The sequence below is a fragment of the Piliocolobus tephrosceles genome, chromosome 1 (genome assembly GCF_002776525.5).
Source record: "Piliocolobus tephrosceles isolate RC106 chromosome 1, ASM277652v3, whole genome shotgun sequence".
Taxonomy (NCBI): Eukaryota; Metazoa; Chordata; class Mammalia; order Primates; family Cercopithecidae; genus Piliocolobus; species Piliocolobus tephrosceles.
In genome coordinates this window covers 106,364,454-106,436,542 of record NC_045434.1, presented here as the reverse complement: position 1 = coordinate 106,436,542, position 72,089 = coordinate 106,364,454, and the positions used below count along the sequence as shown (strand labels likewise).

Genomic DNA, 72,089 nt, shown 5'->3' with positions numbered 1-72,089 from the left:
CCCCATGAAGCTGGTGGGATCAGGGGAGGACTTAAGGAGAGGATTCCAACAAAGTGGTTTGTATCGGTTTGAGGTTTGAGGACTAAAGTGTGGCCGGTAGTGAATCCTAGAGTGGTTCAAATAAAGGAAAATAGATTTCGTGGAGAGGGATTTTCAAAGACTGCTTGGGGGAGGCAGCAAGTATGCATCACAGACATAGGATGGGCAGGGCATGAGGGCAGAAATAGAGAGCAGTATTCCTCAGGCCAGGAGGTGGTCAGACTAACTGGAAGGCAGGATTCACGTCAGGGAGCATAACACTAAGATTGGCCAGGGACAGAGTCTGAAGATGAAGGCTCTTGTGTCCCAGTTTATATAACTGTTGTGTGTAAATTGAATATGTTCACAGCAGCCATTTGCCCACTTTGGTTTGAAATAATTCTATGGTGTCTCGAAGTCCTCTTGCTTAGTTGGTTAGGGAGGCTTCAATCAAGGGAGATGTGAACGAGATAGGAGGACCACTGCTTTCTTCTTTTTTCATCATTGGCTCCTCACTCTAGCATATCCAGTGTGGGGGGAAAAGGAATTTTTTTTTTTTTTTTTTTTTTGAGACAGAGTCTCTGTCACCCAGGCTGGAGTGCAGTGGGGCAATTTCGGCTTACTGCAACCTCCGCCTCCCAGGTTCAAGCGATTCTCCTGCCTCAACCTCCCAGGTAGCTGGGACTATAGGCGTGCACCACCTGCCTGGCTAATTTTTGTATTTTTAGTAGAGACAGGGTTTCACCATGTTGACCAGGCTGGTCTGAAACTCCTGTCCTCAAGTCATTCACCCGCCTTGGCCTCCCAAAGTGCTGGGATTACACTTGTGAGCCACTGTGCCCAGCCTTAGGAATTTCTAACTCTGGCAGAGTTCTTCCTCTGAATTGAGCATCATTTGGATAAATGAAACCATATCTTCCCTGGCAGATACCCCTCCTTAGGTGCCAATATGCTAAGCATTCCGTTTACACCACTTACCTCCCGGCTGCTATGGAGGTGGACAGAGTCTCCAGATGGAATATGTGTGCTTGCATCTCACGATGAGAAATTGGACAGATCTCATCCACATCAAAGGGGGAAATCTCCTGACGACCTCCTTCATCTTTGACTTCAGAGGCAAACACTTTTTCAGCAAAGCTGCGCGTTGCATCATCAATTTCTAAAAGAGGTTTTCACATATTAGTGTTCAAGCCCCTTTTCAAAAGTCATCTGAGAATTTCTGCTATGTGTAAGGCATGAGACAGGGACTCTGCTGCGTGCATGGCTCCCCTGCTTTCCAATCAGGGTCCCTGAAACACCGCAGAGCTCAGTGCCTGTTCTCCTTTTAGTGGGTTTCTGTGTGGGTGCCTTGAAAATGTGCTCTCAGAAACATGGGTCAGATTCTCATAGCACATTTCAGAATAGTCCTAAAGGTGGTCCTAAAGATGAGACTGGGCTCTTGTAGGACCAGCACCTCATGTGAGATCACCTGTTTCTGGCAAGGCTAAGTCTGATTTCATAGTTTGAACCATGCAGCACAGTTCTTCCCATTAGGTTGGTGGAGTTTTTATGATGGTTTTGAAGATGTGGATACGATTATTGGTCCTTGGAGTTTCTCTTGCTAAGGAGAACCAGTGATTCCAGTGATCTAGGTAGTTCTGAGAAATAAATGTGTACTTTAGGGCCTTTCTTCTACTTAAGACAGATACTGTGTTTCTCTCACACATCAAACCTTGTTTTCTTCAAATCCAGACAACTTTGTGATATGCTGCTATATGCAGGGAGGGGACCACTGACATTTACTACCTAGTACTGAAAGTCCCATTTCTTGTGGACATGGGCCTCAGTAATGAATGACCCTTGGAAGGCCAAGTTTACTTGTATATACCCTAATTTTCCCATTCTTAAAATGGGGGGAGATGATGCTTCTTAGTTTGGCAACGAATAACCCCAAGACCCTCAGGATGTAAGAAAACCAGTGTCTCAGGGCACGGTGGCTCATCCCTGTAATCCCAGCACTTTGGGAGGCCAAGGATGGTGGATCCCTTGATGTCAGGAGTTGAGGACCAGTCTGGCCAACATGTGAAACCCTGTCTCTACTAAAAATATGAAAATTAGTTGTGCATGGTAGTGCACACCTGTAATCCCAGCTACTCAGGAGGCTGAGGCAGGAGAATCACTTGAACCCAGGAGGCAGAGGTTGCAGTGAGTGGAGACTGCACCTCTGCACTCCAGCCCGGGTGACAGAACAAAACTCTGTCTCAAAAAAGAAAAGAAAAGAAAACCAATGTCATCAAATAGGATGGTGATGGCCATCAAGTATCTGCCTTTCTGTTAAGTTCCACTGTGTTCTCCAGATCCTCAGTGTTTTCTGTCTGAATAATCATTACCTCTAATACTTTTCCCAGTATTTCCAGCAAATAGCTGGTAGCAATAATGACAATGGCAAATAGCTAGCTATTTGGAGCAACAGTAGAAGACAGAAACATTCCCCACAGGATGACAGAGCAAACTGTATGCAGAGAGAAAGATGCCCCCATCCATTAATGTCTATACAGACCTGCAAAAGTCCATATTTTCTATTATAAATTAAGTAGATGTCATGTGTTCAAGCTCCCTGCTCTGCACTTAACACCTCCTACATCTTCCTCTATTTCCATTTCTTTATCTGTAAAGTGGAAATACCAATACCTACCCAACCTCGCTGGCAAGACTGTTGTGACACGAAGTGAGATAGTGTATGTGGAAATGCCTTAAGACAAATAAAGCACCAGATTAAATTGAATGAGGTAATGTGTAGCATTGGTCAAACAGACATTTGGTGTGTGGGGTTAGCTTTGGACTATGAATGAGATGATAAATGATATGACTTAGTACGTGATGAAATGTACATTGGAGATGATAGGATTGATTCATAACTTCCCCAACAATAACAGTCAGGTCAGCCAGTTTTTAAAACCTGGTTTGTTACAGCAAAGTTAACAGAGAAGCCCACTATGTTGGCCAAACTTCATGCATTTATTTGCCTTGTTAAACTCAAACACCTGAAACGGAAAAGCATCCTTGGATGCTATCAGTAGTCCTTTGGCAAGCACCATGATCCATGAAGGAACAAATGGAACACTAAGTAAATGCATTCGATGGCCTGAGAATGCCTCCACATCCTACTGCCAACTGATCCCCAGAAATAGTGTCACTTCTTCCTAAGCATCATGAGCAAGCACATGCATCTCAAGGGAGAGTGGCAAGCAGAAGTTGGAAGAGGCTGCATGCACCATGAAGGGTAAATGGAAATAGGACAGTTGGTTATGAAGATGAGAATGAGGATGATGCAACTGGTCAGTCATGCTGGATCTGCAGCAATAGTGCTGGAGGCCTCGGGAAGGACAGTATGGAAATGGATGCCCAGAAACCAAATCCTACTTGCTTGATATCTGGCTTTTCCAGAACAAGCATTCATTGTCTGGGACTGCACATTTCTATTTGTTTCCTATTTTAAAACAGTATTGTTTTTACTAAGATTGTATCTCTCTAAGCCACTATAGACAGTTGAAAAGTAGAAACTCTACTCTTGAGAAGTAGCTTACATGATGACCAAAAATTATATGGTTGATATTTCCTTCCACTGAATCAACCACTTGTTTTGATTTCATGTAACCACAGCTGAAATTTGACTCTTAATTCAAGAGCTCTGCTTTTCAAAAATACCTCGGGGAGTGGGCCTGGCATGGTGACTCACACCAGTAATCCCAGCCCTTTGAGAGGCTGAGGTGGGAGGATTGTTTGAGGCCAGGAGTTCCAGACTTTGGAGCCTGGGCAACATAGTGAGAACCTCATCTCCACAATTTTTTTTTTTTTTTTTCAAAAATTAGCCAAGCATGGTGGCATACGCATGAAGTCCCAGCTACTCAGGAGACTGAGGTGGGAGGATCACTTGAGCCCAGAAGGTTGAGGCTGCAGTGAGCCATGTTCGCACCATTGCACTCCAGCATGGGCAACAGAGTGCAAACAAACAAATGAAACATATTTCAGGGAATGGTGGTGATTATGGCAAGGAAAAAATGAAACTTATATTTCAAAAGATAAGTAGATAGGCCAGATGCAGTGGCTCACGCCTCTAATCCCACCACTTTGGGAGGCTGAGTGGGCGGATCACCTGAGGTCAGAAGTTTGAGACCAGCTTGGCCAACATGGTGAAATCCTGTCTCTACTAAAAATACCAAATTAGCTGGGCGTGGTGGCACACGCCGGTAATCCCAGGTACCCAGGAGGCTGAGGCAGGAGAATTGCTTGAACCTGGGAGGTGGAGGTTGCAGTGAGCCAAGATCATGCTGCTGCACTCCAGCCTGGGCGACAGAGCAAGACTCTGTCTCAAGAAAAATAAAAATAAAAATAAAAAAAGAAAATGTGTGTATGACAGCTGGATGGCCTTGGGCAAACCACGTAATAACTGGGAGCCTCAGTGTTCATCATCATAAAGGGGAATGTTAATAATAATGATGTCAATTTCAGAGAATTGTTATGAAGATTACACAAAAAATACTTTAAAATTATGCAGTACCATACAGAAGTTGGAGATTACTATTATTAACACCGGAAGCGCAAGACTCTTGAGAAGAGGAATGTCATGCTTGCTTCTTAACCCAACAAGTCCAGAAAAACATGCTTGTTTCTCAGCAGTGCTTTATTAATGTGTAGGAAAGACAAGGTTGTACGCCTTTCATCTGCCACATCTCATCTCCCAAAGGAATTCAGAGGCAGACCTACTAACAGTTAGCAAAAGGACAAGTCTAATTTGAGATTGAGGGGAATAGACAACTAAAGTTATAGTTTTATCTAAAATAGGTTTTTAAGGCCAGGCATGTTGACTCATGCCTGTAATCACAGCACTTTGGGAGGCTGAGGTGGGTGGATCACTTGAGGACAGGAGTTCGAGACCAGCCTGGCCAACATAGCAACACCTCATCTCTACTCAAAATACAAAAATTAGCTAGGTGTGGCGGTGGGCACCTGTAAACTCAGCTACTTGGGAGGCTGAGGCAGGAGAATCACTTGAACCCGGGAGGCAGAGGTTGCAGTGAGCTGAGATCATGCCACTGCACTCCAGCCTGGGCAACACAGCAAGACTCCATCTCAATAAATAAATAAATAAAATAGGTTTTTATTTTATCTGGTCACAAAAATTCACAATTTTATTTTACTTTTATTTTTATTTATTTATTTTTTTGCACTGGAGTTGCTTTACTAAGGCGAGATTCAGTAGGCCCCTTTAGCTAATCTATGTTATTTATTTCAAAATATTAAACAGGCTGGGTGTGGTGGCCCACACCTTGTAATGCCAGAACTCTGGGAGGTTGAAGCGGGTGGATCACTTGAGGTCAGGAGTTCGAGACCAGCCTGGCCAACATGGTGAAACCCTGTCTCTACTAAAAATTAGCTGGGTGTGGTGGTGTGCACGTGTAATCTCAGCTACACGAGAGGCTGAGGCAAGATAATTAGTTGAACCCCAGAGGCGAAGGTTGCGATGAGCCGAGGTCGCACCTCTGCACTCCATCGTGGGCGACAGAGCAAGACTCCATCTTTAAATCAATCAATCAATAAATAAGTGTGCCACATGAGGCTTTCTTAAGAAAAAAAAAAAAAAATATATATATATATATCGTTATACACACACTAGAATCCAGAAAAGTCATGAGCTTATTTGCTATGCTATGGGATAGCTATGGTCATTATGAATCTCTATTGACTTTCAAGGCTATTATTTAATAAACACTGCTGAAAAATAGCCATGTTTCTGAATTAAGGAACAGTATATTTTCTTTAATTGATACTCTGACAAATGGCAACAAAAGTAATGCAATACTCACGTTTCTCTTCAGCTGTATGAAGTAAAATAAAACAAGATAAAATATGTGAACAACTTTCTGTAATCATGGTGGCTATTAATCACTGCTTTGGGGTAGACGCATGTAGATTGCTGTTATTTCAACTCAGCCTTCCAGCTTATCTACACTTTGCTGCCATCAGAAAGCTTGGGAATATGGTCATTATACAGCTCTTCATTTTTTTTTCTTTTCTAATATGTCTCTTAACATTTTTAAAAGGCACTCTTTATAAAGTATGATTTTTAAAAATATCTGATGAAGAAAAATGGGAATGTTCATATGATGTTGACAGTTCATTTGGTAAACAATTTAGTAACACCTACCAAACAACCATTTGAGAAGCTATCCTATGGAAATCATCCTTTAACATGGAAAAAGCTTTAAGTGTCAATATTGTTATCAGAACACATTTATACTTATAAAAATCCATAAAGAGGCCAGGCGCAGTGGCTCACGCCTGTAATCCCAGCACTTTGGGAGGCCAAGGTGGGCGGATCACGAGGTCAGGGGATCGAGAGCATCCTGGTTAACATGGTGAAACCCTGTCTCTACTAACAATACAAAAATTAGCCAGGCATGGTGGCGGGCACCTGTAGTCCCAGCTACTTGGGAGGCTGAGACAGGAGAATGGCGGGAACTCAGGAGGTGCAGCTTGCAGTGAGCCGAGATGGCGCCATTGCACTCCAGCCTGGGTGACAGAGCGAGACTCTGTCTCTAAAACAAACAAACAAACAAACAAACAAACAAACAAACAAACGACAACAAAAAAAAACCCCTAAAACCATAAAGAACCTAAGGAATTAGTTAAGAAAATGGTATATGCAGTCTTTTAAAATGTTTTTTAGGAAAAGTTTGGGATACCGTGGTAAATGGATAAGTTGTAAAGTTAAGCCAAAACATTATCCTGACAAAAGCAGGATATAAAATTACATGTGCAATATAATCGTAACTGTGTCTTTTTAAAAAAATTCTTTAATTTTGCACAGAAAAATAGATTGAAAAGAGAAAACACTAAAATGTTAAGAGTGGCTATCTTTGTATAATGGATGTGCAGATTTTTAAAATTATTACTTTTGGCTGGGTGTAGTGGCTAATACTTGTAGTCCCAGCACTTTGGGAGGCCGAGGTGGGCAGATTGCTTGAGCCCAGGTGTTTGAGACCAGCCTGGGCAACATAACGAAACCTTGTCTCTACAAAAAATACAAAAACTAGCTGGGCATGGTGGCACGTGCCTGTAGTCCCAGCTACTCAGGAGGCTGAAGTGGGAAGATTACCAGATCCCAGAAGATTGGGGCTGCAGTGACTCATGATCGTGTCACTGCACTCCAGCCTGGGCAACAGAGTGACACCATGTCTCAAAAAATAAATAAATAAGTAAAAAATAAAATTATTATGTGTACTGAATTTCCCCACTTTCAAAATGAATGTTTACTACTTTTATTTTTCAGCACAGTTTCTATTTCACATGAAACATGTATTGCTTTTATCATTTAAAATTATAACATTATTATTTTAAAAATTACTCTGTGTACAAACCTAGACAACAGAAAGCTATTCTCATGAACTATCAGAATACACACATTGGGTTATTTTTGTCACGTTCATGATTTTCAGCTAATACCATAGCTAGAGTCATTGTGTAGGAGCTCTCTCAGAGTTACGGCAGCACAGGTTTTGTTTAGACTAGCAGAACAGTTATTAAATATTTCACAGAATTTTCTACTGGGATCATCAAAGATGCAACATACATGATAACAGTTTTAGAAACTTCCCCACATACCAAAACTAAAAACAAACAAAAAACCCTTGAAAACATTTTATGTTTTCCTGAAATGTATTTTAAAGCTATCATGAGCCCCAAATAAGGAATGATCAAAGCTGATATGGTAGCTAAAGGAACAGTTGCATATGAAAAAAAAAAAAAAAAAAAAAAAAACCTGAGCTCTCCAAACACTTTGTACACCTACCTGCAAGTTTGAACAGAGGCATTGTTGCTGAAATCCCTGATTCTAGGATAGCACAGTAGAAAAGAAGAGAGAGGAGACCGTGGGTGACTGACTGACACTATAAAATATCCTGACATTCATTTTATTATTTTGCTTTGCCCCCTGAAATTTGACCCTTCTCTGCTAAGTGGAGAGAGATGAGCTTTGGACCTATTTATAGCTTGAGGCATTTGATAGTGAAAAACAGGTGAAGCTTTCAGTCTTTACTTTGGGATTAGAAGTTATCTGTGGTGGGTCAAAAACTGCATTTCAATACTGTCTAAATCTTCCTACAGACTGGATCCTTGGCAAGGGTAGTACACGATGTGACCACTGATGGTGATTTCCCACCCTAGTGAAACACAGTGAAGTCTTTCTGGTTTCTGAAGCTATGGTCCTCAGGGTTTCACATCACACGAACAGCTTTCTGTGGTTGGTGAATATGCTGGTACATTCATCAAGCTCTCAACAGACACACACACATGCACGCACACACGCGCAGGAATGCATGTTTTTATTAGAAATATATCTGACTTAGCAGAAATTCAATTGACAGTTTAATGAATTAAGTGGTAAAGTTACTTCAAGTCTTACAGAAACTCAACTGTCCTCCGGAGTGTTCAGTTACCACTTCTCTACTTATTGCTATAATAGGAACAATAGCTTTGTTTTGTATAACATTTTATTGTATGTAAAACGCTTTGCAAACATTAGTTGATACCAATTACAATCCTGTAAGGCAAGTAATACCTTATCCCTGTTTCCCAAATAAGAAAACTGGGGCTCTGACTGGTATCTTCCTCAAAGTCATTCTGTTCATCCTAAATGGCAAAACCAAGGCGCTCTGGACCCAAATCTCACGCTCTTTCCACAATAACACACAGTCTTTTTCCCCCCACGCCCCCGAGACAGAGTCTCGCTCTGTCGCCCAGGCTGGAGCACTGTGGCGCCATCTCAGCTCACTCAAGCTCCGCCTCCCTGGTTCAGTTTACGCCATTCTTCTGCCTCAGCCTCCCAAGTAGCGGGAACTACAGGCGCCCACCACCTCGCCCGGCTAATTTTTTGTATTTTTAGTAGAGACGGGGTTTCACCGTGTTAGCCAGGATAGTCTCGATCTCCTGACCTCGGAATCTGCCCGCCTCAGCCTCCCAAAGTGCTGGGATTACAGGCGTGAGCCACTGCGCCCAGCCAGTTATGACTAAATATTTGATGGTTACTTCTAGGTAAAGAAAGTAAGCTGCTAGACTCAGCAGAAATTTTAAATTATAACAGCTTATATTGAAGACCAGCTTGGCATTTCAGATTAGCAACAGAACTATGGGTATAGACCAAAGGATCTTTTTTACTATTAACTATTTCTTTTTGAAAATTGGGACCAGCCTTTTTGTTGGCGAAACTTAATAATATTTTAGTGTTTAGCCTTATGGCCAACCTCTCAATCAACAATATTGGAACACATTACAAAGGTGTTACTGAACCAAAATATTTGCTCATTTCTTTCCAACTCCTTTTTGTTACATTTTCAGCTGGATTTCCCAACAGTATCCACAAATTGATATATCCAAACTAAGCATCTTCCTCCATGAACCTGCTTCTCCTTCAGTAATTCCTATCTTTATGTAAGTTACCCTCCAATTTTCTCATTCCAATTGTGTAAATACCCTTGTTGCCTACCCAAAGGTAATTTTCCCTACCGTTCTTACAAACAAAAAAATTTGGTTTGAGCATTAATATACTCAGCCAAAAAACAACATTTGCTAGATTCCTTTGTGGCTAGAAGTGGCCGTTTGACACAGCCTGGCCAGCGTGATGTAAGCAGAATTTCTGGGTGGGATGTCTCCAAAAGTTGTTTTAAAAGGGACCAGCTCAGCTGGCATATGTTTTGCCTTTTGCCCTTCCTCTTCTTCCTGCCTGAAAAAGGAAATATGTGGATGGGGGGCTCCAAACCAACCATTGTTTTAACACAAATGGTGAGCAGGACAAGAGCCACACGAAGAGTATCCGAACAGAAACAAAGAATTAGGGTCCCTGATGGCATCCTAAAACCACCATATTAGTCCAGGACTTCCCATATTTAGAATTCTTGTTTAATTAAAGAATGTTTTCTTAACAGACAGGGTCTCACTATGTTGCTCAGGCCAGGGTGTAGTGGTTATTCACAGGAGTGATCCTACTACTAATCAGCACAGGAGTTTTGACCTGCTCTGTTTCAGACCTGGGCTGGTTCACTCCTTAGGCAACTTAGTGGTCCCCAACTCCTGGAAGGTTACCCTGTTGATGCTGAAATTAGTGTGGACACTTGATCAGCATAGATTACTATAGCCCAGAACTCCTGGACTCAAGTGATCCTTCTGCCCGAGCCTCCTGAATAGCTGGGACTGCAAGCATGCAACACCATGCCCAGTCAGACTTCTTGATACATAAGAAAAATGGCTGGGCACTGTGGCTCATGCCTGTAATCCCAGTGCTTTGGGAGGCCGAAGCAGGCAGATCATGAGGTCAAGAGATTGAGACCATCCTGGCCAACATGGTGAAACCCCGTCTCTACTAAAAATACAAAAATTAGCTGGGTGTGGTGGCCTGTAGTCCCAGCTACTCGGGAGGCTGAGGCAGGAGAATTGCTTTAACTCGGGAGGCGGAGGTTGCAATGAGCTGAGATCACGCCACCGCACTCCAGCCTGGTGACAGAGCGAGACTCCGTCTCAAAAAACAAAAAGAAAAAGAAAAAGAAAAGAAAGAAAAATAAAAATAAATTTGTTTTAGTCACTGATTAGTCAGTTTTTTTTGGTTATTAGAAGCCAATGTAATTCTACCCAATAAGTCATTAGTTACCTCAAAGTTGGATAATTGCAATAGATTCCTAATTACTTCCCCTGCCTCCAATCCATATTGCATAATACCACCAGGTTAAATCTTCTGAAAAACCACTTGATCATTATATTCTCAGTTCGGAAACATTCAGTGACTCTTTTTTTTTTGAGATGGAGTCCTGCTCTGTCGCCTCGTCTGGAGTGCAGTGGGGCGCTCTTGGCTCACTGCAACCTCCATCTCCTGGGTTCAAGCGATTTTTCCTGCCTCAGCCTCCCGAGTAGCTGGAATTACAGGTGCACACCACCACGTCTGGCTAATTTTTGTATTTTTAGTAGAGACAGGGTTTCACCATGTTGGCCAGGCTTGTCTCTAACTCCTGACCTCGAGCGATCTGCCTGGCTCAGCTTCCCAAAGTGCTAGGATTACAGGCGTGAGCCACCGTGCCTTTATTTTTATGACTTTCTTAAGAATATTTTCATGTAATCAAAAATGTAGTTCAAGAATGTTTATTGTAGCTAAACCTTTATGATAGTCAAAAGGCAGGAAAAACCCACGTCTACAATAAAAGATTGAATAAAGCATGGTATAACCGTAAAGTAAAATGCCACACAATGAAATAATGATGTAGATGAATACATATTAACATGAAAAACATTCACAAAATGTTATTAGTGAAAATAATATTACAGTGATGTATATATGGTATAATCTTGTCTTTGTAAAAAAACAAAAGTATTAATTTACATATCACTCTAAGTATTGAAAGCAGCTTGGGTAGTTTACACTCATTCTTTCTGGGTAGTGTGATGATGATGATTTTTACCCCATTCTTTTGGCTTATGTACATTTTCTACCATGAACAAGTATTATTTCTATCACCAGGAAACAAACTCTGAATTTAAAGCAAAACAAAAATAAAAATCTCAGTTGTATCATCGTCTGCAACCTTCAAGAAAAATGCCCAGAAATTCCCTCTAATGGGAAAAGTCTATCTACTCATTCTTTTTCTCTAATTAAGCATGCGTTTCTTCAGGCACAAGCATATAAGATCAACTAGGCTCATTTAATTCTATTTTTGTTTTAGCTTTCAGCAAAAATATTGTTTTCTATGTCTTTTTTTAAAATTATACTTTAAGTTCTGGGATACATGTGCAGAACGTGCAGTTTTGTTACATAGGTATACACGTGCCGTGGTGGTTTGCTGCACCCATCAACCCGTCACCTACAGTAGATAGTTCTCCTAATGTTTTCCTTCCCCTAGCCTCCCGTCTATTTTTTATGTCTTTTGAAATTATTGGTGTGCAAATATTTCAGTTATATGATGGACCACATCAGTTGGAGCTAACCTAGGGACTTAACCATTGTTTACAACATTGTTTTAGGGGAAATCATTCTAAGATCCAAATATCAATTTTACAAAGGTACTTTTTTAAATAGGAGATTTCTTGTAGTTCATTCAGTTGGAGATACCTGAGGATCTGTGGGAAGCAGATGACACTGTACAGGAATGAACTGTACACAGATTGCTGTGCTTGGCTCCTTATTGTCCAGAAAGCCCTTACCTCCATTCTGCTATAGCAGGTCTCCCTCTCTGCTGTGAAACTTGCTGGGGCTCCCACCTCTTTCCAACTTGTTCATCACCCCACATCCTTCAATGCCTCAATGACCACTGTAAGTTGTGGTTGAGAAGACAGCATACCAAAGGGTTCTATGGGGCTGAGGGTGACTGTCGGTAAACTGCCAGCTCCATTTTATTTGTTACATTGCTTCAGTGGGAGCAGTTCTGAGTTCATTACAACTTCCAGTTTAGGAATAGAACTGGAACATAGTTGCCAGCAGCAACTATAGATTTTGTCATCCTGTTGGAGGTGTATAACAATGCCTTTATACTTAAGGAATGCGTTTTGGTTTGGAGCATAACCAAACCTGTGGAATGATGAGGCATTTTATGGTACTTTACTGCATTCAGTCTCATTTTCCCGTCAGTAGTGATTTCCCCTACATGCCTAAAAATAAAGAAGTCAAATTTTTAAGATACATCCTTTTCCGTGAGACAAACTGACTTTATTTCCTGTCTCTGGAATGGAACTGAAATTCAGCAATTTGCTTTAAACAAAACAAGCTGTACTTCAGCAGTGTACTATGTTCTGTTAGAGGAGAGACGGAGGCATACTATGGGGTCCCTACAATAAAAACAGTGCTAGATAGTGTTCTAAGTTATTGTTTCTTGTTGATGTTGTTTTTACTATATATTAACTTATTTAATTTTCACAATAGTCTTTTGAAGAACTATTATTTCTTCCATGTTACAGTGGAAAAACTTCAGGTATGGAGAGGTTGACTTGCTCAAGGTCAGACAACTAATAAGTGGTAGAAGGGGCATTCAAGGCAAGGTATTCTGGCTCCAGAGTGGGGGCTCTTAAGCACTGTGTTATACACCATCTCACTATTATGTAGAGTGCAATGAACGTGATTGTGTCTATAGAATATTGGGATCTGGACTAGACTTGAGGATGTGATCTAGTGATTCCCACTTTGATAGATAGTCATAGAAATAGATTGGTGAAGTCAAGTGGTTTTTATACTTTTACTTATGAAATCTTTTTTTTAAACTAAATCTTTTCTTCCCCCCACTAGAGCAGGGTCTCACTCTGTGGGCCAAACTGGAATGCAGTGGTGCCATTATAGCTTACTGGAGCCTCAAATTCCTGGGCTCAAGTGATCCTCCTGCCTCAGTTTCCTGAATAGCTAGGACTACAACAGGTGCGGGGCTAGCTAAGTTTTAAAACATTGTAGAGACAGGGTCTTGCTATGTTGCCCAGGCTGGTCTTGAATTCCTGGCCTCAAGTGTGGCCTCAAGTGATCCTCCCACCTTGACCTCCCAAAGTGCTGGGATTACAGGCGTGAGCCACCATGCGCAGTCACTAGTAGTTTTTAAGCCATGCTGCTCAGTCCTTGGAGTATAAAGGAGACTTTTAGGAGAGGCTGAATGGCTGTGGTTCTGCTCCTCCTCCCTTGTCCCCCAACTTCAAGGAAGGAGCAGGAGGTAGGGTGAAGAACCAGTTGGGAAGAAGTGGGAGTTCCCAACAAGTTTCACACCAGATTAGTTCCATGTTCATCTCTTTCATTTCAGGCTTTCATTCAAGATTTAGTTTGAGGCTGGGCATGGTGGCTCACACTTGGAATCTCAGCACTTTCAGAGGCCAAGGTGGGAGGACCACTTCATTTGCCATGCTAGTTTCATTTTGGACTTTAATAGTAAATGTCAAACTCCTCAGCTTCACAGGCAAAACAAGCATACACTTAAAAGGTCTCTTGATCTAACTTTCAACATGTCTTTACAGTTTATACCATTGATTTACAAAAATATTCCTATCAGGAATGTTGGGTCTCAGTTGTAAATGTGAATTGATTTATAAGAAAATGTTTTAAAATAATGTGCAAGTTTTCTTTCAGACTGAATTATAATCCACACATTTCAAGCTCCTACAGAAAGTATCAATAGCGCCAATTGTATCATCTCCACAGCATCCATTCTGGAAGATTGCTTTTCCTAACCTGGGTATTTCAGGCTGCTGCAAATAAAGGAGTCTGCTCGTAGGCAACTGCTAGCTACAACCACATCCTCCCCTATCAGGCACGTAGCTGCCTCTATCTTTAGAAACATTTAATAGAACTCTAAGACCCAATATTGCAGGTGCTACCCATTTTTACTTCATATGGCTTCTACAAGTTGATGGTAATCTGAATTTATACTAGGTAAGAGACTAAGTTCATTCCTCCCCTCCATTCCCCATTCCCACCCCTGCTCCCCACCAACATCAGTAGTTTATAATAGACTATTTCGGTGCAAGTGTGAAGTAAATCATGTGGTAGAATACAACTGCAAATAAGAAAGGTCAACTCAACTCTTGGTTCATGAATCTGAACCCTCTTATGTATCTTTTGCAACTAGAAATAATGTTTATCTCTATTTTGTATGTTCCTGAAGTTCCAGCTTTCTTTTATTAAGGTAAAGGGTCACATTTCACTGCCCAGTTACTTTTAAAAGCATTACAAAGCATACCCTTCCCACTTGGAAACTGGACATTGATTCTCTCTGTGCTCTCATGGAGCTGGACATGCTCAGTTTTGCAAAATGATCACTAGCAAGGCCTCTTGGCCTCTTCTCATGTATTTATGGGTATCAAATAACTCATGCAACTATGTTGGCCTTTCAGTGACCTTAAGTATTGCTTATGAGAACAGAAACCTTAATAGCACAGAGATGCACAGGATGTTCCCTCATATTCCAAATAAATAAGTTTCTTTAGGTACCTTCTCATTATTTCTGTAGCTTTATTTTGCTGAACGGAACAGCAGTTCTCACCAGAAAACATCCTTTCCTCTTTTCTGTTATTAGAGGGTCAAATATTGGAACAAAATTTTGTAAAATGTGTATGAAAAAGAAACAGAATTGTGACTTTCTCTCTCTCTCAAACTATCACCTAGGCCTCTATATGATGTGATAGTTTGAAAGATACAAAGTTCATAATTCTATTTTTCATATACATTTTACGATTATTTACACTCTAGTTGTCCTAGCTAGAAAAAAATATTGTCATTTAAAATTGGGTTTCCCAAGCTTACTTCAGCCACATGTTAATGACCTACCTTCCCTGCCTCCTTTTTAAGAAAAAAAAGTGAAGAAGAAAAATTGTGATAAGTCTTTCTTAAACCAAGGTCTCCAAAATTACAGTATTCCAGTGTTAGTTGAAAATGCCTAGATTTGATATTATTCTTTTTAAAATCTCCTTAAGGTTGGGAAATCTGATATATCCTAATTCAACTCTCCTATTTTATAAGTGAAGAAACTGGGCCAGCGTAGTAAAATCATATTGGGCCTCAAGTTCTCCAGCCCCTAGCATCAATGCTCCTCCACCTATACCAAGATTGCTAGATTGTGCAGTAATGCAAAAATGAGACAAAAGAGCTCCAATGGCATCTTAATGTATGCAAATTTGACAAATAGCTATGAATCATCTGCAGGGTAATACTTTAAAGCAGGCTTTGATATATTTTACATTATGATGAAACAAGGAACTCAGATATTCCAACACTTCCAAATGTCATATCCAAAAGTTTGAAATTAGTATTAGTGCTTCAGTGAATATAAGAATTACGACTAAGCCAAGAACTTCCAGTTTTTATTTTTTAAACATCATTTAACAAGAAAAACATTCAACCAAATTAAAAAGAATTAGGTTGGATTAATTTACAATAAAATAATCAACTTAAAATATCAGCCCTTCCATTTAGGGCCAAGGAGGCCAATAGTTCCTGTTTAAACAGCAGAATTGCACAATTATTTTTACCTATATTTGATGGCACAAAAAAATAGAAGTCTTACAACTTCCACGGACATCTTCCCGTCCCTCCAGAGTAGAGTTCATCATACAATTCCATCTCAGGTCAGTACTCAGGCTTTTAAAAATCATCTTACATTTTGAAATATAATACAACTACTCTGGTAACAAGCATACTTTTAAAACAATTCTTATAGAAAACAAATACCTTAGATAATTGTGTGGCACATTAGACTGCTCAAAGAAACAGCAAAGATGAAAAATAATGTACAAGAATTATAGTCCCTTGTTTACAGAAACCATCCAAATAAAATATTTTCCCTAATTTTCCTTGCTTCTTATAATTTATTAGCAGAGATGAATTACAAGAAGCAGAATGCACCATTTTTTGGTTCTTGGTTGTAGCTGCCAGCTTAGGAGTTCATGACTATAAATATAAAGCAAATATGATTATGTTCACAAGTTCTGGAATGGGAAAAAACTCCAGATATCTCTAAAGTGTTTCTCTATCCTTGCCTTCAAGTCATGACAAAAAAATTCACAGCAGTTTAAAGGATGGTGAAAGACTAAACATGGGCCCACTAAAATAGAGATTAATTTTACCTATTACACTCCTATAGTGAAAATTGTAGTAAGTATGATATTGTATTAAGTAACGTTCTATAGAAAGCTGTTGGAGCAAACACAGCATTTATCAGGTTCATTTACAGACCAGGCATGGTAGCCTTTAGATAGAACATCTTATTTTCACACTGTTGAACATGTAACCTTTAAAAAAACCAAAAGGAATATGTAACTTATGACAGCTGGCCAGGCACTTAATCTGGGGAAAGAGAAGGATTTTGAGGTAAACTAGAATTATTTTCAGCAATCACAAACATAGCCTAAAAACCACGTTTTACATCACACTGAAGTTATTCAGCTTTTAACTATAGTTCGTCACTCCTTTGTGCCAAAATTCACACCTAGGTGTAACTTTTTTTTTTTTGGAGACAAGTCTCACTCTGTCACCCAGGCTGGAGTGTGGTGGCATGATCTCCGCTCACTGTAACCTCCACCTCCTAGGTTCAAGTGATTCTACTGCCTCAGCCTCTCAAGTAGCTAGGACTACAGGCATGGGCTACCATGCCCAGCTAATTGTAACTTCTTAAGAAGCTATTCAAAGAACATACTCAAGTCTGAATTCTGGCCCCATTTAGAAACTTCTGTGTTTAGAACACACTTGAGAAAACTGTAAGTACATACATACAAGGGCAATTGGCACAGGAGCCCAAGATGAGTATCTTTCTCCCTAATTTGACATCAAATTTAATAGATTTTTAAGAAAAAGAATCACACTGCCAGTCACAAGACACTAAAAAAAAAAAAAAAAAAAAAAAATGACTGAGGTGATAAGCCTCAGGAAAATTACAGAGTAACACCGCTCCAGAAGGAGCAGAAACAGAAAAGCAAAATTTCTGTTTACAAATGATGATGGTACTGTGAAAGCTCCCAGAATTAGCAGTAAGGAGTACAACTCTCCAGGTTCATTATACTCTGGGCACAGTATATGTTTCTTCTTTTCTGAATTTCAAGGTAATATGACATTTGCTTAATAAATGAAAATTCCTAATATAGAAGATAGCGGACCTCAGTAAGTATTTAAATATTAAAGACAGGAACAAAGTGGCCATTTTGGAATTAGTCTTTTATCAAAAGTTATCCAAGTCTGTTTTTCATGAGAATTACCAGGATTATCTGCAAATGAAAATGCCAAGCCTCCAAATCCTTAAAACTATCAATTAATTATATTTTCCATTCCTGTCTCAACAATTTCAACTTCCTGTTTTGAGCAAACTCATCAGCTTAATCAACATCTTGTTTTAAACCCTTCAGAGAACATTATGAGTAAAGAAAATTTAAAACATTTTTCAGCTGAGACATCCTCATTCTCAAATGAGAATATTGGCTTAATTTAGAGTTTCTACATGGTTAAAAGAAAAAAAAAGGTTTAAATATGTGATACCGAGTTTTCCAGTCATGGTAAAGGGTTTGTGCTAACTGATCTCTTCTTTCCTTGCAGGGCTAACTACAAGCACCCAGCAAAAGTACTAGTTGGAGTTAATGGTGCAATGAGCAAATGTAGAAGCATTTCTTTCTCTGTGATGCTAACTGGATTGTTCAAGTTTTGAAACTGTGACCCTGGTCCATTAGCACCATGCTTTACTCAACTGAAATAATCAAGCCCCTCCTGCTGTGGGGGAAGCTGTAGAAGATGGGGTGAGAAGGGGATTGAGGGCAATTATACACATCATTAAGATACCATGATATACAGTGAAAATGTAATTTGTTAACATACTATATTTGAGGTTTGAAAATCACTGATCACAGCTATTAAATAACAATGCACCAAAGTTTTACAACATTTGAACACCTGCAAATGTAGAGCTTTCTGGTATGACCCAAATTTGAATACAAATGGAAGTTCATTGAATAGCAGGTTTATCAGTAAGCTAGAGGAAACAAATTACATACATTGTATAGGTAGTAACCTACGAAAAAAGTGGAGATTAGGTAAAAATTAAGTGAAATTATTCATATGCTTTCAGTTTCATCTTTCTCCTGGGAAAGCCCCAAAACAGGCCTCTGGAAAACCAACTTCATACATGTACAAAATGGCATCTGCTCTCAAATAGATATAGCTTTCCCTCAACGGTAGGTAAGTCACAGAAGTATCTCAGACATTCATTTCATGCATAAGGATTTTTGAGACATCTATTCCATTGAAATATTATAAAGGAAGTCTACAAACCACCTCTAGGAAAAAGGCACTTCACTGTGAAAGTTGGATTTAATTACGTCAAAGTTGTGAAGACTAGGATAGACTCAAAATTCAGTATTCATTTTTGTATTTATGAATCTAGAGCAGATGCCAGTTTAGAGAATACAGCCGAAAACATTATAAACAAACCAAACAGCAATAATAACTATATTCTTGGCAAAACAGTAATTTATGACATTTCTCCAAAAATTAGCATAGTTCTAAGTTCAACAGTAAAAAGAAAAAAAAAAATCACCAGCAGTTGCTACTTTAGAGCTCAAGACACTGTTTTCAACAGAATTTCACGTTTGTGGTTTGGTTCTCTGTTTCAGACATGAACTGCTTTTCAGATGAAAAACCTGGGCTGGCAGAGGTGTGTTTGTGCTGTGGAAGAACCCAGGGCAGAAAAATAACAGGGAGTAACAAGAGGTGCATTTCTCTGGTCAGACAGCCAAGTGAGGAGGTAGTTATTCTGAGAACTTCTCAAATAGAGAGTACTGTACTAAACTACTGAGAGCTTCTAGCAGGAGCTTCTCTGTGAGACTGAAGATAGCAACAGGAATACTTCTCCTCCAGGGAAGTCAGGACCAGGGTGTCAGTGCAGCTGAAATAAAAACAGAATTTGTATAAGTGACACATTCAGAGTATAAGAAAAACAAGTATACGAAATTAACAGGAATGAGGATACATTTCCAAACTTGTCCTACCTTGAAAGTGGCTCTTTTCTGATAGAACTTTAAAAGTATCTGTAAACAAAGAACACAAACCATATCATTATTATCTAGTTTCAAAGTAGTGATCCTTCAAATTCCTGGTCATTGCCAGGAATAGGGTATGGGTATGCCTACATTTCATAAATAATGTCTTATAATTTCTAATGTTAGCAAAAATATAAAGATACCTGTAGAATAATCAAATGTTTTGAATATTTTAGACCTCAGTACTTTCAGAAAGGGTGCCATATGGAAAATATGCAGAAAAGAATAGGCAGAAACTCAAATAACATATAGACGATAACACTAACACTCCTCCAAAAATTGACCAATACTAAATACTAAGATTTATAATTATGCCAAGAAACCATATGCTTACGTTGTTACATCACCACACATGGCAATCCCATACAACCCTGAGTCCCATCATCACTGCTGTTGAGTTTTTTCATTCGGTACTGGCGTATTTCTCTTACCAGTGTGTAAAAAGCATCTTCAACACCCTATAAAAGGAAAAAATGAAAAAAAATGAGAGAGCTAACTCAACAGACACAATCCAAATTGTAAGCTCTCTTGCATTTGTATCTCTTTATGTGGACATAAGATTCCAATTACATAATGAATAGCTGATAAAATAAAATATGGTGATTTAAAGAAGAGAACACTAAATTTCACATTCCTATTGAATCACATGAACAGGCTGATAGAAAAATGGCACATTTTGCCAAATAAACATTCAGGCAAAGGAAAAAGGTAATGTGAGACATACAGAACAAAACTACATTAAACTAAAGACTCCATTCAGGAGACTTAAGCCCTAAACAGGGGCTGGTTTTGACAGAGAAATAACTAATGTTTATAAATATTTTTAGTCAAGGATCTTCAGAAGAAATATTTGTGGATGTTAATGCAGGAGTAAACATGCCATAATCGACTATTAATACATTCATTTTGGGTTGAAACAAGCGATTAAAAAAAGACCATTATTAAAAATGCCTAACAACAGGCTGGGCGTGGTGGCTCACGCCTGTAATCCCAGCACTTTGGGAGGTCCAGGTGGGAGGATCAATTGAGGCCAGGAGTTCGAGACCAGCCTGGGCAACATGGTAAAACTTCGTCTCTACTAAAAGCACAAAAATGAGCCGGGCATGATGATGCGCCTGTAGTCCCAGCTACTTGGGAGGCTGAGGCAGGAGAATCACTTGAATCCAAGAGACGGAGGCTGCAGTGAGCTGAGATTGCACCACTGCACTCCAGCTTAGAAGACAGAGTGAGACTCTGCCTAAAAAAGAAAAAAGAAAAGAAAAAAATGCATAACAACAAAGAATACGAACATGGATCACATCTCTACCAGAGTTAGTCAACTGATGTCCTCTCGCCTAGAGCAAACTGTTACACAAATGCTGAAAGCTGTACCATACCTGTCTGGTCTTGGCTGAGGTTTCAATGAATGGAATCCCGTAACTCTTGGCCAGTTCGTGGGCTTGTTTTGTATCAACTGTCCTTGTTGGCAAATCACACTTGTTTCCCACTAGCACCATAGGTACATCATCCGAGTCTTTTACTCGCTTAATCTGCTCCCTAAAAACGGGAATATATTATCAGAACATAAGAAAAACAAGATTAGGCTGGGTGCAGTGGCTCATACCTGTAATCTCAGCACTTTGGGAGGCTGAGGAGGGCAGACTGCTAGAACCCAGGAGTTCTGAGATTAGCCTGGGCAACATGGCAAAACCCGGTCTCTATAAAAAATATAAAAATTGGGCCGGGTGCAGTGGCTCACACCTGTAATCCCAGCACTTTGGGAGGCTGAGGTGGGTGGATCACAAGGTCAGGAGTTCAAGACCAGTCTGGCCAATATAGTGAAACCCCATCTCTACTAAAAATACAAAAATTAGCCAGGTGTGGTGGCAGGCACCTGTAGTCCCAGCTACTTGGGAAGCTGAGGCAGGAGACTCGCTTGAACCCGGGAGGTGAAGATTGCAGCGAGCCAAGATCACGCCACTACACTCTAGCCTGGGCGACAGAGTGACAGAGTGAGACTCCATCCCTACCCGCCAAAAAAAAAAAAAAAAAGTGTATATATATATACACACACACATACACACACACATATATATTATAGCTGGGTGTGGTGGCGCATGCCTGTAGTCCCAGCTAATTAGGAGACTGAGGTGGGAAGACCACCTGGGCCCAGAAAGATCGAGGTTGCAGTGAGCCATAATTGTTCCACTGCACTCTAGCCTGGGCAGCAGGAAAAAAGAAAAGAAAGGGAAGAAAGAAAAGAAAAGAAAAAAAAAAAGCAAAGGAAAGAGAGAGAGAAAGAGAGAGCAAGAGAAAGAAAGACAAGATTTCAGGAAGGAATAAATGGCTAGGGCAAAAAAGAAACTAGCAAATTTTATGTAGCCCTATTAGCTTCTAGTATTTTTGCTTTTTTCTACCACTTAGAGAAGATGTTGTATATCAAGGAGACTGCTTTAGACTTGATGCAACAGCCATCAGGAAGCCATAAGTACAAGCTCACCTTCTACTGGGAGTGGATGGGTATTTTATCCTGACAGATGCCCTAGTTAGGCTCCTGGATTCTCCAAAGAACTTGGCTCTGGATTTAATTGGCAACTAGAAATCACTCCTTAGATTAAGGTCTGAAGTATAAAAAATGAAGCTCACTGCTGCTAAATAACTAGGCATGATAGTATTTAATGGAAGGCAATCTATCACTTTTCAAGATGGGTGGTGCTCAAACATTTTCTTCAAACAAATTATAGATGAAGCTGGGCATGGTGAATCCCACCTATAGTCTTAGCACTCTGGGAGATTGAGGTGGGAGGACCACTTGACCTAGGAGTCTGAGACCAGCCTGGGTAACATGGTGAAACCTTGCTTCTACAAAAAATACAAAAATTAGCTGGGCATGGTGGCACATGTGCCTGTGGTTCCAGCTATTCGGAAAGCTGAGGTGGGAGGATCCCTAGATCCCTGAGAGGTTGAGCCCTGAGAGTGTGATGTCACCGCACTCTGGCTTGGGCAACAGAGGGAGACTCCACCTCAAAAAAACTAAAACAGGCTGGGCACAGTGGCTCACACCGTAATCCCAGCACTCTGGGAGGCCGAGGTGAGTAGATCACCTGAGGTCAGGAGTTTGAAACCAGTCCAGCCAACATGGTGAAACCCCATCTCTACTAAAAATAAAAATAAAAAAAAAATTGGCCTGGCATGGTGGTGGACGCCTGTAATTCCAGCTACTTGGGAAGCTGAGGCAGGAGAATCTCTCAAATCCGGGAGGCGAAGGTTGCAGTGAGCCGAGATTGCACCATTGTACTCCAGCTTGGGCAACAAGAGCGAAACTCAGTCTCAAAAAAAAAAAAAAAAAAAGAAAAACTAAAACAAAACATTGTATCTGGAAGCCCAAGCTATACAACAGAAAACTAAGAACTGCTCTTAGTAAAGGGAGGCTGAAGCATCTAGAACTCCTGACAGCGCCCCCTTCAATGACATGTAAGACACACCACACCTGGGAAACTATTGCTTTAGATTGTCTTGACCAACACAATCTAACAGTACTTTATGTGATGATGGAAATGGTCTATATCTGTACTGTTCAACATGGTAGCCACTAGTAGCTATTGAGCATTTGGTGGTCAAGGAACTAATTTTTAAATTTTATTTAATCTTAATTAACTGTAAATAACTACATACTGTACAGTACTGTTCTACACTCTACCCCTGGATTACCCACAAGATCACGTATCTGAACTACGCTCCATTGGCTGTTTGCAAAACTGTGCTTGATGGCAGTAGCCTACATTAAGGGATAAGACAGCCTAAAGTACCTGGACCATGTCACTGTTAGGTTCCTACTGATTTTTACATTAAACAAGCCTCTTTGAGGATCCATGGGAAAATTTCCTTCTAGTAGCAGTATAATTCTGCTTCTTCTGAGCAACTTAACTGCTTTCAGCATACAGATACTGAATCTTTCAGTTGGCTACTTTCCTTTTCACAACAGTGACCAAATTGTAGTCCACTTTTAGAAAGTAATTGGAGCTTCATGCACAATCACACAATATGCTCATTCCTAAATTTGTTTTATTTTCCTTTACCCTTATTTTTTTTTTCTCACTTAAGCCTATTTTTCAATAATTTTATCTTGCTCTACTATATGCATTTTCATAAGATGTTTTAAATACTCTTTGGTTTGAGGTAAGGCATATAGAATAATGAACAAATTTCTTGTAAGAAAGAAATGACTTCTAGAAATTCAACAAACATTTATTAGATGCATGCCACCAAGTGTGGGCATTTTAAGTACTGCTATTACTTTTAGACAATAAAAATGGGAAGTACAACAGGTTAGGAAAAGAACACTTGAATTCAGTTTTGGACCAATCTGCTTTTGAGAGCAGACATCTTCACATGGACAGAAAATAAGCCAAGGCTCAAGTCTTTAGGCAGAACACTTAAGTTGCATTTACTGTGTGCCAGGCACTATTCTGAGTGATTTGCATATTTATTAAAACTGTAATCTTCACAACAACTCTATGAGGTAGGTATTATTATTTAAATAGAGCTAGGTTTCAATCCAGGTAGAATTCCTATTCTTAACCATTATATTACTCTGTTTAAGAACACTGTGCTAAGAAAAAGGAGCTTTGGGTTTTTGATCCTGGCTCTGCTACTAATAACAATCCTGACTCCAAAACCTAACAAACCACCTTCTGAACTCTTTCTGATTCTGCAAAATAGGAATATTGTACTAGAATTTTTATGGTCCAATCTAGCTTTGAAACTTTATGGTTCTATGGACAAAGTCTATCTTTATGTTTCTTTGTTTTCATCTTTATGTACTCCCTATTTGCTTTTTCCTATCATTTTGTTTTTTATTTTTAATTTTTTATGGAGACAGAATCTTGCTCTGTTGATTAGGCTGGAGTACAGCAGTGCAGTGGAGTGAGCATGCCTCGACCTCCTGAGCTCAAGTGATCCTCCAACCTCTGCCTCCCGAGTAGCTGCCACCATGTGTGACTAATTTTTTTATTTTTATTTTTGTAGAGAAACGGTTTGCTCTGTTGCCCAGGCTGGTCTCCAACTCCTGGGCTCAAAGTGATCCTCCCACCTTGGCATCCCAGATCACTGACATTCCAGGTGTGAGCCACTGTGCCTGGCCCATCTTTTCCATTACATACTGAAAGATGTTTCTTGGAGATGTGCTCCTCTCTGAAATTCCTTTGTGATCTCTAATTACAACAACTCTGGTTCCGAGTTCCCAGTAGCAAGCTTCACTTATGTATTATCAAACATTATAGTAACAGTATATTATGCAAAATAAATTCCAGTATTAACTTTCAGTAATTACCCTAGATTCTCAATGTCAAACAACCTAAAACCAACCCTTCCTGTAATTAAAAAGCTCTATCTTCCCTAGTGTGTTAACCTCATTTCCCCATAAAGCTTCAGAACACAAAGATCATCCTTTCAGAGAAAACAATGCTCCTAGTACCTGTAGAGGTTAATATCCGCAAATGACTTGCTATTATTGATGGCAAATACACAGAGGAAGCCTTCGCCTGTCCTCATGTATTGGTCTCTCATGGCACTGTACTCTTCTTGTCCAGCTGTATCCAGTATGTCCAACAAACAGGTTTCACCATCTATAACCACCTGTTTTCTGTAAGAATCCTGCGGGTGTGAAGGGTAAGGGAGGGAGGGAGGTTCAATTTTTATTAAAAACCACAGGGAATGCAATGCTATTGTTAAGGTCAAATAAGCCTCTATTCAAGCCCATTTCTGCCTATCTGGTTTGTCCCTCAAATTGCTAATATATAATCACAAACAAAAAGTATCCAATGTCACCCTATGTAAAAGAAAACCCACCAAATTCTATATGCCTGCAGAAAATAAATATGGTCACTCTGTTCCTGGAAAAGATTAAAAAAACACGGTAACTCAAATGACAACTCTACTGCAGCCAGGAGGCTACAGATTAGGTACCTAGTGTATTTCACTAAACTATGAACTGGACTGTTTTATTTGTGCTGTTTATTTTACTTTAAGAAATCTAAACATACCTTCACCAATTATAACCTGGCCCTATATACATCATTTGTGTTTATGACTAAATAAATACCTTTTGTTTCAGAGAAGGTTATAACACCAAGTATTTTTTTTTCTCATGACAGATGTACCTGAATCAAAGTCTTAAAGGTTCCAAACAAGGTATAGTTATGATTAATTTCTCAGGAAGACAGACATGCATAGATCATATAAAAAAAAAAACTTTCATTTTGGTTTTATGGCAACAGGCCTTTTACTTGTATTTTAATGTCATCACACTTCGAGAAGTCTCCGGAGTATTGGAAGTGCTCTATATGGTTATCTGGGTGGTAGCTACATGACTACATAAAAACGCAAAAAGCATTGGGATCTAGACATAAAATTTATGAATTTTACTTATATAAATTGCTCAATAAATCAAACATTTAAAAATATTTAATTAAAATATTAAACATTTCATGTAAAATATTAAAGCTGTTAAGCTGGAAATAAAGATTTTGCCAAGGGTTAGCAACCAATTTTTTTATAGTTAGTTTGCATCAATTAAACACTAGTAGCCAGATGGTAGGGAGGCCAGGTGTTGATTAAAATAATCTCTAAAGTTAGGCATTTCTAAACTCAACAAAATTACAAAACCGTTTATTTATTTATTTATTCATTTATTTTTTGAGAAGGAGTCTCCCTGTACCACCCAGGCTGAAGGGCTGTAGCGTGATCTCGGCTCATTGCACCCTCTGCCTCTGGTTCAAGCAATTCTCCTGCCTCAGCCTCCTGAGTAGCTGAGATTACAGGTGCGTGCCACCACACCCAGCTAATTTTTGTATTTTTAGTAGAGATGGGGTTTCACCATGTTGATCAGGCTGGTCTTGAACTCCTGAAGTCGTGATCTGCCCGCCTCCACCCCCCAAAGTGCTGGGATTACAGGGGTGAGCCACCGCGTCCGGCAAAACCCTTTATTTAAAGAGCCTTAGATGCCACTTACTGAAGACAATCTGTAGCATGAACCCTCACAATACAATAGAATCTCTAAGTACTATTATATAGTACTTTACCATTCACAAATAACTTAAATATATTAACTTTCCATAACATCCCTTTGTGGTAGGCAGGACAAGTTTATGGTAATTTAATACATGAGGAAAATTAGGTTGAGAGAGATTCATTTGCTCAATATCACACAACTAAACAAACTGCAAACAGGGACCAAAATCCTAGGCATAAAGACTAAAAATCTCAAGTTCTTGCTACTCCAATCATCTGGTCTCAGCTGCTTCAACTAGCTAATAAATAAATATTGAAGAACACTCAGATCTCTGAATCCTTTATCACCATCCTATTATCTCCCATACAGTCTCGCTACTATGGCCTGTGTTTCTCATGTAACAGAGCTGTCATATATGAAGAAACTCATGAATGAACTCAACACTGAGTTTGCAAGTTTACAGAACTGTTAAAAACTGGACGTTTTAGAAACTTCAGCAGCTAATAAAAATGAACTGTTCTCTATAAACACGTTAAGCTTATTGCATAACTGAATGTAGTACCCAAAATAACTTTTACTTTCTCTCCTCTTATTCCTTTAATAAAGAATATGGGTAAAGACGATCTGACAAGTGAGAGACAGGGTCAGGTCAGCAGGCTACCACTGGGCCTCACCTCTATGGTGGGATCATATTCATCTACAAAGTGGTTCTGGATTAGCTGGATTGTCAGTGCACTTTTCCCAACACCACCTGCTCCAACCACCACCAGTTTGTACTCAGTCATTTCACACCAGCAAGAACCTGTTGGAAACCAGTATCAGGGTTAATTGGCGAGCACCACATCTAAAGTACTTTAAAGCTTTCTATAATAAATGGAAATGAAAACCCTAGCGTGACCTTCCATTTGGTTCTTAAAAAGTGACTCGGGAACGCAAAAACACCGGACCAATATCGGCCTCACATTTCTGGAGTAGTTTTCTAGCAACCCCCACCCTTGGCTATTTTTCAACAGTCCTTGGGCCCCGCCCTCGCCTAAGCAATGGAAATCCCCCTTCCTATTACTCCCCGAAGCGCCTTCTCAGCTCTAGCGGGAAGCCTCCAGGCCGCAACTCCTTCCCATTCTCCCTTCTGTCTCCAAAGATCTCCCCACGTAGGCACCAAATGGAAGGACCCCCGCCCAAGGCCTTTGTCTCCAGCTGGTAGATTCTGCTCGATTTCTGGCATCAGTGAAACGCCTGAACATTCCACAGCCCAAAGCCAAACACTATGCATGCGAGAAACTTACCTCAAGCTCCACTGCCTCTGCTTTGGACAGATTTAGGACCACAGCCGGGAAAATTGTTGGAGACCCCGGAACCGCCATGAACAGCCCCCACCAGGGAGCGGCACTTCCGGCCCCGCCCGCTACGTAATCAGTCCGCGCCCCAGGCGCCTGTGTCCCCGCCCCGGCCACGTGGGCCTCCGAACCAGGAGTCATGCGGCAGGCCGCACCCAGACCCGGCAGGCCGCACCCAGACCCGCCCCTCCCACACGGGACGTTTCAATAATGAAAGCGCTAGGTGCTAGTGTCTCAAAAATCAGTAAAACTTTATTCGCTTCCATTCTTTCGCCATTAACAGAAAACTGGAGAAAGCAAAAATGTTTTGTGTTTACAAAGATAAACGGCCTCTTTTACCCAGAGATCAAAACCTCAAACGACAAGGGGGAAGATAAAACCGCCCTCCCCCACATCCCCTGAGCTGACCCTTGTCATCTTAGACAAAGCCTTCAGTCCACTGGCCAGGGACCCTGTATATGGCCAATTCAAGAAGAGGGCCAAGAAATCAGACCCATCCATTCCCGTGATATAAAGTTGAACAGAAGCTACACCAAGGGTCAAGTGTCTGTATTTTACAGGACACAGTAACCAGGCGGCTACTTATTAAAAAAACAAGATTCATTTCAGGCACAACTTTTTTATTTTTATTTTTTTGTTTTGTTTTTAAATCAGTAAAAGAAACCGGGTCCTAGAAGCTGCAGTGATCTAAGCAGCAGCAAGTTTGTGCATTCAATTTTTTTGTTTTTGTTTAAATATGTTTAAATTATCACACTGCTGGCACTCCTCATTTGCATGAAATTCTGCACCATACTTACTAATTGTAGTAAAGTTACCCCCCAACCCACGAAAAAAAACCTACTCTGTAAGATAATTTTCACTGAAATATAACCAAACTTCTTTAAGTGGATTGTGACAAGATTATAAATGATATGAAAAATAACATTTTAAAATTTGGCCATCAACTTTAAGAAATGGTTTGCCTATACAAATCTTTGTAATTTTTAAAAGATAATATATTCTACCCTCATATGGTCCTCAGAATTAAAGCATAATGAACAGGAAGAAAAAGAAAAAGAAAGCAACTGAGTGCTAAGGCAGAACATCTTGCCAGAAGTAATTAATGAAGGTAGAGTATATAATGAAAAGTGCAGAATTTCATAGGGCCAACAAGATAACAGTCTATATTTTTCACTTAACACAGGCGAAGTGGATTTTGCAATTACCAGTTGCGTTAAATGCACCAAATAAAGCTCCTAAAATTGATACTATAAGGCGCCACCTTAAGTTTTCCAGGCTGCAACTGTGCATTATTTTAAAATGGTTTTCTTAAATTTATTTATTTTTTTAAACATAACACGAGGAAGGTGTTAAAACTGGTGTAATAGCTCAATAGAATAAGTATTTCAGATTTCGGGAGGGATGAAGAAGGAGATATTCAGAACCCTTCACCAGATTCCCCCCAACTTGATCATAGCAGATTAATGATGTGCTTTGTGGATGTGGTTAGTCAATGACACCAGCTTGACGGATCTTTCTTTCTGCACCAAACCCCTGTGGGGGGGGGGAAAAAAACCCTGCAGTTAATGATTTGAGTTGCACAACAATTATGGTACATTCACTATTCCGAAATGAAACTACAAAAGCATTATTTTTAATCATCTTATGTACTACTAATTCTTTTCTTTCTAGAGGAGAAAATTCACAGTAAGCCCTCCTGACCCATTACCTAAACTCTCTTCAAAGCATCAAGAAAAGAAATGTGCTTCTTACTGTAAGCAACCATTAGGTTTGGACTGAACCAATGTGTAAAAAGTCCTAACTAGTTATAAGCAATATGAAAGTCTCCCTGCTTCATTTCCTGACCTATTGGTTAAATAAGACCACATATTGTACGTAGATCTATCAGTTGGCCTCCCCCAAGCCTTGCATGCCCTCATACCATTGAGTTATCTGGTCCCCTTGGCTGACGAAGAACCATTAGGCGAGGAGCACTAGCATCATCCAGAGTGATGTTCTTCAAGCGATTGACCAACCGATCAGGTCGAGGAGCTGCAACAGCCTTGGGGCCCTCACTGTAATGAAGTCAAAAGACGAGAAGAAACCACACTTGGTGGGCAGACAGCAAGCACTTGCAAAGGAGTGTGTTTTCCACCTAACTGCCCAAATGACTCACTTTTAATGACGGGACTCTTGCCTCATCTACCTAGCTAGAAAGACAAGATAGACAAGTTTGTTTATGTATTATTATCCCCAACTCAAGGTTCCAGCTTAATAGGAATGGAAGGAATCATTTGCAGACCCTAGACTTGAATGCAACCAGAATGACCGGTTCCACAGATGCATAAAAAACAAGGAAGCAGATGTGGTAGCTAACACCTGTAATCCTAGTGCTTTGAGAGGACAGGGCAGGAGGAACAGTTGAGCCCAGAAGTTTAAGACCAGCCTGGGCAAAATAGTGGGACCATATCTCCACAAAAAATAAAATTGGCTGGGTGTGGTGGCGCACGCTTGTAGTCCCAGCTACTCAGGAAGCTGATGTGGGAGAACTGCTTAGGCCCAGGGGGTTGAGGCTGCAATGAGTTGTGATAGTGCCACTGCACTACAGCCTGGGTAACAGAGTCAGACTGTGAGACTGTGTCTCTGGGTGGCAGGGAAGCAAAGCGGCATTATGAATCAGGATGGCTAAAGTGTTAGAATTTTAAGTAGCATATAACCTAGAAATGACTTAATGGAAGGAAAGGAATTTGGCAAAAATTTTAAAAAACATGTACTACACAATCTTTTTGTATTAGTCTAGAAGTAGGAAGTAAATAAAAAGTGGCAAAAAAGGGGAAAAAACAAGGCATAGAAAAGTAAAGAAATGTGATAAAACAGAGACTACAGAAGTTGAGACACTCCAGGGTAGTTACTAATCAAACCACAACAAAACTCACCAGACTCGCCAAACATTACAGGCGCTGCACTTGCCAGTGCGCTGATTAAGAATCACTGAGAACTCCACCTCATCTCCTGCCTGTAGCTCAATGCCATCCTGAACTTCTTTCACATGGAAAAAGAGCTTCTTGCTATCTCCTACTTCATAGTTAATGAAGCCAAACTGGGGAAAAAAAAAAGTAGGTAAAAAAGAGAGGACATGCCACACCTCACTCTGAGTGAAGCACAATGCCTGCCCCCTATCTAAAAGGATGTATAAAACATGATATTAATTTGATAGTCCAGTCCAGCTGCCTGTGGCAAAACCTGTCAGGGAAGAAATGTATCTTTGAAAGTGTCATTCACTATATCACAAACTTGAACCAAATAAAAGTTGCCTTGTTCCTTCATACATTATGAACTAAGCTTTTTGATTTAAGCAAACTGATCAGGAAGCTGTTACTTCAACATATATATTGTTTGGATCCCCTCTAGAATTAAGCTGGGTTATAGCAGTATATGAAGCAGCCATACAAAATGTTGTTATTCTCTGTACTGATGACGAAAAACATTATGAGGACTCAATTTCCCTGAGATCTCAGTAGTAAGACCATTATGAGGACTCAATTTCCCTGAGATCTCAGTAGTAAGACTAAGTTTATTTGCCCTAAGCTTATTTTTTAAGCACTTTTGAACACGGTTTCTGTGTCTGTGTGATATGCAAAAGAAGCTCTAAGCAAAAGTGTACAAAACCATATAGTCCTTCTATTCTGGAAATCTCACCCCAAACTTAATTTTCCTCATTGCGTAATATTAGTTACCAATACCAATCTTACTTTCTCATTGCTAATAGAGTCACTTTTTTCTCTGTGTAGTTTTCTGTTTTCATTAAGCTACCTCAAATGACTGAAAAAAGGTAAAGTAGAAAAAAAAGAATGAATGTTGATGATTTCCCCCTTGGCTGAAAAAATTTGAAGGTTCTGGTTACCAACTCATAGAAGGATCAAATTCAGATACAGAGATGCTGGCACTTACCTGATCTTTCACACATTCCACTGTGGCCCTACGCAGGGGTGTGATGTTGTAAGCCATAGTTTGTGCATTCTGGCCCAGGACACACAATTGGAACTTGACGCTCTCCCCTTTCTGCAGGCAATCCCCTTTGTTGGCCATCCCAACGATGCCAAATGGATAGACCTCACCTTTCATATCGCCTGTAAAACAGACACAAAGTTTAAAAGCTAGTCTTTCACAACAGTCCTCTGCTGATGATCCTAGAAAGTTTATATAGTTGCTAAAAATGTGTTATGTTACCTAAAAAAAAAATATATATATATATATATAGATTTTTAGTACTCAGAAGTTTCACCTTAAAGCTTAAATGAAATTCCAAATGTTAACTACTACCATGGAACCAAATGAGAATGTCACAGCTCATCAGTACTTTATTAGCTGAACAATTTTAAACTGCATTTATAAATTAAAAAAACAAACAAAAAACCTGTCATTTACAATCCCATTACCTAAATTTTAAGCACTATGGGTTGCTAATAATATTCACAGGACTATCTTCTTCCCAAGTTCACAATATGAGCCAACCAGCCAAAAATATTTTTGTCCCATACTCAATCGGCCAGTAAACAACTAGGCAGGCATAGGCAAAAACAATTTAGATAAACCTGACACCCCATCTCCTTTTTTTTGTTCCAATTCTGGTTCCCTCACAGGTTCCTTTTTCCAGATCAGAGATCAAAAACCATTTTCTTAAAGGGCCAGATAGTATATATTTTAGGTTTGCAAGTCATCCTGTCTAACCAATTCTGTTGTTGTAGTGAGAAAGCAACAAAAAACAATATATAAACAAATGGTTGTGGCTGTGATCACAAAAAAAGGCCACCATATATGCTGAGCCCTGCCCTACAGTATAAAGTTGCTTGGAGCCCAGTGCAGGCTACAGATAAAAACTATGCCAAAGAACTCAGCTGCCTAACAATTCAGCATCCAGGCAAATGTACTCGCTCTGCCGCCCAGACTGGAGTGCAGTGGCGATCATGGCTCACTGCAGCCGCCTTGATTTCCTGGGCTCAGGTGAGCCTCCCACCTCAGCTCCTGAGTCACTGGGACTACAGGCACACACCATGACTAATTTTTGTATTTTTTGTAGAGACAGGTGTTTGCCATGTTGCCCAGGCTGGTCTCAAATTCCTGGGCTGAAGTGATCTGCCCGCCTTGGCATCCCAAAGTGTTGGGTTTACAGGTGGGAGCCACCACACCTGGCCTTTTTTTTTTGAGACAGAGTCATGCTCTGCTGCCCAGGCTGGAGTTCAGTGGCATGAATTCAGCTCACTGCAACTTCTGCCTCCCAGGTTCAAGGGATTCTCCTGCCTCAGCCTCCGAAGTAGCTGGGATTATAGGCACCCACCACCATACCTGGCTAATTTTTGTATTTTTAGTGGAGACGGGGTTTCACCATGTTGGACAGGCTGTTCTCGAACTCCTGACCTTCGGGTGATCTGCCTGCCTTGCCTTCCCAAAGTGCTGGGATTACAGGTGTGAGCCCCTACTCTTGGCCCCAGCTGACTTTTTATTTTAAATACAGGAACCAAAAAACTTTGAGGAGATAATCCGAAGAGATCAAGTCATGAGGAAGAGTGATTAGAGGAAGCTGGTCTGACCTCACGCAATATCAATAACTACCACTTATGATGCACATACTGATTCATACTTTATAGAACCTTCTAAGGCTAAAGGCATTACCATTTTAAAGATGAAGAAACTGAGCTAGTAAAGATTTAAGTTATTTGTCCAAGATCATAATGCTAGAACAGTATCCAGATCTATGTCTGCCCAACTTTAAAAGTCTTAGTATAAGTTACAGTTGTGTTCCTGAATAAAAGAGCTAGTGCTTACCAAGTGGGAAAATGTAATCTGTCTAGTCCCAGGCTTAGAAATGCCTAAACAAAACCCTTGCTTTGGACTATATCCCACAGCCAGTGCTGAAGAATGAGTGGACTGGGAAGTGGGAATGCAAAAGGAAGTAAAAGCAGCATGTTAGGAAGAGGTGGAAAGGCAATTTGATATTGTATCATGAGTTAAAGTAGTAGTCCATGCTCCCATGGCCTTTTCAGGGATGTGATGTCATGGCATTTGTTTAAAAATTCATATTTAGAGGTGGGGGAATAGTGGTTTTACGTAAAACAGAAATTCTAATAATCCCATGTGGTAAAGGAATAGGTTATCAAGGTTCATTCCCTTCTCCCAAATCCCTGCTATTCACCACTTTATGTTCGCTGACTCTTAGATGATGCAAGGACTTTCTTTGTAAACCAAGCCATCATCTTTGGTTGGAATACTCAAGCCTTCTCATCTACTCCACCATCATGTAACTCTGCTATCCTAATCATCTACAGAGTTCTCTCCTATTGCTATCGTGTATTTATTTTATGCATACAGATCACACAAAGTTGGTCTTTCTGATGGTGACTGTTGGAGGAACAGTTGCACTGAACTCTGGGAATTCTTGAAGATACCAGGGAGAAAAAACAAGAAAGTAGAGAATGAAAGGAACCCTGACCTAGAAACGAGAAATAGGATCCTCATAGAACTCTAGCTATTAAGAAACAGATTATGCACATATGTGTAGTCTGGCGGGGGTGGTGGGGGGGGACAGTAAACTTTTTACAGGAAGCAAAAATACAGAACTGAATGGTTACCGATTTAAATACTAGTGAAGGAACTAATATTTGATTATCATACACTCAACATTAAATGTTTTGGTATCAGATTTTGTTCTTAGGTCTATCTCAATATAACTCATAGTTGCTCATGTATCAGTCATGTGCTCACAAAGCAGTCATATTTTCACTACTTAAATCCAGACTGACCTCATTTTCAGAGGGTATAAAAATAAGCAAGCACGAGAGAGGTCACTTTTCCTTAATTCAGTTTTAACCTGAAAACAACTGCAATGAGCATGGTATTTTAAAACTTTATAGGCGCTCATCTGAAGTTATGGCAAATTTCTAACAGCCTGATAGTGGTGATCCTTACCCTCCTCCACAATCTCAATCATTCCTTGGTACTCAGTCTGTGTTGGATCAACACTCCTCAGGGGGCGAATTACTTTGCCAGAGTAAATGGTGGGATCAGCTTCCTCAGTAATGCCATTCACTGCAAAACAAAGGCATGTGTATCTTTCAATTTTATTTCATCTCTACTGTACAGAAAGACAAGTAAGCTACAAATAACACAGATGTTAACAGGGTAGCTTGGCTGCCTGCTATTCAAATGGGGTAGGGAACCCGAAGCCAAGTTCTATTTTTCAAAACAGCTGCAGGACTTTAAATACTTCTAAACTACCAAAATGCCTGCTTTTCCTAAATAGAAATTGTTTAAATAAAATTGTTTAAGGAATTAAGAAGTATTCATAAATAAAACATGCCTTGATCTCTTACTTTTTCCAGGTGACCATATGTCACTTTTTAAGAAGCCTTTCCTGGTCTCCAAAATGCAAATCCCAACAATACTTATATACTGTCCTGATTCATCCTTATTACATGTATTACTGTCTTTCTAAACATCATATACAGTATTTTACTCCTCGTCTGCCCCAACTGGGACTGTTTGCCCCCAGTTCCACCAAAAAATAAGGTCAATGAATGCAGGGATGTATCTGATTTCTTCACTGCTGTCTCCCCAGTGTCTAAAACATAACACACACTTAAGAGTTTAGAGGAGAGCCAGAAATAAGCTGCAGGTCTTTTAAAGTCAGAGATCCTAAATTACAATTAATTTTCTTCACTTCCCATTATTTTTCATATTTAGATTCATTCTTCTTCAAAACAGTCTTCTAGGGAAATGCTTCTCTTCCCTACTCCATGGAGATGTATACGTACCATGACGTTATTTTTGGTTTTTTGAGACAGTCTTGCTCCATCACCCAGGTTGGAGGGCACTGGTAGGATCATGGCTCACTGCAGTCTCAACCTACTAGCACAGGCGACCCTCTCACCTCAGCTTCCCAAGTAACTGTGACTACAGGCATCCACTACCCACAGCTGGCTATCTTGGGGTTTTTTTTTTTAAAAGACAATGAATTGAAAATATAAAGCATATTACCTAAAATATCTAGGCCAGTCCTTCTCAAACTTCAGTATATACCAGAATCACCTAAAGGACTTATTAAAACTGAATGCCCACCCACAGAGTTTCAGTAGGTATAGGACAGGGTCAGAGAATGTATATTTCTAACAAGCAACCAGGTGATGCTGCTGTTCTAGGGAATCGCACATGAGAATGACTGATGTAGAATAATTAGGCCTCATCTCCTTCTACTACTCCATCCTTTATCTCCCACTTAAAAGCACAGGCTGAATAAGAAGTCACAATTTATTACCTGAGTGTGTTTTGTTCACTTTTTCTGCACTGACTTTGTTGCCTTTGCCTTTGGACAAGCTATACTCGACCATGTCCCCCAGTTCCAGGCTATCAACATCACCAGAGAACTCACTAAGGAGAAAGGAAATGACATTTAACTAAACATTACCATAAACATCAACAGTAACAGGCAGCCTTTATTTTACAGTAACAGTCATGGCATGGCATGCTTATTTATGTTAGACACCATTTTAAGTACTTTCTATGTCTTGACTCATTTAATCCTTTATCCCCATGAAGACGTAACATTATCCCTAACTTCAGGATAATGAACTAAAATACTGAGAAGTTATTTGGTAAAAATTACAAAGGTATAAAGTGGCAGGGCCTGGACTCAAAAGCTGAACTGTCTGGTTCTAAGAGCCTTTTTTTTTTTTTTTTTTTTGAGAGAGTCTCACTCTGTTGCCCAGGCTGGAGTACAGTGGTGCGATCTCAGCTTACTGCAACCTCTGCCTCCCAGGATCAAGTGGTCTTCCACATCAGCCTCCTGAGTTGGTGAGACTGAAGGCATGCACCACCATGTCAGGCATATGTTTTTTTTTTTTTTTTTTTTTTTTTTTTTTTTGAGATGGGAGTCTTGCTCAGTCGCCCAGGTAATTTTTGTACTTTTTGTAGAGATGGAATTTCACCGTGTTGCCCAGGCTGGCCTCGAACTCCTGGAATCAAGGGATCCACCTGCCTCAGCCCCCAAAGTGCTGGGATTATAGGCATGAGCCACCACACCCAGTCAGACTCCCTACTCTTAACCACTATATTATACACCAAATGGCTAACCTTATGGTACCAACACATAAAACAAGAAGGCACAGGCCTTTCTACTTCTTTTGGCCACGTGCTCTGTATATAGACATCAGTGATTAACTTCAGTTTATATCATGGCATAATTCTACAAATACGAAATCTGAGCCTCAACAAGTATAATCAATCAATACTAAATGTTTTTTATTCCAACAGCAAAGAATGGATGGTAAGCTAGCTGTTAAGTTCCTGAAAGTCACACCTTACCTGTAATGGAAAAAGATTTCCTTATCATGATTGGCTGTTTCAATAAATCCAAAATTATCCTTCAGAGTTGCCACATAACCCAAGAGCCTCTTTGAGTTAGAATTACGACCTAAAAGTCGCACACAAGTTGCAACCTGCTGTCCAGGCCTCTGTTTGTCACTAATACTAAATTCAACCTGTGAAAATTAAGGGTACTCATTAACACCATATCACTTCCACATCAATGTCCTTAACTCAGAAAACAAGACCTATAACTTCCCCAGTGCATGCTTTTCATTCCAAATATCCTTTGTAATTACTCCAGTGGAATTGATTTTCACCAAAACATTTATGTCTCATCCCATTTTTCACAAAGGATCAAAGTTTTGTCTTTCAGTCTGTATTTCTTAATAGAGTCTTAATTTCTTTAGAGGGCTATCCAAAAACCAAACATAGTAAGTATGAGAAATAAAAAATGAACAGCAATGTAAAATCTTTGGTGTGCTTTTACTTTGATAATGTTTCAGTAGTAACTGTTTCAACTTTCTTACCAATAACTTTAAGCATGTTTTATCTAATGTTTAAACAGCTAGATTAACAAGGCTTTGATTAACAAAGCCTTGTTTTAATAAGCTGCTTTCAAATAGGAAGATAATAATGTATTTCTCTTAAACACAAAATATACTTCAGCAAAACTTGATAAAATTTGAAGAACTCATCCTGCAGGATTTATGATTAAGATGACAACTCTTAACCCTCTCTCGAATGAGAAGAATTATCTTGCCTTATCTCCTATTTGAGGAGAAGTAGATCCTTCCACATCCTTGGCTTGAAAAGCAATAGTCAGTTTCACCCCACAGTCATCATAAGCAATAATGCCATCCTCAGCCTCCTAAAGAGATACAGTCAAAAATAGAATGAAAATAATCTCAAGAACAAAAACCAGTAAAAGCAACTACAGTTCTTAAAGATTCTTGAGTCAAAGGATTGGTACAGCTGTAAAAATGTCTTATTCCAGGGTTTTCTAATAACAGATTATTCATTTGAATAAAAGGTAGTCAGTCTTGCCTTAAGACTAGCTCAGTCTGCTGTAATTTTTAATTGTCTTTCAATCTTAAGAATCTAATTTTTGCTATTGAGGAGAAAAAAGCTTACTGAAAATGTTTAATATACCTATGCTCCCCATAGCCAATCAGAAATTAAACTGGGTATGTTACTTCCAACGAAGTGGAAATTCTATAGGGCAAGTAGTATTTTCTAAAGGTGCCGAAGTATCCTCTTTTAGTAGCACACAGCACCTTGCATGGTATTTAATATGTAATGTCAATCATTATACTTAATGCAGAAGAATTTGGTATATGATCTAGTACAGTTCAAGCACTTGACATAAAGTAGGTGATTAAAAATTATGACATTATCAGTATTTCAACAATTGTTTTAATACCAGACTTCAAGGAGAAACAATATTTCAATCGTCTTACATGTAAGAATGATTAACTCTTAAAAAAGTCTAAGGGCTGATCTGAAGGTAGCGAGTTATCTTGATTATTCAGTCTGTTACAGATTGAACTTCCTTGTTCTACTCTTTCCCCCATTCTCACTACTGCACTTGACTAAAAAAATAAAAAACAATAAAATTCTAAGAAAGTTCAGGTGTGTTGTATTGAATCATACACGTGAAGTAACGACAGTGTACAGCAACTACATAAATTATACTGATTTTATGGTTTCCACATTTCTATGGAGATAATGCCCACGTCCCTCCTCTAGCCCTGACTTCCTTCCTCAACTCCAGTCCTCATTACAAACTATGACATATTCAAAACCAATTCATTTTCCTCTTCTACCAATCACACTCCTTCCACAACTGTTATATAATTATTTACTGAACACTTACAACATTACCAGGTATTATGTATTATCAAATTAATCTTGTACAAAATCATCTCCATAGTTTCTCTTTTCCCTCATTTTACAAATTGGGAAAATCTGAGGAATTAAGTAAACCTTACCAAGGTTACAAAACCCAGCACAAAATGATCCAGAGGATTTGAGTTTGGTTAAGAACAATGTCAGTGAATTCAGGTCTGACTCCAAAGTCATCAACTTTTCCACAACCAAACTCAAAAGCTTACTGTTCACCTTTTGCTCTTAACTCATCAACTTCGACATCCAGTCAACAGCTGACAATATACTATACATCAAATATATTAAATAGAGATAGGAGAATCCCTGCCCTGAGGGAGTCCAGTGCAGCAGAGACAGATTCATAAACTGGTAAATGTTATATACTATAAGAAGCACGATGACAGAGGATTTACTAGCTAGGGTGCTGTTGGACTAAGGAAAACAAAAACAAAAACAAAAAAAACGGCAGGGAGAGTCTCACACAAAGGCTTTCTTCATCAAGCCAGTTTTGCCAGACACATTTGGGAAGCAGAGTTATTAAAAATAACCCCAACTGAAGTTATTTTTATTTTTGTTAACAGTATCATCTGTCACATGTGAAATTCCTATTATGAGCTAGGTATTTTGAGGGCTTTTTAAACTGCTATACAATCAGTTTTGAAATTTAAAAACTGAAGCTCAGAGGTGAAATAATTTCCCATGCTACAATAAGTGATAAGCAAGATACTAGCCTTGCTCTTTCTGGCTAATAGTAATTATTAAATTACAACATGACTGACTTTCCAGTATCTCTTATGTACCTTCACTTGTCTATAGCCACTATCTCTGTGCCTAGCTCAAGGACTACCTTAACTATCCGAGTAATTTCATAGTAATCCTTTTCATCTTTTGTCTGTCTGCATCCCATCTAGGCTTCATATTGCTGCCATTACTCTCCCAAAGCACATACCTGATGTCATTATCTAAAAGAGATCTTTTCCTTTAAGTACAGAACAAGGTCTAAATTTTTTTTTTTTTTTTTTAATTTTTGGAGACAAAGTCTTGCTCAGTCACCTAGGCAGGAGTGCAGTGGCACAATCTCAGCTCACTGCAAGCTCCGCCTCCTGGGTTCACGCCATTCTCCTGCCTCAGCCTCCCAAGGAGCTGGGATTACAGGCACGCACCACTGTGCCTGGTTAATTTTTGTATTTTTAGTAGAGACGGGGTTTCACTGTGTTAGCCAGGATGGTCTCGATCTCCTGACCTCGTGATCCACCCATCTCAGCCTCCTAAAGTGCTGGGATTATAGGCATGAGCCACCATGCCCGTCAACAAGGTCTAAATTCTTTAGAGAAGCAATCAACACCCTCTCAGTCTAGCTGGATCCTGATTTTTCATCCTTATTTCTAACCTCCCTCACCAACAAAAACCCATACACAAAACCCCCCAAAAAATTCCTGTCAGACTAGTTACTCATTGCTTCCTAAAGAAACCCTGAATTTTTCTCATCTGTACTTTTACTCCGTGAATAATGCTCTTTCCTGTCTCCATTAGTGAAACCATCCCATACCCTACCAGTTAATTTTCACCAGAGCACTATCGCTGACCTTCAATAGCAATATTTTATATTCTGTATGAATTACTTGTTTCTATAACTCTCTCTCAACTTGTTATTAACTTGAAAGGAGAATTCATCTCAGACATCTTTATATTTCCTGTTCAGTGGATTTTTCAATAAATGAAGTTTAAATGTGTGAACTGATGATACCCAACTTTGAAAGTTTTAAATTACCTGGAAGACAGTACTATCATTTTATATAACTGGTTCTCTACTTGGAGTGAGTTTGCCTCCCAGAGGACATTTGGCAATGTCTGGAGACATTTTTGGCTGTCATAGCAGGAGGTAGGGAAAAGGGATCAGAACACTAACTTCCAGTGGGTAGAGGCCAGAGATGCTGCTAAACATCCCATTCCCCACAGTAAAGAATCACTCATCCCAAAATGTCAATAATCCTGAGGTGAAGAAACCTTACTTTGTTTAGTTCACTGTTAATATGACAGAGAATTCTGAAAGAGACAAACTCTGCTCATTATATATACTCCATTACTACATACTGTTAAAGCAGAAGAGGAATAAAGAGCTACAAAAATAATTTGGATTACGCAAAACCTACCTTCTCTTTGCCTTTATTTGGGCTAGTGGTTTTAGGATTGGAAAAAGTGGCTTCTTTTTCTACCGTGCCCAGAAAACGGTGATCTGAATGGGAATGAAACGAAACCGTGCCCTTGGGAAGTTTTTTAATCCTAATAGCATGATTTCTTTGAGCAGAGAGCATATCCTAAAAAATGATAAAACAAAATTAACTTTCAATTGAAAAAGAAAGCATCAAAAAACACCTCCCAACTTTTCTCAAAAACAACTCACAGGAACCACAGTAAACTCTACTTCATCTGCAATATGGAGCTGGTTCCCATCCAGAATTTCACTGAAGTGGAAGAACATACGAACATCACGATCCACACACTTGATGAAACCAAAACCATCTCTCATGGCAGCAATCACACCCTGAAACCCAAATAATATTTTCACTGGTTGTGAAACTTGTCAAGTAAGGCAACATTCAACTTTACAACCACCATCAAGTTAAATTCATCAGGAATTTTCTCTGATGTGACACAAATATTGTATCCACATTTGAACTGTTCTAGCTTAAGTACAAACTCATTGCTTTCAACAAAGTAACCTGAGCAATCTTCTAAGACTCCCCAGTTGCTACTTTCTGGCAAATATGCACTAGAAAAAATCACCATATTTGAATGTAAACACATGAACACAATGTATTTCATAAAAGCCCACGTCTAATGACAATATAATTTCCAGAAACTTCACTAATTTAGAGACCATAATTCCAAAGTAGACAAAGGCAATTCTCTAGTTTCTACCTCAAAAATTGCATGAGTTTAGGCCCAGGAAAGAGTTAAAATTTACATCTGAAGAATAGAAGAATAAAATATACGAAATCTTTTCTTTTTTTTTTTTTCCTTCTTACTAAATTATCACCTTTGTAAGGGCTATTGTATCAAGAGTACCTGGAACATGGTAGGTACTCATATTTAATGAGACAATGAACACAAATTATCAATCTGCTATTGTATCACATACTACATATTTGCTCACTGCAGAAGTGATTCTGTAAGTTTTAAATATGACCTAAACAATATTCTGACATTTAATCCTTGCTATGTCCTGATGGTAGCCAAGTTATATTTTCCATACTGTAAAGCAAAACAGATCTTGCCTTTGAAAATGTTAAAAAAAAAAAAAAAATCACACATTCAGATTTACAAACTTTTAAAGTTAAATACACTGTGTCAAACACAATCAGTTCTTCAAAGGCAAAGGATTAAAAAAACCTCAAGAAACTTAAATTTTCATTCAATGTACCCAGTTCCACTGCCAACACTGAGTTACAGTGTAGATGATATGATCCCAAACATAACTAAATGCAAATTATGTCTGAGAAAGTGAATTCATAAAACATGTTTGGGAAATAATTCTGGTTGGTATATGCCACTCACAGACACAAACTCTTTAAAAACAATTTGCGAAGTTCTGCCAAAACGAAACCTTTTTGACTCTGGTTTAATTGCGAGCTTGTCCAAACTGTGGCCTAGGACAGCTCTGAACATGGCCCAACACAACAAATTCTTAAACCTTCTTAAAACATGAGATGTTTTTGCGATTACTTATTTTTTTGAGACAGAGTCTCCCTCTGTCACCCAGGTTGGAGTGCAACGGCATGGTCTTGGCTCACTGCAACCTCTGCCTCCCGGGTTCAAGCGATTCTCCTGTCTCAGTCTCCTGAGTAGTTAGGATTACAGGCGCCCACCACCACACCTGGCTGACTTTTTCTATTTTTGGTAGAGATGGGGTTTTACCATGTTGGCCAGGCTGGTCTTGAACTCCTGACTTCAAGTGATCACTTGCCTCGGCCTCCCAAAGTGCTGGGATTACAGGTGTGAGCCACCACGCCTAAGATTTTTTTTTTTAAAAAAGCTCATCAACTATCATTGGTGTTAAGTGTATTTTATGTGTGATCCAGTGTCTAGATCATGGGTGTCCAATCTTTTGGCTTCCCTGGACCACACTGGAGAATTGTGTTTCCTAAAAACAGAAACCATCACTGATTAAATGTCTTAGGAAATAGTTTGGGAAAATCTACTTTCCACAATGATGAACTTGAATTTTCTTACTCTTCATATTAAGGGCTAGAGAATCACTGACTCTAAAAATACCTTAGCAATCCTGTCCAGATTTCCATTCAAAAATTTTTTTCACATATATTTCCAAGATACCTGCCAGAGATAACCCAGACTGACTCAAATGTGTATGATTCTTAATCACCTTAACAAGGTAAATGCCCATTAGGGTCATTTAACTTAAAAACATTTTTAATTAGTAGTATAAACTTGAATATAACATTGGCTTTTGCATATTAGATACACATCCAGGAATATCCAACACTTACCATTTCTCGGGCTTCATTAGTGAACTGAAATGTATTTGACAGAACCTCTATATTGGTTGCTCGTTCTAATTTGTCACGTCGGTCTGTTGAAATATTAAACCTAACATGGTCACCTTCCAGCAGGGTCACCTTGGATTTCGTATCTTTGTCTCCAAAGGGAAGTTCTTTAGGGATCACGAAGTCAACTTTGATGCGTCCTGGCAATGGGTCATTCTGATGAGAAGGAAAAACGATTTTAGCTGGAGATTTCTCATCCTTCCTAGTTCTAAGTCAAACAAGAAGAACACATAGTAAACCCATGTTATTTTTAACATAGTTTCCTGAAGCGAAAAAAGGTGTTGACAACATAAGTCCAATGTGAAAGCTTCATGGTCTATGGTCACATGAGTCAACCATCAAATTATAACACTGCTATTAAGACCCTGTACTCTGGTACCAAAATATTTTATTTAAGGAATTTTCCCAGCAGTGACACCATTTGTGTTCTCAGCTTCCCCACAAATAAACTGGAGGGGTGGGGCAGAGGCAGAAGAGGGAACAAATGTACACCTGAACTGCAGTCTAATCCAATCAGGTGCTTTCCAATTTAATTATCATTTTCTTCTTTGGTCTTTTCTCATCACCCAGTAAAAAAAAAAATACATATTTGGCTGGGCGAGGTGGCTCATGCCTGCAATCCCAGCACTTTGGGAGGCCGAGGTCGGTGGACCACAAGGTCAAGAGATCGAGACCATCCTTGCCAACAGGGTGAAACCCCATCTCTACTAAAAAAAACAAACATTAGCTGGGCGTGGTGGCACGTGCCTGTAGTCCCAGCAACTCGGGAGACTGAGGCAGGAGAATCGCTTGAACCCGGGAGGCAGAGATTGCAGTGAGCTGAGGCTGTAATGAGCTGAGATCACACCACTGCACTCCAGACTGGCGACAGAGCAAGACTCTGTCTCCAAAACAAACAAAAAAACCCAAAAACCATATTATGGATATGTAAATCTGGTTTCTCTTTTAATTTAACTATACGTAACAAGAGGTACTTAGTTGTTTCACTATCATGTTAACTGAGTAAGATAAAATTTCAGTATACCATACCATATTATTCTATTACTACTGAGGCGAAATAGGACTCTCCTGAAAAAGATTATTTACCTGGTTTTTACTGGGTACTTTTGGGATAACTTTGGTTACAGTTCCTTCAAAATGTTCAATGCTGATATCTTCAAAAATGACTGTTCCTTGAGGCAATAGTCTGACATCTGTTGCAACTTCTTTACCCTAAATCAGAAGGGGTTGGAGGTGGTGGGGGCACAGGGGAAGGAAGAATCACATAATTTTAAGTGTTTCTTAAAAACATAAACCATCGCTGATCTTAAAAGGCCAAAGATCAAGTTAACTATCTTACATTTCTGTCCTTGACTGTGAATTCCACATCATCACCAGGCTGTAAGGTTTCTAAGTCACCCTTAAATTCACTATAGTGAAAGAATATCTCTTTTACAACATCACCTCTTTCAATAAAGCCAAATGCCTCCTGAAGCAAAACAAAAAACCAAGAACATTATTACCACTCTGTACAAATTTAGGATTACAACTTAAAACCAATAATTTTTGTAAAATTATACTGTAGTCACAATAGTACAATTTGGTACAATCTAATATTATCAATTAAACAGCCAATTTTAAAGAAGATAATGTATTAGCAACCAAGGAATTTTAAGAGACTACTTTTGAGGCTAACAGTGAAATAGTTTTAAAGGGTAAAGATAAAAAAGAAAAAAAGGCTGGAGTTTGAAGTACAACACTTCAAATGGCCAAAGAAAAACTCAAGATTCTCAAATTTAACACTTACCTTCATGGCACAAACTACTCCCTGACAGCGGGCTTGTTTCTTTTTCAACAGCATAATGTTGCGAGCACTTACAGCACCAGTACTAGAAAAAAATAATTGCAGGGAGGAGGAATGAAACACGGGTTAAAAATGTATTGACTTGCTTAGATATTAGTCTAAAGAAACTAGTTTCCTGGGGCTTTAATAATTCTATCATCACTAAGAATGAATACAGGGTTTATGACATTTGATTATTTTCATATGGCTTTATATGCAAAGGACTTGAACTCCTTAGCCTTCTACATTTGGCAAATATATATATATATAGGTCATCTTTCTCTAGGACTGTTGTTGGAAGATTTGTTTTTACAAACTTACACATGGGGGCAAGATGTTCTACTGTTTCTCTATTTCAACAAAAGAACTGAAATAAAGCCACAAAGTGCTACCAAAGGTGGGAATACTAAAGTTTTATAAAGGTTATTCATTGAACAAACAATTGTGTAGGCATAATCTGCGGCAAAGTAAGGTACTGGTGATACAGAGATAAATAGGAGATGGTCTCTGTTTTCAGTGAGTGCTAAACTTAGTAGCTATCTCAATTATTTGAGTAAACAGCCATAAAAGTTGAGCAAATGAAGTGATTTTAAGAGAACTTGCTATGCTTTTAAAAGTAATGATATTCACCTCCATTGGAGAATGGAAACAAGTTAGAGACACCACATGTTGCTTTTATGCCCTCATTTTCGTGCAGCAGCGATGTAAATTCAATTTTAAGATAACATAGACTATATAAGACATAATGGTACTGCTAGTCTAAATGTTTTAAGAGAAGACCTATACACCAAGCAATTACTTCCCTTAATTTTTCATGGACAAGTAACCCAAAATGTGCTTTTTATTTAAAAAAACGTTACAGACTAACAAAGACACCAGAAAAATTCTACCTGCTTTTGTAACTTACTGCAGTGAAAAGGCTTTAGAATCAGATGGGAATTTAAATGTCTGCTATTTAAAAGCAGTACGAACGTCAAAAGTTAACTTTGTGAGAACTTACACCTCATTTTACAGATGAAGAAACTTACCAGGTAAGGCTGTTCTGAGATTAACGACTATATAAATTGAGGCCTTCAGACTGTAATAATAACCATACCTACAATGCAATCTGATTCCTTCTAGACTTGTCAAGAAAGAGATAAGGTTCAAGGCAGGTAATCCCACAGACATGCTCTTAGGACTTTTCCCTCCACATGCTACTGGAAAGTACACTACTAGCACTTTCTCCAACTTCCTATTTTAATTTCCTTCTCCTCTTGCATCTCTCATCTCTCATATCCCAAGATAAAAATATTCTCCCTGAGCTTTCTTAACTACATTTTCCTTAACTGTGTATGCTGATGAATTCTACAGCTCTACGTACTATAGGCAGGAAACAGATCTTAGACTTATAGGTCTAAGTCTCAGACCTATACACGCAACTGCAGATTTGGTATCTCTACCCAGATATCACAAACACCTCACTCAAAAATTGCCAAAGTAAATATGATTCTTTTCCCACCTTGAACTTTCTCCTTATGTCTCCTTAGCCCAGTTTATGGTACCATCATCTGCCCAGTAGGCCAGGCCAGAAAAACAGTATTTGGGACTCCCTTTAATTCCAATCTCACCTTCATCTAATCAATTAAGATTGATGATGGTATCTTCTCAATATAACTTGACTCCTCCACCCCATCCTCTTAATCTATCCATATTAGGTGGTCATCTTTCACGTTAACTCTCCATCACTGCCTCTGGTCAACAGCATCCCCACTTTTCAAAAGTCTACCACTTCCACCACCTCCAAAGATCTAAACCAATCACACTTCCTTGTTTTAAATACCACAAAGATTCCTACATAGAAGAACGTTCACACTTTACCTTCCGGTCAATTCGACTAAAATTTTGGCCATTTCCCCAAAACATGTCATGATATTTCTTCTATCCACAATCCTCTTTTTTCTCATCTCTCTAGTGACTATATCCCTCCCTCAAAACTTACCTCAAAGCACTATTTTTTGTGATCTCTAGAACAAGTCCTTGAAATGCCTGACAATGCTTTAATTATCATCTTCCTAGTTCTGAGATCCTGCATCATAGCTGTAATACAATATTCACAGACCTCAAATCATTAGTTGATGAACTGAAAGTTCATGAAAATTATCCAGACTTACAAGTTAGGTTTTTAACCCACTTCAAATTTCTTAATGGAGGGAAAAAAAACACACGCAAAACACTTAGGTGAGAAAATTTTTTTAAAAAAGAACTTACTGTTTGTTGTTATCAATTACAAAGTTTATTTTATCTCCAGTTTCCAGCTGAACATTCCCTTCGACATCTTCAGGGGTGTAAGTCAGATAAAACACTTCCTGTGAATTAATAAATCATTATTACTATTTTGGCAGGATGCATATTCACTGTATACTGTGATTTACTTACTTAAAAACCTCTTATACTGGCATTTTAAGCCAAATTTCTTAAAATTAAATGCTTTATGACAAGTAAGTTACTTTATTCATGTAAACACACACTTCCCCTCCATGGTGCTGATGACTTCTGCGAGTCCACAGCTGAGCAGCAATCCAACTTCAAAAAGCTTACACACGTGGAAGCATTTGCCCAGAGACTATAGTTACATTTCAAAAAAACCAATTTTATATAAGGCATTCCAAACAAAAAAAGCTGGTGTTAGTGCTTAAAAGAAACCAGAAAAAGATCCCCCCCACAACCCCCAAAAAAGTGATTAAAAGGAACATTTTACCTTAATGTTCTAACTAAGGTCATACTTGGGCAAACTGACACTTGGAAGTCCTATGGAATTTTTCTTTTTAAATTTTTTGATTATGCTGCATTTGAAGCCTCTTAGAAACCAAATTTAAAACTGATTTTAACAATTGCAGCTTACGTTTTCTATTTCGAATTTTAAAGTACGCTTATAGATCACATGGTGGATCAGGCAAAGGTTTAAGAAAAATACACAAGTTTACCCCATTACGTTCGTAGCATACACTCCCTGTTGGACTCTGACCCGGGGCAGCTGGAGATTTACTCTCTAAGTTGTGAGGAACAGCGCACACAACCTACCAGTCAAAAAAAAAAAAATTTCCATTGCTAATCATTTCAGGAGCAGCACTGTGCAATATAAACTGAATTTTAATATCCTCTATACTATACACAGGGATGCATTTTAATATGATCCACAAGAGGATGTCATGCTGCCAAGTTTCAAACTTACAGTATGTAAATTGACTGTAAGCATTGACTCAGGGTTATATGTAAAAACCCAACTGAGTCTTGACCATATTTTTATTTCAGGTCAAGAAATGCCAGTGCTTTTGATTAATTTTAAAATAGTAATCTTTATATACTATAGCTCTCTTTCGTGCAAACTGAGGAGATGGGGAGAATCTTCCTTTTCTAATGTGAAAGATATGCAAATGCAGGGCCCTAAAAAAACAGAAAGCATCAAAGTCACTAACTTGTCCATTCATTCGTTCTTCAGGGAGGATTTCTTGTTTTATCTTCACCAGTTTAACAGCAATGGGTTTCCCAGTCCGCCGGTCCGATGATACTTCAAATTCAACATCATCTAAAATAAAGAATGTGTTATATTTGTTGAACTAATTTTTGCGAAACAATATATTGCTTCCAAACTATACTTAACACAGCATTTCAATTGCCTTAGACCAGTGGTTTTCAAAGCATGGTCCCTGGACCAGCATTAACACCACCTGGGAGCTTAAAAGAAATGCAAATTCTTGGACCTCACTCTAGTCCTAGCCAAAGACAAACTCTGGGGATCAAGTATAGCAATCTGTTTTAACAAGCCTTCCACGTAATTCTGATACACACAAAATGTTTCAGAACCACCATCTTAGGCTAAGATAGCCATGTCTTAATCTTAGTTTTTATAGATTTTACACATACTACAAATGAGATCACTTAACAATCATAACCTTTGGCAAGTTTTTTTTTTAAAACTCCTCTGTACCTCAGTTTTCTCATATGTAAAAGGAGAATAATTCCTAACAAAGAGGACTGCCATGAGGATTAACCAAAACAATGCTCCTATAGCATGCATCTTGTTAGCTATTATACTCTTTTCTCAACCATGTTTTTAAAAAATGTACAGAGGCCTCATAATTTCAGTCCTTTAGTAAGCCAAACACTTTAACATATAAAAACAATTTTTTTTTTTTTGAGACAGAGTCTCCCTGTCACCCAAGCTGGAGTGCAGTGGCACGATCTAAGCTCACTGCAACCTCTACCTCCCGGGCTCAAGCGATCCTCCCACCTCAGTCTACTTAGTAGCTTGGACTACAGGCACAAGCCACCTTCCCCAGCTAATTTTTGTATTTTTTGTAGAGATGGGGTTTTGCCATGTTGCCCAGGCTGCAAGCTGGTCTTGAATTCCTGCGCTCAAGCAATCCGCTTGCCCTGGCTTTCCAAATTGCTGGGAATACAGGCATGAGCCACCATGCCAGACCTGTGAAATAATTTGTATTGTGTCAGCCAAAATGAATTTCCATATAATCTAAGAGGTGACATTCTAAGAATTACTTTTTTCAGGTACTACCCCAAATAGTACCTGATAGAATAATCATAAGTAACATTATAATATTATAAAAGTTCAATATTCCTACTGGCTTAAAATCTTACAGGTAAACAGTCATCATTAGGGGGAACAAAGAAATCTTCCAAGCATTTATTGTAAATATAAACAAATATATCTTTTAAGGATTCTGCTGGTTTATACAGATATTCTTCAGTAAACAATACAACTGAAAGTCCAAAATGTTTTTATTTACATAAAACATTTTTTTGAAAAACACTCATGAGGTTGATATGCAAGACAAATTTTGTGATTACATTTTTACAAAGGAGAACTGACAGATTACCTCCTACTTTTAAGTCTTGCAGGTTGCCATTATACTGTGAACAGTGGAAGAAAAGTCTAGCTTGACGTTCTGAACACTGAATAAATCCGTAAGAGGTTAACAGTTTTTCAATAACCCCAGTTTCACGCAGTGCTGCTGAAGTACCATTAGGGTACCCATTATGTCCATTGTTGTGGAGAAGGTTTGGATCAAAGCTCATCTGTTTTAAAAAGAAAAAGAATATATACGTATCTGCACATTATCTCCATAGCATATTATGTCTGGTTAATAAGTCACTAAATCTTCCATATAAAAAAGCAAAAAAAAAAGTAAAATGAAAGGAAGATTACGGACTTTTATTAATGCAGCATTAATTTAGCTAATAAAACATTTCAGAGGAAACAATTTAAGTTATTATATTGGGGAACTGCCCCAAATTATGGTAGAATTTCCACTTACCAGACAAAAATAGAATTTCTGGGGCTTAATATTAACGTATGACAACTACATTAGTAAATGCTGCCTTTACATAAACTGAAAATTACTAAAACAAATTCAGAACAAGGGTAATTAACATTAAGAGACAGTGACCACAAACTACCAAAGACTCTTACGAGATTTGGTAACACTATTTTGAAACTTCAGCTGATACCTTAATACTATTTAGTAAGTCATGCATTTGGAAGGCATATTTCAAGTTAGTAAAGATTAACACAATAAAATAAACTTTCTATGCAATATTTAAACTAGAAAATCTCAGAGTAATTCATGCTTAGGTCCTTTAATGAAAGACTATCCAAAATAGTGTATTAGAAAACTTCTGAGACAACAAAACTACAAGACAGCAAAAGCATTTCCATTTTAAAAATGCTGAATCATTTCACAGGTACATTTAAAGACATCTTTACCTGAAAGAAACCCTTCACTTTTCACATACTGATGAAATCTGTAACTATCATTTCTTTCCCGTTCTTTAGTGAAACAGGAGCTATTTAAAAGCAATATAATGTAAATCTGCCTAGGTCATAAAATACTATCACATTGGATGTTCCATTTTCCTTTCTTTGAGTAAAACAAAAAAAAACTATAAGTGAAGCACAAAATAGGATGAAATCCTTAGCAAAGCCTAGGTCTATAATTTACCATAGTAATGACATTTCCAAATCATTACAATTATGTTTTAGACCCTTTCACTGAAAATCTGATTTATAATCAGTATTTCCATTTAAGTGGGATATTGGACATTATTAATAAAAAGGATACATTTTCATTAAGAAAAAAGAGTAACTAAAATTCTAGAAAGATAAAAGTAGGAGTCAACGACATGTGTGGTCAAATCAGGTAAATCAAAGCCACCACACCTGTAGGTGGTTACGTTCTAATTCTTCTACACTAGCCACTGTTTTGTGTTTAACATATATTAACTCATTTAACTTTCACAAAAGAAAGTATTGTATTAGCCTCATTTTACCAATGAGAAAACAGACAAGAGAAGTTAAATGACTTGCCAAAGTCAAACAGAAGATTCAAACCAAGAAGGTCTGGCTCTAAACCAGGGCTTCTCAAATGAGAAGTTAAAAATACAAAATCAGACTCAGTGCGTATGGGGATTTGAGATTTTCCATCTTTATTAAGATCCAAGGTGTTAATAATGCTTCTGATTCTTGGACATACTTTGAGCAAGGCCCTAATCTACTGGGTTATCTTTCAAGACTGAAGGTAAAAAAAATGATTCGGGAAGTTAGAAGGTGAGTCTGCAGGATATTTCAACCAGAATGAGTGGCAATCCTAGGTCATGCTCTTAACACAAAGCAAGGTAAGGCTGAGAATGACTGCTTTCCTGACTTACAGATCTCTGATAAGTTGGGGTCTTCTTTTGTTTTTTAGTCCCAGATGAGGTAGAAGATGAAGATAAGGGTAAAGAAAGTGAAGGAGGGGCTGCAGGAGAGGGATGAGGATCTGACGACACAGTAAAAACGTTCTCCATCTCAAACAGCTGCTATAACATAGCATAATGTTGATAACTATGATCAATAACAATTTTGTGCACATTCCACAGTCAACCTTTATATATTTTTAGCTCAGGTTTAGCAAAATATAATTAATCAGATTTCTATCGACATAGGAAATATACAGAATTAACATTACTACAAAAGGTGAAATGTATTTTTTTTTTTTAAGCCATTAAAACATACGACGACATCAACAATTCTGAAAATGCCACAAGGACTCTTGATGGCTATTGGAGTGAGACTATTCAGTCCAATTTCTTTTCAATGCCAATCAACTTTAAATAGAACTTATCATTTTTAGTCACTCGTTTCCCTAAAGTACATTACACACAGATAATCCAATGGGTTGTAGAAGAAAATAATTGGGACTATTTTTCTGCCCAGAGATAAAAATGAGCTTTTATAAATATTTACTATGTATTTATAGTCTAGGTTTCACCGAGTTGGTATGTCAGATGGTATCATGTATTACTCAGGTATTCTGAGGGAAGAGTGGAGAACTCCATAAGAGGCCGACAGTGAAGTCCTCACTCATTTGCTCTTACTATATTACAGTATGGCCGATGAGGAAATACACAAATTTAGTTATCTAGTGTAACTAAACTACCTTCATAAATAGACAGATGAGGCCGGGTACAGTGGCTCACACCTGTAATCACAGCACAGGGAGGCCGAGGTGGGCAGATCACTTGAGGTCAGGAGTTTGGGACCAGCATGGCCAACATAGTAAAAGACTGTCTCTACCAAAAATACAAAATTTGGCCAGACATGGTGGCATGGGTCTGCAGTCCCAGCTACTCAGGAGGTGGAGACACGAGAATTGCTTGAACCCAGGAGGTGGAGGTTGCAGTGAGCTGAAATTGTGCTACTGCACTCCAGTCTGGGCAACACAGCAAGACTCCCACCCAGAAAAACAAAAAAAGCCCAAATAGACAAATGGTTGAAAGATTCCCGCAGAAGAACCTCAGATGGAAGATAAGGTGAGCACATGTAAAGAGCATGGGAATTGACATTTCTACTCCTAGTACTAGTTCTTCAACTTCCACATTAAGAAACCATCTAACGAGATGTGACAAGTATGCCAAAAAGTTAAGATCAAGACTATATGATATGGATTTATATTAGTTGCAATACAACGCACTAAATGTTGATTTCCTTGATACTAATTCATGGTATTATAAAGCTTTTTAAAATTAAACACTCAAAAACCAGCAATCCAGAACATAGTATTTCTAGCAAGAACAGAACATTTCTGCACAAGTCAACTTTTTATATAATATCCCTCACTTCACATTTTTCCTATTTATTTGTACCATGTTTTACAATGCAGACACAAAATTGTAAACACACAATTTATAAATATATACACATATCGACAACATATGTTTTTAACTGACAAGCAGTATAAAATTGCCTTGAGAACCATTATTCTAGATCACTGAGGGACTTTCAAGCTGTGCTTCTTTCATGTTTGTTTATTTATTTATTTATTTTTGAAGACACAGTCTTGCTCTGTCACCCAGGCTGAATTAATTAATGTATTTATTTTTGAGATGGAGCCTCGCCCTGTCGCCCAGCCTGGAGTGCAGTGGTGGGATCTTGGCTCACTGCAACCTCTACCTCCTGGGTTCAAGTGATCCCCCTGCCTCAGCCTCCCAAGTAGCTGGGACTACAGGCGTGGCCACCAAACCCAGCCAATTTTTGTATTTTTAGTAGAGATGGGTTTTCACCATGTTGGCCAGGTTGTTCTCAGACTCCTGACCTCAAGAGATCCGCCCCCTTCGCTGGCGCCCCGGGCCTCCCAAAGTGATGCGATTACAGGCGTGAGCCACTGCACCTGGCCTCATGTTTGGACTATAGTTCTGATTACTATTAAACAAGAACACAATGATATTATCTGAAATATATATGCCTGAAAGCTGCAAAAAATCCATTCTCAAGTCTCCAGTCCTGCCACACATCTCTGCACGTAGGAGATAGAAATCCTCTTTTTCTCACCCAAAGGGAGACTGAACCAGAATCAGAAAGCATCAAAGCTAACATTTTCTTTTAAGACTCTAAATTGCTCCCCAACAAGAATGCTGGAATCTGGGCTCTACTGTTCGGGTCTCATCTCATCCTTAGACGCATAACAAAACAGTTGAAAAAGCTGTCCCCTTCTCCCAGAATCTTTGCTGACTAGAGCTCTCTTCCCCTAGCCTTTATCCATTTGGAGGATGCCTTTATTTTTCCAATGGGAAACGCACCACTCAAACAACTTTAGATAAGACATGTGACACGTTAATACTTTTCAAAGAATTCCTAATAATTTGGCTAAACTATATTTTTATGGCATTGCAAATATTTCTTAATCAGCACCACCAAAAAACAAGCAAAATGGAAGTTATCACAAAAACAAGGCATAAAAGTAGAAGACAAATGGAAGTAGATAATTTAACAGATCCTTGTTTATAAAAAATTAAAGACACTAACAAAGCTGGTGGTAGGAAGGACCCAGTAGGTAAATGTTATTTGGCTTCTTTTTCAAACAGGGGAAAACAAAATCCACAATTTAGTTGCTTGCCTAACAGCATATAAAAATGTATGCAAATGAACCAAGTTTAATGTCTTAAAAAATATTTAAAAACCAGCCAGGCTCAGTGGTTCATGTTTGTCATCCTAGCACTTTGAAAGGCTGAGGTGGCAGATCGCCTGAGCCCAGGAATTTGAGACCAGCCTGGGCCCATGGCAAAACGCTGTCTCTACAAAAAATACAAGAATTAGCCAAAATTAGCCGGAGGCCTATAGTCCCAGCTCTACTCAGGAGGCTGGGGTGGGAGGATCACTTGAGCCTGGTAGGTCAAGCCATGATCCTGACACTGCACTCCAGCCTGGGTGACAGAGTGAGACTCTGTCTCAAAACAAAAACAACAACAACAAAACAAACAAAAACCCCAAAACACACAACACACACACACACCCTGGATGTGTATATTTGTAAAATCTTTGCAAGGGAGGAACTTTCTAGATTTGAAATCAATTAAAAAAAAAAAATCACAAGGGACTGATATCTGATTATAGCAAAAGCACAAGCTTTTATACTCAAACCTAGGGGGGAAAAGTGTATATACACCAGAGTAGTATTGAAGATTCTAGACAAATCAGTACAATTAAATTACCAGAATATAAGCTTCTTGAAGGGCAGAACTTTCTATTCAAAGCTAAGTCCCTAGATTTTAGATAAACAGTGCCTGGCACAGAGCAGGAGCTATGTTGAAGTACTGATTAAGTGAGCAAATAAATAATCCTTGAATATCAATCATTAAACTTTAAACACAAAAGCTCAAAACATTAAACATAAAAAAACCCTTGAATTTTTGCAATAAAAAAATTCAGATAAAGTAAATTAATACTTTCATATACCAAACTAGCAAAGATGTAAGATTTTAAAATAATGAAAAAGTGAGCTAAGAACAACACATACACTTTTATGGTAGTAAATTGGTACAACCTTTTAGAAATGCAATTTAGCAACATGTATCAAAATGTGGAGATACTTTTCTTAACTGCATTGCAGAAAAGCTCTCCTGGGGAAATCTGAAATGTGAAAAAAGCTTTATGCACCAGTATTTTAACAAATATATTTTTGTAGCAAATTCCTGGAAATAATCTAAAGTCTAACACACTTTATGGTTCAAGACGTCATTGCAACTTATGTAATGCTATGTGCTCATTGGAAAGAATATGTGGAAAATGCTTATTCTGTAATAGGAAATGAGACATCAGATATTTACACAGTATGATTTCAAATGTATTTCAAGACCAGAAAATCTACTTTAATGTTCACAGATGAGAAAACACTTAGCCATCTTAAGGGCACACTGCTAAAAATGGCAAATGTAGGAACAGAATCCAGTTCTGACTCCATTCTTAACCACTGCCTTATTCATTCAACCACAACTGAGTTCGTACAATGCATCAGCGCTATTTTAGGTTCTACTCATAGTAGGTAACACAACAGACAAATACCTCCAGCCTCATAAAGTTTAGACCTTCTACCCTTTTCTACATATTTACTTTTAAAACTAAAGAAGTCATTGACAAAATTAGTCCTCCTTTTAATAAAAGCAAAACTGGAACAAATCTCAGGTCAAATTTAAACTTCATTTCTAACCCAAGAAATCAACTAAAGTTCCCTGAAGAACATAAAAGTCAAAAGACTGGCTTTCAGCCCTGACTCTCAAGTACTTCTAACATCTCTGGGATTTTCTCCTCAAAAGTAAAGTGGGCACACCTAACTGGTTTCCTCTGGGGAGAAGGGGTTCCTCTGGGGAGAAGGGGTGGAAATCTATGCTTTGTAATTTATTACAAGATCTAAGTTGTTTTTCCCCACTAATCTGGTCTGCTTGGCTTCTACTGATTGTCAAACAATTAATTTAGAAAAGGTAGCCTATTTCACCATAAGATCTTTAGAAAACCACCCTGTATTCTCAAACATACCTCCCCTTGACTTCCACTGTTTCTTTCAATTTTCTTAACACAACCATTTTTCATACTAATTGTAGTCTTCTGGATAGGTTCTAAGTAATTATTCATTAAAGCGCATTTCACGACTATTCTTAACGTACCCAACCAATATAAGGTACTGAGTGACTACTCTCCTTGATTCTGTAGACTGAAGTTTTATAACTTTGTAAAACTAAAAAATATCCCCATCATTTCTTCACAAATCACATTAGCAAAATCAGGTTTTCTTTCAGTTCCTCTGTAATGGATCATTTGTTCCTAAATGAAAAACTATAATCTAATGCTTTTAAAATGCCTTCTGTTGGTTAATCTAGTATTTCAATTTGGTGACTAATTTTAAATTATCAGATTCTGTGTAGTGTATCTTTTAATCATTCATTCTCCTATCTTAATACTTGTCTCACACAGTTGTTGAGATAGTTAAATGAGTTGCTTCATGTAAAAAGCCTAAAATAAGTGCTTATGTAGCACACAGGTACTCACATAACTACTTATTAGGTCTCTGAAAAAAGCAGGGCAAGGATAACATCTGGCAGCATACACCTGGAGACTTCTCTAAAATCAGTCTCTTACTAACCTCTTTTGTTATCCATCCAACATTTCTCTGTATTAACCATTATGCTATCATGAACTACTCTGTCAAGTTTTTTATTCACTGGCTCTGGGGTTTTTGCTAGAAATGAAAAGCTCAACAGTTCCCACATCTGATTGAAAAATCAGGACACTGACAGTTCCTGTCATAGGTCTCTATTTGACTACTATCACACACCTAGCAACTAGCACCTTAGCAACTGCCAAGTAATCCTGTTATTTTCTCACTCATCTGGGGCTTCGGTTTTCTCTGCTTTGCTATGTTTCGAGTATGAAAATTGTTGCATTCAGCAGAAAAAAACTAGGAGCATGACAGGAATTTTCTAGTTTAGCTTTCCTCTTGTCTGTCACCTTTAGACTACCTGGATCAAATCATTCACCAAACAATTCAGGTCTATTTTCACATGTCAAACAAATGTTTTACAGTCCTCATTCTTTCTTGCCATTTTATGGCTAACTCTACCCTTCCATATATATTTGTTTCTAATTATGTATTATTTTTACTGACTTTACAAAACCGCCCTTTAAAATCTGGGGGTTCCATTGCATTACCAAATCTGTTTCCTTAGCTGTGTGGCCCCTTTCACTGAACTATTTCACAACTGTACAACCACGGCCATGTTTTACTGCCAATAATCTTCATCCCAATTGTGGTTTCTTTTTAACTATGTAAACATGTAATTTTTAGACAGCTATGGATACATTTATATATTAAAATGTTCATGTAGTAAACTAATATTCAGAATACAAAGATTACGCTAAACGAAAAGCATTTCTTTAAATCTATTTCTATAAATCATGTCAATGAAATGAAAGCCTTAATATCTCATCTTGCCAGGCATGGTGGCTCACAAGATCAGGAGTTCGAGACCAGCCTGGCCAACATGGTGAAACCCCGTCTCTACTAAAAGCACAAAAATCAGCCAGGCGTGGTGATGCAGCCTGTAATCCAGCCTGGGCAACAGAGCAAGACTCGTCTCAAAAAAAAAAAAAAAAAAAAAGAACAGAAAACCAAACACCGCATGTTCTCACTCATAGGTGGGAACTGAACAATGACATCACTTGGACTGGGGAAGGGGAACATCACACATCGGGGCCTATCATGGGGGGGTAGGGGGGAGGGATTGCATTGGGAGTTACACCTGATATAAATGATCAATTGATGGGTGCTGACGAGTTGATGGGTGCAGCACACCAACATGGCACAAGTATACATATGTAACAAACCTGCACGTTATGCACATGTACCCTAGAACTTAAAGTATAAAAAAAAAAAAAAAAAACACTAATCTTTTAGCCTTCAGAACATAAAATTGTGGTTTCAATTTGTGTTAATCTTCCTTAGCTAATCCAACAGAATCCATAACAATTAGTCTAACACTCTAAAATTATTCTTTAAAAATCAGCTAAGGTAAGAAGAAATAAATAGAAAAACTAGATGGTACAGTTACCTTAAAATTAAATAACAGTGTCTTTTATGAGACATAGATAATTTAATATTACTAGTTTTTAGTTGTTAAGGAATATTCTGCTGCACAGTAAGGTCATCAACACTATTACATAATCCTTCAATAAACTGGAAATAAAGTCCTAAGTGCTTCTTGAAACAGCAGTGAAGCTTTTGTAACTGCACGACTCATTTTCATTCTTCATTTTATTTGACCTCTGTAGCATTTAAAAAAATGTTTACCATTGACTTCTTGAAATTATCTTTGGTGCTTCTTCCTGACTTCTACTTCTTTGCTCTCTTCATTGGTGCTTCTTCCTTTATTACCTATCATCTGATGACTTCTTTCTGAATTCCTTTATGTCTACTAACTTTAGAAAATCTGGAAACTAAAGATTAAAGAGGAAAATTGCTCTTCATAAGCCAACCTTCAACGTTAACCACTGTTTAATATTCTGTACTAGCGTATTTCCTTCAACTTCAGATTGCTAATGACAACAGATTTCCACTATATATTTTAATATCAGTAAGTTACTACTCTAACTTCCCTATTCCTATGAACAATGGTTTCTAGCTTGGACAACTGGATTTGATAAAGTCATTCTCTCTACATTTATCTTCAGAATCAACTGGTCTCCAAGTCCTCACTTCTATCATCAGAACATCCAGCATCTACCTTTTTCTCTACCTAAACCTTAGCTTTTATCTTCCTTATACTCGATCCACTGCTTTTGACAGGTTTTCCCATCCTCAGCCTTTCCCTCAAAAGTGTCACCATTTGTCTTTTAAAGGTACACTTCTGAATATTACTTTAAAACATGAAGCAATAAAGCTATCTTACTTTTGGGGGAAAAACCCATTAAGCCCTTGCTTACAGACATCTGATGGCTCTCCTACAGAATAAAGACAAATGTATTGGGCCAAGCCTCCAGCAAACTTCCCTTCATAACTCTTCCCACAAAATTGTATTCTCTACTTTGTTCATAATGAACAACTTAATATACACCATGTGCTTTCAGGTCTCCCTGAATCTGCTAATTCTGTTACCTCTATACCTCTACCAATGTCTCTTCTCCCTCTTAACAAAATACTACTCTCACCTTCAAATACCCTTTCTCTGTAGGCTTTCTTTACTCTCCTCCTTACCTCCAAGGGAACAGCTTGTTATATTCTTAATATTTTATGAATATCTTTTAGCCTATATTAAACTGTGATCCTGTGTAACAAATCGTCCTATATTGCAAGTCCAACCACTAATATCTTATTCACTCATTATATTTCAGCACTAGCAATGCCTAACAATATAGTAGGCATGTCAACCATTCATTCACAAATATGCACTGTAAATGTAGGTATGGATATGAATCAAGGTTCTTCCCTCAAGAAGCTAACATTGAAGAGAGATAAACAGATGTCAGTAACAAATATCACCAAAGTTTCACAGACCCTCGTGGAAAGACTGCAATGCACATTCTTATTTGAAATCCTAACTTCTAAATAGTACAGACAGAGCTTCTCTAAGAGACCAGTAAATCGAGAGATCAGCATGTATTAATATAATCTAGTGTGAAAAATCTGTTTTGACCATAAACACCGTCCTTATCTAACAAGAGATAGTGTTGATATTTCATACTAGTTGAGAATAGAAAAACTGTCTTCTGAATACCTTTAGAAAACAACAAATAAAGATTTTACATTTGACCAAATAATCAGGAAATCCAGAATTATGGAACTGATTCTTAACAGGAAACTACAAACCTACCTCGCAGTGATAATCGAATATTGCACTTTCAGTAGTATTTGCTGATTCTTCTTTTCAGCACACGTTTCAAAGGATGAAAGTTGCTAGTATTAAAAAAAAGAGCGAGAGAAAATGATCTACCAAGCTAATAAAGAATACAACTGCTGCTGTACCGGGCAATCTCACAGTACAGCACTGAAGAAAACAAAGACTACTAGCAGCGTTGGGAAGTGCTCTTTCAAAGCTGTTGAGTAGGCACAAACTTCTTGTTTCAGATCAAGTGTTGTGTCTTCAACTTAAGTGTACTCTTCTTTGGTCTTGTTAGTTGTTACGAGGTTTGTTCCTTGCCTGATCTGAACTTGAAGCAGCAGTTTCAGGTGGTAAAGTCTGTTCTGTTACACTTCATACTAGAGGTAAAAAATGAAGACATTAAGTATAACATATACAAAATAATCAGGGACAGTGGGTGAGAAGAGGGACAAACTCATTTCATTAACTTAGAATCATGGGTCATGCAAGTAATACAGAAAACCTGGAAGCATGCTCATTTGATGTTTTTTGGAGCAATCTCTCAAGTACTGACAACTACCTCCTTTGGTATCTCATACCCAAGACCTCAAATTATTTCATAGTCTTTATTGACCTCTTCCCCCAAATAAGCTCAGTTACATGGCATAATATTTAATTTAGTGCAAGTATTTTATAATGATCTAGCTCTGTGGAAAACATAAAAGAAGTCCCTGCCATGAGGGCATAGACAATCTTGCTGAGAATACAAGATTTATACATGGAAAAAAAACAGAGTATAGGACAAAAACGCCAAAAATTATTTTGCTCAATTAGCATCTAGATATCTATTATATCACAGACTATCTGAAATATTACTTATTGTTTATCCACAACTGCATGTGCATCAAAGCAACACGGTAAGTATAGAGAAAGCTTTTAAATAAGTGGAATTTGAACTGAATCTGGAAAATCAGGCAAATAGCTGAGAGTTCTAGGCATGAAATAGCACGTAAGTCAAGCTAGAATATGCCACTAAATTCTAAGTTTCTTGAGAGAAGCAACCATGCATTCTATGATTTTCTAAGCCCGGCATCAATGAAGTCTTCTACATGAATGCCCGTGGCAACAGTGTGGCTTGTTGTTTCAGAGGAAAATCAACAGGCTAGCCTGGAGAACAGAGAACTGGGCTGAAGTGAAATAGGATATGTAGTGTGACAGGTGTAGTGAAGCCAGATTATGAAGCTTTTCAACTTGATATAACAGGAAACAGTGCCTTAGTTTTTGATGAAAGTGGTATTAAGTCTTGAAATCCTATAGGAGATGACTTAGTGAGCAAATAGAAATCTAATTTGCACTGCTGCAGTAAATAGATGAGAAATGTCTATAGAAGAGAAATAAAATGTATTTGTCAGTAAAAATCACAGTTCTGCTTTATATTAGGTATAAAATAAACAACTATTTTGCACTGACTCCAAAGTTAACCAAATGGCGTTAACGAAAATTATTTCTACAGGGAGAAGAAAAAGGTGGACATGCTGAGCAATGGATAATATATTTGAAAACATCAGAAGAATGATTATCAGGTGAGAGATCAGAGCTGATGAAACAGCTCAGACCAGAAGAGCGTAATCTCAATCACCGGTACTAGTAAATACCATGAACAAGTTATTTAATCTCTCTAGGTTTCACTTTCCTCACATGCAAAATAAAAACTCAATAATAGCTGATCTGGCCATTTTCTATTATCTAACATCCCATGCCTTTATACTGTTCCTTCAAATAGCAAATGTTACATACACTTGCCTATCTTTCAACTTTATTTAGATCATTCTGCTATTACCCAGACTAGATATATGTCTGAGGGTAATGGTGCTCAAATACTTGGAAAGCTTTAAAAAAAAAAAACAAACCTATGCCCAGCCCCCACTCAGAAGAATATAACTGGTTTGAGGTAGGGCCACTTCTTTAACTATCTTGATTCTTCCCCTCTCCATCGCCATACAAGTTGTGTTAGTATTTCCCTCACGATATCGTTTGTTCCAAGTTGTGTTAGTATTTCCCTCACGATATCGTTTGTTGCAAGTTGTGTTAGTATTTCCCTCATGATATCGTTTGTATTCATCTCTTGTCCTACTAAATGATGTATTTTAGCTCAGGTGTCTAATATATCCGCCAACTTCCAGTGTGCACACTTTCCATTTTCTGTCACATACCACCACCAGACTATCATTTTTTGGCCAGGTGAGCTGGCTCACGCCTATAATCCCAGCACTTTGGGAGGCCTTGGCAGGAGGACTGCTTGAGCCCAGGAGCTCGAGACCAGCCTAGGCAACGTGGAGAAACCCCATCTCTACTAAATATACAAAAAATTAGCCAGGCATGGTGGTATACGTCTGGAGTCTCAGCTACTGAGGACCGGGAAGTCAAGGCTGCAGAGACCAAGACAGCGACACAGCACTCCAGCCTGGGCAACACACTTCTCATCTCTCCTATCAAACATCTTCAGTTATTTTTCTACCACTCTAGATGGGAAGTTTTTAATCCGGGCTATCCACTGCCCCCAGCAACCTTAAATAAACAAACAAAAATAAACAAAATCAAAGCCTGAGTCCCATACAAAGATTCTAAATTTAACTACACTAGGTTAGGTGCCAGGCATTGTTATCTCCCCCGCCATCCCCGAGCCACAAACCTGCTCCAAGTGTTTCTGACTTCCAACCAAAATTAAGAACTACTATTCCAGGTGTCTCCATTCTACCTCCCATTCCTACTCTCTACTGTGTTCCAGTTCTCCCAGAAGTCCATTACCTTGCCTAATCCTTAAACACAACTCTTGAGAAATTCCTGAATTCTAGCCACCTTTGCTTATATGGGTCTTCCCACCAAAAAAATACTGTTGTGATCTTCAAGGTGACAAAAAAGCCTTTCTTGACCATTCTAGCAGATTCATTCATTAATTCCTACTAAAGAATGGGGCAGTAACATCCACTGCCTGCATCAAGCAATTTGCAGCAAGTGGTACCAAGCAATTTCTGTACTTTGTTTACTTCTTGTTTTTATGTATCTTGTTCCTCCAATTCTATTCCAAATTTCTGAGAGGTAAACTCAAATTTCTTTATCACAGCCTCCTTTAGCACCTAATCCAGTGCTGCCATAAACCAAAGGAAAAAGGTAGTTAATCCTTAATAAGCAAAAGGACACCACAATTCAAGTGTAAACAGTTATATCACCTTTAATTGTATGAAGTTTTAATTATCCGATCAAGAAATAATCTCTTCTTTAAAAAATATGGACTGTGTATATTGGTTTTATCTTAATACTTTAGGTCTATTAATGAACCCAAAGAACTCAAGACGGAGAAAGCAAGTTATCTTGAAAAACTTGAACTGGATTAACCCAGTCTAGGTTGTTGTTACATTAAGAACTGTCAATTCCAAGATTCAGTAACACAAAAAGAGATTTCTGGAACCGAAACTCTGGAGTAATGCAGGGCCATTCTTAGGCACTAATGAGGTCTATTAGGAGCTACTAAAGCTCAAACGAACCCACCAACAGTCATGAATAATTTACTGGCCGAATTAACATCTTCACAGCTTCTGCAGTTAAATAAATGTTTTTCAATTAAATTAACACTTACTGAAGAACTTCAAGGTATTGCTCAGGCATTTTAATATAAATGGCTATCCACTCATGCCCGAATTAACATTAATTGGTGCTACTAACCAACTCTTTTGCCTTAACCCGAGGAACATAAGTGCATCTCCTCCATCCCCCTAAAAGCTTGAAACTTAAGTCACAGGAACACTGGGTATTGGGCTAGGGCGGTGGCTCTCGCTTGTAATACCCAGCACTGTGGCAGGACGAGGTGGGAGGACTGCTTGAGACCAGCCTGGGCAACATGGTGAGATGCTGTCTCTACAAACAATTTTAGAAATAAAAAATAAATTCAATGCGTGTGGTGGCATGCACCTGTAGTCCCAGCTACTCGGGAGGCTGAGGCAAGAGGATCGCTTGAGTCCAGGAGTTTGAGGCTGCAGTGAGCTGACTGTGCCACTGCACTCTTCCCTGGGAGACAGTGAGATGCTGACTCAAAAATATCGCCCCCACAAACCCACCATAGGGTACCAATAAAAACACTAGTGAACAATTTAAATGTGTGTCTGAGAATCTCCCTGAGCGCTAAGTAATCAACTCATTTTCCCCTTTGCTCAGCATGGAAATAGTAGTATTAATCACTGCAATTTCCACTTCTCGGGTTCAAGCGATTCTCCTGCCTCAGCCTCCTGAGTAGCTGGAACCACAGGCGTGTACCACCACGCCTGCCTGGCTAATTTTTGTATCTTTAGGCTAATTTTTGTATTTTTAGCAGAGAGGGTTTCACCATGTTGGCCAGGCTGGTCTCGAACTGACCTCAAGTGACCCACCCGCCTCAGACTCCCAAAGTGCTGGGATTACAGGTGCGAGTCACCGCACCTGGCCACCACCTGTTTTATTTCATGTCTTCCTCAGTTGGCTGTTTTACCTCAAAGGCCTAGCATAAGCCATGACATAGTAGGCACTAAATCAAGAGGTTAAACTAACACATTTATGTGGTAAGTAATCTATCTAAAATGTATCACACTACCTAGTTTATTATTTTGACAAATTATTTTGAAAGTATGTGCAATACTGACTTTCGGAAAAGTTAATAAAAGGCTAAGACAGTCTACAAAAGTCTGCTCATGTAACCCACTTCCTTCAGGCAGTATCTTCTTTTAGGTGGGAAAAACAAAGACACAAATTGGTAGCATAGGACTGAAAAGTTTCTCTATTGCCTGACATTTCATTGAGCACCACAGTTTACAACTGAAATGCTTAATAGGTCTTAATTCATTTTCACTTTAGGATCTAAGGTAACTGATAAAGTCTAATTAACCAATCTAAGTCACCTGTTGAGTAAAAAAATAACAAAAATCAAACTGACTCAACTATCTTTTTGTATCCGTTTAGTAGTAACAACTGTGCTGGATTAATTATCTAAACAGCTACTGAGATATTTAAAACTATCACTTAACTGCTTATACATACACCCAGAAGTCTAATACTTTTAAGCAGGACAAATGGCAGTGTGGGAAGATGCTGAAGAAACACTCTAGACACATCAGAAAACAACACAGACCAGCAGTGTCCAACAGAAATACAGTGCAAACCACGTGTAATTTTAATTCTAGTAACCATATTACAGTCAAAAGAAACACAAGGAATTTTATTTTATTTTTTATTTTTTTTTTGAGACGGAGTCTCACTCTGTCGCCCAGGCTGGAGTGCAGTGGCCGGATCTCAGCTCACTGCTAGCTCCGCCTCCCGGGTTTACGCCATTCTCCTGCCTCAGCCTCCCGAGTAGCTGGGACTACAGGCGCCCACCAGGGCCCAGCTAGTTTTTTTTTTTTTTTTGTATTTTTTTTAGTAGAGACGGGGGTTTCACCAAATTAGCCAGGATGGTCTTGATCTCCTGACCTCGTGACCGCCTGTCTTGGCCTCCCAAAGTGCTGGGATTACAGGCTTGAGCCACCGCGCCCAGCCAGGAATTTTAATTAAATGTCTTAGTTAACCAATTATATCCAAAATGTTATTCTCTACAAAATCAATGCAAAAAAATTGACACTTTTACATTCCTTGAAATCCAATGTTATACAATCACAGCACATTTCAATTCAAACTAGTCACACTTCAAGTGCACAACAGCCACACATGGCTGGCAGCTACCATGTTCCACAGAGTAGGTATCAACTGCGCAGGGGTCTAAAAAAGCACTATTGTGCCAATTAGCAACAGGAAGTAAATGTAAGGGTCTTGAGCAAAGATTTTCACTAATAAAAGTAGGCAGTATCTAGCACAGAAGCTTGTTGTTACTAAACTGCAGAAACAGAAATGCAAATAACTGGTAATGTACTGATTGTAGCTGCAAATCAACAGATAGCTTACATGTGCAACATATGGAAACTGATAATTTTCAGTCACACAGTTTTACCTCAGCATAAAGGACATTAAAATATTAAAAAGTTTTGTGTTGTTTTTAACTAGGTACCCACACATGCAAGTGGAAAACATTCTAATATCAAAACAAAGGAATTTTTAAAATCCTGACTGGGCAGAAGGGTTTAACAGCAAGTCACTCTCACCCATAGTAGTTTCACCACTTAAGACAGTCTAGCTATTAAAGCTTACAAAATAGATCTCAAAGTGCTTCCTCTTCTGTTTTCTGCAAAGACAAAGCTAAGAAGTACATCAATTCTTTGTGTTTAACAAGATCAAGACATTTATCTCATTTTTAATACAGTCTTGAAATGCAATTCCTCAAAAATCTGTCTAAGAGAACATCGGTCCAAAATTTCCATGTTTTCATTACCTTGTCGAAAGTATGGCTCTCATAACAGCTACAATAGACTTAGTGCCACTGAACTGTACAAAAACATTGGAACACTAAATGTTATGTATACTCCAGCATAATTTGATATTTTAGCATTTCGTTTGTATAAAATAAAAATCGATGGCCCTACACGACGTGTCTTCGCGGGGGGAGGGAAAAATAAGGGTAGGGGTAAAGCCAGACTGCACGTCAGCTTTCACACTTTCAATTTTGATTTGCTAGGACTTCACCAGATTTTCACCCACACTCGCTAAAGGTCACACTTAAGTCAGAACTTACTCACAAAAAAAGAAAACCTATCTTCTGTGCCTCAAATACTTTAGTTTTCAACTCAGCTGCTATAAATACTCATCTTGATGGTAAACATCCAGAACAGCTGCAAAACCAAACTATTAGCTTCTCTTTTATTTTAGTCCCAGGGCTAAAACGAAACAAAAAGAAAGCCGAATATTTATCCAGGTTTTATGACTCAGGTATATGCCTATTCAAGTATATAAACCCCCTCCTTACCCACACCAAGGATATACATTATTGGATATCAATACCAAAATAAAATCAAGGTATGTATTACAGTGCCCCTCAATGTAGTATGAAGAATGTTTGCCTTTACTCAAAATGAAAATTACTCAGTATTTTAGTATAGTGTAGCTTATATTTGTGGGTTATAATTTGAAACCTACATTTTAAAAAAGTAGGTTAGTAGCAGTGGCTGAGAACTGCCAGTTCATACCAGCCTGATGAAAATTTCAGCCTCTCAAAAAGATTTAACTACCACAGTGCCTTTGAGCATTCTCCCTCTCCGCCCTGCCTCCCAACTGTTTAAAGAGCGCCACATTCTTTTACTCATTTAAGGTGCAAAACACGAAAATTAACTTGCCTAACAACGTTCAGATTTTCTTTGCAGATTGAAGCCTGTTTCAGGGAGCGTTCTCTGCTTCACCTGTCAGTTAAACAAGACGGCCGCCATCTGGGTGTTTCTAAGGGAAAACCTTAAAGCAAAAGAACCTTGGCACTAAGATTTCGTATTGATAAAACATCATGGTAAAAATTTGAAGCTGTCTCCCACGGGGGAACTTCAAAAAATTCTACATACAATGACGAAGCCAGGCCGTTCGTTGCACAATGTGGGCCAGGCGCTGGCACCCTGAGAGCTAGAGGTGGTGGAAGGGAGGACACTACTAAGCTTTCAAGGCGCACGCCCTTTCCTCAAGATAGAGGGGTGGGAGCCACGCGCCTAAAAGATTAGGGACTGGTTCCCTTTCTCAAGAAGCCGAAGGGGAGACAATGCGGGGAAGGTTGGGTGCTGAGACCCTGCTCTAGGTGACTGGAGTAACGATGTCAATTCCGCCACGCTGCTGTGCCAGATGTGGCTGGGGAAAGCTGTCTTTAAGCACTACCCCTAGGTATCTAGATGGAGCGGGGTCTCAGTCTATACACAAAGAAGGCGCCACTGCCGCACTGCGCTCTGGTACTGGTAGTCAGATTCCCAAGCAGGTAACGGCCAGGAAACTATAGGGTCCAGAGTCAAACCAGGCCCCTCTTCTCGGTCTCAGGCTCTTCCAACCTCACACAAAGGACCGCGCCACCACCCCCTCGCCCCGCCCGCCGGGACATGTAGTTCCCATTTCCCCAGCCAAGCGGCAGATGGGGAAGCCGCCAGACTACAGCTCCCAGCAGCCTCCGCGCCCGAGCCCCGCACCCTCTGCCTCCATCTTGGCTGCGGTCGGAGCCTCCATTTTCGCTCCCTCCCCCCACTTTAGTCACCACCACCACTACCAAAACGCGCAACCGGCTGGCCTCGACTCCTGGTTTCAGCTCTGCGACCTGACGTGAGGCCCAGGCAGTTGAACGGGAGACATATGAAAAAGCCCAGGGCAGGGAATTGGGGTGCATTCTTCCCCACCTAGAGCTCTACGAGTGCCCACCTTGACTCAGAAGGCTTTCCCCTTAGCCTTGGTCTTATTCTCAGCCCTTCCCCTGGGTTTTTGCTACCCCCAGTTGGACCCTGAGGTCGTACTCACCCCAACAGCTCAGCGCCCCCTCTCCAGCGCCGCCATAAGCAGCACGGCCCGGTACGTAGGAATAAATCTCGCTTCTCTCGCGAGAGTCGCGGGCTCCGAGCGCGTGCACGAGAAGGGGCGGAGTGAAGCGTACTCTCAATACGCTTGCGCAGCAGGGCTGAGTGACGCCAAGCAGTTTGCTGCACTTAACCACAACCAACATGGTGGCTGCATTCCCTTACATTCCTTCTTGGGTGTGCTGCGGGAAGCAATCTGGGTGTTTACTGACTCCTCCTGGACACTAGGGGTGGCGGGTAGCTTTAGGCGTCTCTAGTCTTTGAGCGTTTGAACACGTTTTAGCCCACAATAATGGGATAAACCTTGAAGACGAACAATTCTGAGGGCATATCCAGGAGTCATAAAAAATGATTTATCTTTTCGCAGCAAAAATCCGGAAGGGCCTCACACTCGTTTCTTCTCATAGTGCAAGCATTCTTTCTTACATCTACTGCATTAGACGAATTTCATTAGTATAGAGTCAGCTTTTTAGCAAGGTAATTTGGAAATCTAAATGAGACCTTTGTTTTCCACGAACAACATTGCAACAGATGCACAAGAGTGAGCAAGGCTGCATAATCACTAAACAAAATGAAACAAATTCAGTCAACTGACCTTTCAAGTTACCAAAGATATTCCTGTTGTGTCAGGTAATCAAAGAGGGTGAATCAGTAATTAAAAGGTTGAAATAAGAGCAAAGAGATGATTCATCCAATGGGGGAAGAGGGAAGGAGAAAAATGGGTAATTATGACCACAGGAAGTTCAATGGATTATCCCCTGTCAGACAGTACAGCATGCTCCTCTGGTGAGAGAAATGCTTTTCCCACATTCAATGCTTCTATTTTCACAGATTCACTGGCTCTCTCACTTGACAGTATTGGATAAAGAGCAGCCAGTCTCCTGAGAACTCTCGTACCCACTTTTTGCTTACAACACATTTATTTGACATGTTGTATGTGTAATAACTGGGAAGTGTACAGTTGTAAAGAAAATTGGATATAGTCTTGTCCTCAAGGAACTTTTAGTCTAGCATCATTAATGATCACAAAAATAAATCTAAACGTACACACTGGAATAAGTGCAATGAAGGAAAGAATCTTCAATTCAAACCTCTTGAATTCTAAGAGGACGCCGTGTCCCATTTCTGTTCAAAAATTCCTCTCCACCTTTGTTGCTGGTGCCCGGTCCCATGTATAACACCTCAAAAGTGCCCCTTTGCTCTCTCTGATGCCTTACCACGCTTTCCTAAGCACAAATATTTGCTTCATTTTCAATGCTTTCATAGCTCACTCTATTGTAATTATTAGTTTTTACTAGGTAGTAATACTCCAGCACAGAGCTTATGACATTCATCTTTGCATCCCTGGTTGCTGACAGTGCCTGGTCTCGACAACTCTCAAAAGCTTGTTGAATAAATAGCACTGGACAATAGTATGATAAGTTGTTAGAAATTGAAATGTATTTCTGGGAAAGTACAGAATGTAAACTTTTTTTTTTTTTTTCAGATGGAGTTTCACTCTTGTTGCCTAGGCTGGAGTGCAATGGTATGATCTTGGCTCACTGCAACCTCTGCCTTCTGGGTTCAAGCAATTCTCCTGCCTCAGCCTCCTAAGTAGCTGGGATTACAGGCGCACACCACTACACCCAGTTAGTTTTTGTATTTTTAGTAGAGACGTGGTTTCACCATGTTGGTCAGGCTGGTCTTGAACTCCAGACCTCGTGATCCACTCGCCTCAGCCTCCCAAAGTGCTGAGATTACAGGCGTGAGCCACCGTACCAGACCTAATTTTGCATTTTTAGTAGAGATGGAGTTTCTCCATGTTGGTCAGGCTGGTCTACAACGCTCTGCCTCAGGTGATCTGCCCACCTCGGCCTCCCAGAGTGCTGGGATTACAGGCATGAGCCACTATGCCTGGCCCAGAATGTAAATATTTCAAACTAGCTGTTTTGTTTACTTCACTCAGTTCTTAAATCAAGATCTCCCCTTCCTGCAATACAGCTGGTCTGTGTATTCTAATCAAATGTTGTGGAGAAACTGTACCAGGCTCTTGCACTAGATATAAGGTCATGTGAAACTAATTAGGCAATTAGGTAATTCTACTTTTAGCATACATTCTCAAATATCACAGCAAAAGAAAATGTAAAAAAAAAATCTCACTAAATTCTATCAATACAATTACTGTTAATAAGAAAGGATAAAGCCTTGATTTCCACCATTACACATAACTTCTGAAAACCTTCTTTAATTATATGATCATTTCATCATCGTCATTCTGAATATATCACAATTGCCTTTAAATTCCTTTAAATTCCTCCTTGTTCTAAAATTAATATCAATTTACATTTAATACAAAATGCAAATCTGGATAAACCCAGAAATATACATTTTAGCTTCTAATGCATTAAAGAAAGTAACAGGTGGAGCAATTTGATGTAAATCACAAGTGAAAATGATTTACTTTTTCTACAAGTAAAACCCATAAATAGAGGTAGGTTTCATTGTTAGATCACTACATAATGATTTTTTTCAGATGAATTTTGAAGTCAAATCAAAAACTGAAAAATTGTGGTTATCTTTTTATTTTTTTAAATTAAATCAGAAACTTGTTAAATCACTAGAAAACCATCTCCTATGCAACAGGGTGACATGGATTTTGGGAAGATAGTCTGTTAAGGAACCATCAGAAAAAAAATTTCAGAAATTATTTTTAGTTATTCATCATACTTAGTTTTCTACTCTGAAAGACTTAGACAATGAAATTGATAATGGTTGTGTGCTTTTTTTCCCTCTACAATAATAAATAAGCACATTATCTCTGAAGTCTACTTTAGAAATCAAAAGTAAACATTTCTTACAGTTTGTAAGGTTTTCTTGAGCAGTGGTGGGTGAAATTTTTGTCATTTCTCTGTCGAATGAGAAAAATTCGGTCAATGTAGAGCT

The 72,089-nt window shown here is 38.9% G+C and overlaps 3 protein-coding genes across 7 annotated transcripts in view; all 3 read right to left on the bottom strand.

The window, feature by feature from the left end:
* Positions 1 to 8,017, bottom strand: part of AMPD1 (adenosine monophosphate deaminase 1) — a 23,571-nt gene extending 15,554 nt beyond the window's left edge. The window contains exons 1-3 of one of the 2 annotated variants that reach the window (XM_023222781.1): positions 7,850 to 8,017; positions 5,865 to 5,876; positions 997 to 1,177 (exon numbers count right to left, since the gene is read on the bottom strand). In XM_023222781.1, the coding sequence (XP_023078549.1) occupies positions 997 to 1,177; positions 5,865 to 5,876; positions 7,850 to 7,871 (215 nt within the window). In that variant the 5' untranslated portion in view covers positions 7,872 to 8,017. The remainder of the gene's footprint in view (positions 1 to 996; positions 1,178 to 5,864; positions 5,877 to 7,849) is intronic. The other variant, XM_023222782.1, reaches the window with a different exon arrangement.
* Positions 8,018 to 15,840: 7,823 nt separating this feature from the next.
* NRAS (NRAS proto-oncogene, GTPase) lies at positions 15,841 to 28,592 on the bottom strand. Its single transcript, XM_023222780.1, has 7 exons — positions 27,859 to 28,592; positions 27,247 to 27,374; positions 25,037 to 25,215; positions 20,958 to 21,117; positions 19,916 to 20,039; positions 19,531 to 19,569; positions 15,841 to 19,427 (listed from the first exon to the last, which is right to left on the bottom strand). The coding sequence occupies exons 2-5, from the start codon at positions 27,355 to 27,357 to the stop codon at positions 19,920 to 19,922; spliced, it is 570 nt and encodes a 189-aa protein (XP_023078548.1). The 5' UTR covers positions 27,358 to 27,374; positions 27,859 to 28,592; the 3' UTR covers positions 15,841 to 19,427; positions 19,531 to 19,569; positions 19,916 to 19,919.
* On the bottom strand, positions 28,137 to 69,242 carry CSDE1 (cold shock domain containing E1). 4 transcript variants are annotated; one of them, XM_023222776.1, is made up of 20 exons: positions 69,112 to 69,242; positions 60,694 to 61,079; positions 50,397 to 50,595; positions 48,978 to 49,087; positions 48,486 to 48,578; positions 47,770 to 47,867; positions 45,484 to 45,565; positions 45,037 to 45,165; positions 44,784 to 44,909; positions 43,641 to 43,853; positions 41,537 to 41,677; positions 41,286 to 41,450; positions 38,009 to 38,116; positions 37,246 to 37,421; positions 36,200 to 36,312; positions 34,855 to 34,974; positions 31,840 to 32,018; positions 30,825 to 30,988; positions 29,831 to 29,963; positions 28,137 to 29,442 (listed from the first exon to the last, which is right to left on the bottom strand). In XM_023222776.1, exons 3-20 carry the CDS (start codon positions 50,593 to 50,595, stop codon positions 29,395 to 29,397), a joined length of 2,397 nt encoding a protein of 798 aa, XP_023078544.1. In that variant the 5' UTR covers positions 60,694 to 61,079; positions 69,112 to 69,242; the 3' UTR covers positions 28,137 to 29,394. The 4 variants fall into 4 exon arrangements, with proteins under 4 accessions (XP_023078544.1, XP_023078545.1, XP_023078546.1 ...); XM_023222777.1 differs by lacking the exon at positions 48,486 to 48,578; XM_023222778.1 differs by lacking the exon at positions 50,397 to 50,595 and having other exon boundaries at positions 69,112 to 69,241.
* Between the last annotated feature and the right edge of the window lie 2,847 nt (positions 69,243 to 72,089).

What these genes read in the sequence shown, in the direction of transcription:
- NRAS (XM_023222780.1), bottom strand. Translation starts at nt 27,357, where the DNA reads ATGACTGAGTACAAACTGGTGGTGGTTGGAGCAGGTGGTGTTGGGAAA. An exon ending in AATATGATCCCACCATAGAG is followed by an intron (nt 25,216 to 27,246) that starts GTGAGGCCCAGT and finishes TCACACCCGCAG; the next exon opens with GATTCTTACAGAAAACAGGT. An exon ending in GCGGATATTAACCTCTACAG is followed by an intron (nt 21,118 to 25,036) that starts GTACTAGGAGCA and finishes TCCCGTTTTTAG; the next exon opens with GGAGCAGATTAAGCGAGTAA.
- CSDE1 (XM_023222776.1), bottom strand. Translation starts at nt 50,595, where the DNA reads ATGAGCTTTGATCCAAACCTTCTCCACAACAATGGACATAATGGGTAC. An exon ending in AAGAACGAATGAATGGACAA is followed by an intron (nt 48,579 to 48,977) that starts GTTAGTGACTTT and finishes TTTGACTGGTAG; the next exon opens with GTTGTGTGCGCTGTTCCTCA. An exon ending in GGGGACCAGATAACTCAATG is followed by an intron (nt 29,443 to 29,830) that starts GTATGAGGGCAT and finishes CCCCCCCCACAG; the next exon opens with GGGTTTGGTGCAGAAAGAAA.